Here is a 72,089-nt window from a genome sequence, read left to right as displayed (position 1 = left end):
TAAAAAAATTTTTTTTGAGTTAAATAATTTTCTTGGCATAATAAAATGAACAAAAAAACTAGGATCTTGCGAAATGAGGACGGAAAAGTTAGAAGCATAAAAACACTTGACCCCATTGACCATTTAAGGAGCAAAGGAGTAGGATGGCGCGAAATTGAAAGGTACAAATCAATTCTCGAACAAGAACAAGAACAAAAACAAGAACAAAGAAAAAAAGAAATTTTTCGCGCAAGATTTAAACACCTTTACAAAAATTAAATCTTTTTTTTTCATTACGCGTGTTTATCACGTCATGAAAAAACGTTTTCCCGTCATTGTCATCGTCATCGTCATCGTCATCACCGTCTTCGCCACCCCTCACCCTCGTCAAAAATTTTCATCACCGAAAAAAATTTTTCAACACCGCGATTATACAAAAAATCATTTTTATCACAAAACATTTTCAACCCCGGGATTATACAAAAAATTCAGAACGGAGATCAAAAATGGTTTTGTCCCAGAACTCTCCTTTTATAGTAGTTATATAATCTTCAATAATAATTTGTTTATTTTTGGCGCCTATTTTCACTTATTCAAATATATATATATATATATATATATATATATATATATATATATATATATATATATATATACATATTTAAAAAAAAAAGATAATAAACTACCATACAAATACATTTTAACATAATTTAAACATAATTTTATACAAAAGAAATATAGTCTATGGACATTCCAAAAACAGCAATGTATTCAGTCAGTTGTATATTCAATATTAAAAAGGTAATATGAAGCAACAAAACACAACATCGCTAAAGAAACATCGACATCACTACGATGCTCGATTACTTCTCACCCATCCAACATAATACTGCATTTTATTACATCATTTGTATTGCTGAATAAAATTTGTCATCATTACTTCTAAAAAGAAATTGTATATTTTTATCATAACCTATTAAAAATAAAAGAAAAAAAAAAGCAATTCTCTCTCTTTATATATATTAACAATAATAATAAAAATTTAGTTTCTTTTACTTTGTAATTTAATGTGTTCGCCATTCTGCAAACAGTTACAGGACGGTCTTTATTTGATATACCAAATACAACATGCTCAAAAAACAGTAATGTATTTTTCAGTTGCACAGGGTATTCAATATTAAAAAGGTAATACGAAGCAAAAACACACGACATCGCTAAAGACACATCGACATCACTACGATGCTCAATTATTTCACAGCCATACAACATAATACTACAGTCTTTTGTTGTTATTTTTTTCCTACTCGGCATTTTAATAGTTGGTGTGTGCTGTGTCGGCTGGCTGTCAAATGTAACCAAAATATCTGTTGATTCCTTAAACAATCTTGGCAATAAAAGAATCGCTGCATTTAAGATGGCATCTATAATATTAACTATATATATGTACATACATATATATATAGTTTAGGTAGTATCAATAAAATAAAATAATAATAGAAAAACAAGTTAACGCCCAGGAATATCATCTTTTAAATAATTTAAAATAGTATAAATATTAAGTATTATAACCTTTCTTGTTAGTGTTATCAATTTCGCATTCTATTTCAGCAGATATCGCATCCACATACTCATCTTTAAACTTGGACTTAGCGAGATTAAAAATTCTATTGCCCACGGCACCCATCCATTGGTGGAGTTCTTTATCAAGGTCTTTTCCAAATCTTAACTTCATTTCATTAATAAACTTTAAATAAAAATTAAAATGTGACTAAAGTTAGACACACAAATCAAAGCATCGAAAAGGTTTTACAATCAAAACAATTATATTTTCATTTAACACTTTTTTTTCCATTAATTTATCACTATATACAAAAAAAAATTATATTAAAAATTATATACAATTTAACTAAATGATAGATATCTAAAAACAGTAACTTTTTTTTTAAATCTATATAAAAATTAAAGCAAACTTAAAAACCAACCAATCTTGCAATGGAAAGCCATGGATAAATAGATTTTATATCAACTGTTGAATTCAATTCAAAATCCTTTACTCAGCATATTGATGTCTGGGCGGAGCTTATTACTTTTACTTTTCATGTCATGATGATGTTTGGCCACAGTTGTTTCATCTTCACCAACAGACAGTATGTTTGGCTAAAAATTAATAAAATCCATTATGACAATAAATATTTTGTTGATAAAGAAAATTTACTCATTATTGTTCATAACAAGCTAGCTGAATGTAAAAATAAAAATGGTATATATATAAAATTACAATATTACCATAGCTCTAACTTTCCTAGTACTGGATTGAATATCGGCATCTTCCTTTCTTTTGCGCCCTCTACCTTGTTGTCCAAATTTTCTTTTGTGCTCAGCAACTATGTCTAAATGTATCAAAGGGGCTCGTTCTTTCTTGAATTTATTCTTCAAACTTTCTAGCAGTGATGGCTGTCATTTATAGGATAACATACAGATATAAAGAAAGAAATGTATTTTTAAAACATGAAAATATAAATTTAGAAATCTATAAGTGTGTGTGTATATATGTATACACACACACTTGACACATGCCTGTTGAAAACAGTTTAGAATAGCCCCTGATGTATGTATGTATGTATGTATGTATGTATGTATGTATGTATGTATGTATGTATGTATGTATGTATGTATGTATGTATGTATGTATGTATGTATGTATGTATGTATGTATGTATGTATGTATGTATGTATGTATGTATGTATGTATGTATGTATGTATGTATGTATGTATGTATGTATGTATGTATGTATGTATGTATGTATGTATGTATGTATGTATGTATGTATGTATGTATGTATGTATGTATGTATGTATGTATGTATGTATGTATGTATGTATGTATGTATGTATGTATGTATGTATGTATGTATGTATGTATGTATGTATGTATGTATGTATGTATGTATGTATATTTATATATTCATTGCGTGTTCTCCCTAAATCAGTCCTTAAATGTACTACTCCTTGTGGGCTCTTCTTGTGGGACTTACTTGATGTATGTGCACTCTGCTTTGTCAATTAATAAATAAATAAAAAAATAGTAAGAATAATAAAAGAAAAAAACCTACATAGACCCCTAACTGATTTGGAGAAGAATTATTTCTTGATGGAAAATCACTCAAGTAGGGATATTTACTCCGAATGGACGCAAGCACATCTGAATATTGAGTACTTGAAGGGTACCTATAGAAAACTCTTGAAGATTAGTTATGACAAAAATTTTAGTTGTAAAAACTTGGTAAATATTAGGCAAAAAACTTGATGCTTACATGGTATATTTACTTATATCATAGATATTGAGGTAATGAGCAAATATTGCCAGGCTTGTATTAATGCCAGAATATGGAAACATTCAAACGTAGAGAAATATGCAAGTTTTATAGCAGACCATACTTGTACAAACAATCATCATGGATCTGCACCATCAATGGAATTGGTTGGCACAGAAAAAATTTTTAATCGATCAATAGAATTAAATAAAATGCGATACACTGAGTATTACGGGGATGGGGATTCAAAAAGTTTTTTGTCTATTGAAAATGTTTATGATGGCACAAAAGTGGTTAAACAAGAATGCATTGGCCATGTCCAGAAGCGCGTTGGAACACGATTACGTGAATTAATAAAAAGAGAGAAGGGACTAGGAGGGAAAGGAAAGTTAACTGATGCTGTTATTGATAAGCTGCAAAACTATTATGGTATTGCAATACGTTCAAATATAGGAAATCTAAAAGGAATGCAGATTGCTGTGATGGCTGCACTTTTTCATGTGGCATCATCAAAAGAACATAATTATCACACATTTTGTCCAAAGGAGCCAGGTACATGGTGTCAATATCATCTTGACAAGTTTGAATAAATATGATAAAATAAAAATTCTCAGTAAAACTAAGTACAAATTTTAATTTTATTTTGCTTAAATTTGGTTTGTTTAATAAAAGTAAAGAAAAAGTATTTGTTTGCTTGTGCAGAAATCTCAAGTTTCAAATAGTTAGCATTTGTTACATAATTTATGTACCTTTTAGTTCTTAACTACCCAATGCTGTGTGCTAGAAGGTTAATAACACAACAGCATGGTAGGCAGCTGATTTTATTTTTAAGGCATTAGTTCATCAGATAGGCACTAAAAAATTATAAATGCTGCATGAGCTATTAGCTGAGTGCTGTGATTACACACAACTCAGAGGTTCCTTCTAGAGTTATTATATATATATATATATATATATATATATATATATATATATATATATATATATATATATATATATATATATATATATATATATATATATATATATATATATCATATCACATCATATCATAAAAATATTTTTGATTGGTTTTTGAATAGGATAAGTTTTGTTAATTGCTTTTTCCAGTTATTTTGGCAGTTTGTTTTTTACTCAGGTGATAAAGATATGTTTTTGCATTGTTTTCTGAAATAAGTTTAATCAGTGCAAATAAATGTTTATCAGTTATAGCTGAGTCAAACATATGAGAAGTTTGTTCATTAAATATTTTTAAATAATCAACTGGTCTCAAAACAGCACCAGAAATGGCATTTTGAATACCTATTTCACTTGGAAGGTTGCCATTTATTGAGGCAAGCAACCTTTGGAAACATCTTTCAGTTGCTCTATTTATTTTCTTTAATATTTCTGTAAAAAGCCTTATAAAATCGATCAACAGTATTTATTATCCAACAGTAATTTATTATAAAGAAAATAATGTCCTCAAATGTGATTCATTATGTTTCATCTCAGATGATTTACTGCATGATGTAGATATGGTTTATCATGTGATGAAGCTAGCAATTGAACATATTAAAAGCAATATTTCTCATCAAATAGAAACTGTTCATTACTTTTCAGATGGGTGTGCTGGCCAGTACAAAAACTGCAAACACTTCATAAATATATGCCATCATGAACAAGATTTTGCTATGAAATATTAATGGTCTTTCATTGCAACAAGTCACGGTAAATCACCCTGTGATGGTATTGGAGGGACTGTAAAAAGACTAACTTCAATTGCTAGCCTTCATCGAACAACAACAAATCATATTCTTACAGCATCTGCAATGTTTAATTTTTGCCAAAATGAAATCATAGGAATTAATTTTTATTACATATCTAAGGAGTCAAACACAATAACTCGAAGTAAAATGGAGCAAAGATATGCAACTGCAAAAACGTTACCAGGCACTCGCACCTATCACAATTTTGTTCCAATAAGTAACACAAAAATTGGAACTAAAAGTGTTTCTGAACAATTGGAGTATTCATTTGTTTTTAATTTTCAAACTGATGAGATTATTAAAGAATTCCTGTCTAATATAAGCATTAACGCGTTTGTATGTTTGATATATGATAACAATCCATGGATCGGACTAGTTGAGGAAACTGATGTTGAATATAAAGACTTTCTAGTTAAATTCATGCATCCATGTTACCCTTCAAGGTCATATTATTGGCCTTCTAGAGATGATGTGTGCTGGGTTCCATCAACAAACTTATTTTTAATGATTAATATTCCAACAACTGTTACAGGAAGACAATACAAAATCAGTGAAATAGATCACCAGAGCATTGAAGATAGCTGGGCAAGCTTTAAACCAGAGAACTAATTTGTTATCTTTCAAAGATTTTTAATTTTTATTAAATGTGGAAGATTGTCAATTCTTATTGCCTTTTAGTTTTAGTTTTTCTCATTACAATTTAATTATTTTCATGGTTTTAGTGTAATTTCGAAATTTTTTGGGTTTATTATTATAAGATTTTGAATGCGAATAAATCTGATTTAAAAAAAAAACCCTTGCAGTTTTTTTGTATTATAAAGTCTGTTACATATAGAACATTAGGAAAAAATTTCAGAATTTTATCTTTTAGGCATCTCGAGATAAACATTTTTTTGTACAGGGCAACAAAAAACTTACGAAAAGTGTTACACCATTTTAAAATTGAATTTTCATAAAGAAGCTTAAATTTTTGTGTATTTTACCCATGATTTTTGAGTTACTCACCCTAAAAAATAGTTAGGTAGAAATTTTTACCACTATTAAACAAGTATTTCATAAGTTAAAGCTAAGTGTGTTGTGCAATGAGCCTAAAAAATAAATGGCGCTGAAAAAAAAAAGTTAAAAAAGAGACTGGGACCAAGTATCAATATCTCTGAAACCGTAAGGAGTCAGACACTAAAATTTGGAGTGAAGTTTTCTTTCAATAATTCAAGCTTGTATTCCAAATATCAGCAAAATCTGAGATGGTATGGTGCCGAATTTTTTTTTTTTGGTTGATTTGACATGGAATGACCCATTTATCAATAAAGTTTTTAAACTGTCTGTGATTTTTAGCATTTGATCGAATGTAATTTACAATTTCTGTCACTGATTTTAGAACGATTGAAAAATTAAAATGTTTTGCTACTAAATGTTCTTGATGAATCAAACAATGAACTGGAATGAACTCTGGATACTTAGGATCTTTTTTTAATAAACCAATAAATCCAACATATGTGCCAACCATTGCTGGTGCACCATCTGTAACAACACTAACAAGTTTGTTGATGGTACATTAGCTTTAAGTAGAACTGTTTCAAGAGCTTCCTTTACATCAACTCCACGAGTTGTATCATTTAGCTAAACCAAATCTAGTAATTCTTCTTTTACAATTACATCTGATGTTACATACCTAACAAATACTGCCATTTGAGATTTATCTTGAACATTTGTTGATTTATCCAGACCTAAACTGAATGCTTCACAGTTTTTTAAGTCATTCAACAATTGCTGCTCAATATCAGCACTAATCTCAGATAATCTTCTTTCAATTGAATGTCGAGAATTAGGAATCTGTGAAATTAATCTTTGGATTTTTCTATTTTTAGGATCTAAAACTATGAGCACATCTGAAACATTTTGCTTTACAAATTCTCCATCAGAGTATGAATGTTTTACTCTTGCAATATTCCATGTTATAACAAAACTTGCTTCAGTAGAAATAGTTGATTCTTTACTGAAAAATGAAGCATTCATTTGATTGTTAATCATTGTTTTGAGTAATTGAGTTTTATTTTTCCTGTAATCTGAATTTAATGGATTTTCCTTGGAAAAATTTATATGTTTAGTTTCATAGTGGCGTTTAATATTCCCTGACTTGTTGTGAGCAAGTTCTTTATTAAAAATTAAACTTATCGGTTTATTTCCTTTTTTCAATAAATGCAAATTTTTCTGTCCAATCTTCATTAAATATTCTTTTCTCGTCATCAATCTTTCTTTTCTTACTGTAGTGGCGAAGTAAATTATTGTTAGTATTTACTTTATCTATTTCAAAAAAATAAGTTTTGCGATTAAGTAAAGTTAATACGAAAAGAGTCGAAATGGCATTCCAAGAGCCGCATGCGGCTCGCGAGCCACGTTTTGGCCATCCCTTCTATAAAGCATAAAGTTTATAGCAATACACAAATCCGATCGTAAAAAACGCGTAGAAATATTGAGGATCTGGATCCAAATTGTGTGGGTAAAATAAAAATAAACTTTTACGTACAAAGGATTTTTAAGTAAACATTGAGCTTTTCTTTTGTTAAGATTATTTATCCTAAGATAAACTCATAATGGATTTCGATTTAATTAATAAAATGAAAGTTTATGAGTTAAAGCAGTATTTAAGACTTCGAAATTTGCGTGTTTCTGGAACGAAGAGGGAATTAGTTGCTCGTGTATTTTCTGCAATGGAAAACTTTATTGAGCCTGTACTTACTGCTACCGAGGCAGTCGAAGAACTTAAAGATGAATATCAAAAAAAACTTTTAATTAACAATGTTAAATGCAGTGATCCGTTTATCTTATTAGATGGTTGGTTACCTGAAGAGGACAGTATTAAACAATGGCCAATGGTTTTGTATCCAGATATTTTTAACTATTTGATGTTTAACCCATCTGAATTAGGCAGCAATGACTTAAATGATTATAAAAATTCAAAAGCTTTTAGTTTTTATAAAACAGGCTGGCTTCAAAAACTCTCTTATCACTGTATAAGTGAGGAAAGTCCATTTTGTGCAATAAAAGGCGAATGCAGACATTCACAACGTATTAATGACACAAGCCATAAACTGTGGTTGATCATAGAAAAAGAAAATGCTAAAATCCGATCTTGTCACTGTACATGTATGGCAGGAATGAGCCAAACATGTAACCATGTTGCTGCAGCAATGTTTAGAATTGAAGCTGCTGTAAGAATGGGCTTAACAAATCCGGCTTGCACAATGGTTTCAAATCAATGGCTTCCAAATCGAAAAGATGTTTTACCTGTTAAAATTAAAAATCTAGATTTTAGCAGAGAAAATTTTTCTCAACATTTAAAAAAAAAAAGACCATTTGTAGACAGTTTGTATAAGAAATTTAATCCAATTTCTAATTATTCTACTAAACTTAATCTTCAGGATGTTGCAAAAGCATTAAAAGAAATAGCGCCTAATTCCATCATTTTTAATGCTGTCTCAAAACCAGATATTGACTTTAGTTTAGAAGTTGTAAACGACATTAGTACTTGCCAATCAAATCTAATGAGTGTTAATGATATACTGGTTATGTCAAAAGATATATTATCATTTGAAAAAAATATAACACTTCATATGACGCTTAAAAATATTGAAGAAATTGAGCAGTTGACCAAAGGACAAAATAAAAACAAATACTGGTATGAATATAGAAAAGGTGTTATAACAGCTTCAAAAAGTTATAATGTTTGGACAAAAATGAACAAGTTAAATAAAATTGATGCTGATATGTGGGAGTTAAATCAACGTATATCTGGCATGTCGTTTGTTAATTCAAACATACCTGCAATAAAGTATGGCAGGGAAATGGAACAAAATGCTGTTAATTGTTTTTATGAAATTTTAAAAATCAATCATAAAGGTGTAGCAATGCATGATTGTGGGCTATTTTTAGATAGAGATGTTCCCTTCATTGGTGGTAGTCCTGATTGTATCGTTACTTGTTTGTGTTGTCCACCTGCATGTCTTGAAGTTAAATGCCCATTTTCTATAAATTACTTGTCCCCACTTGATCCAAGCATAAAACTTCCATATTTGATTAAAAATGATGTTGGTGTTTCTTTAAATAAAAATCATGCATATTATATGCAATGTCTTGTACAAATGGCTGTTACAAGGCACCATCACTCATATTTTATGGTGTGGACACCTCATGGAAATTTTATTGAACATATAAAATTTGACAATAACAAATGGGAAGAACTCAAGTGTGATTTTATAGACTATTACTATAAACATTATTTGAGCACAATTTTTATTCAACACTAAGCTTTGTTGAATAATTGGAAACTGGATTAAACTTGTTATGCAAACTGCCTACAATTGGTATTCAACTTATAATCAACCACACTTTGACTGGTGACACTTTGGCTTGTGTCATTAATATGTTGTGAATGTGTGAAAGCGAGAATGGTTGGGAAAAACATTGGCCATTGTTTAATACTGTCCTTTTCAGGTAACCAACCATCTGATAAAGTAACTGATTAGTGCATTTAACATTGTTAGTTAAAATATTTTTTGATATTTATCATTAAGTTCTTCGACTTCCTCGGTAGCATTTAGTACAGGCTTAATAAGATTTCCACTGTGACAATATATGGCAGTTTATATAGCTTGTTTTTTATTTGATAAGGAAAAATAAATATGGCTGCATTTCTAGAAATTTCTGCTTTTTCTATTCAAATTCTGATTCTGAATGCCTAAGCTCCCTTAATTTGTGTTTCAGCCCCCCCCCCCCCCCAACTATAAAAGTGACAACTATGTCAAAATTATATGGATGTTCCTTTTTTTTATATTATCAAAATCCCGGGAATATCAGTAGCGGCATTTCGAGAACGAACATACGGGGCAATTAACGCCCCCTTTTGTAGCAATCGCCCTCTCCTTCTACCATTTGTCCTCTGTATCGTCTAAATTTTGTTATAAAGATCAAGCAATATACTTATTTGCTACTATAAAGTGCCTCTTTTTTGAAAAATGATCCTCCTCCCCCTCCCTTCACTAAAATATTTCACGATACGGGGTTCTATGGTTCGTGAGTTATAACTGTTTAAAGTGGAAATTAAGAGATAATAAAAAAAATATTTCTCCTTTGGACTCGTAAGTATGATATATCGTTAGGAAAATAATTCAACGTGAAGTAACTTTTTCTTAGTTCGTTACGTGCCTAATTATTAGTGCTGATATAATTAAATGTGATGGATTAGAAAAGGTAAGGGAAGCGAAACTTGTGGCTCTTAAGTTTAGGCCAGGGAGGCCAACTTTTTAGGTCTTTTTTGTTCCCAGGCTTCAATCATCGTAGTTTTTTGAAAAGTAGCTTTATTTGACGTTTTAATGACATTTTCATACACCCTCACCTCCCCCACATGGTTTTAATATTAAAACTTGAAAGATTAGTAAGTTTTATTTCTAGAAATAAGTTAACATTAATTTATCTAGAATTCATTTTGTGCTGTTTTTCCATTCACGCTCGCAAACGTGATCACTATTTTTTTGTGCTGTTCAACTTTTATAGCCTTAGCAGGCCATGAACGTAGGCGGCAATCACCTTTTACTAATTGGCAAGTGAACACCTCAATTTTTTGAGTTTGCGTACATACACTTGTTGAACATCACCCATCTACCCCCCACGTACGCAAATTACTTAATTAATTAACAAATTAACTTAATTATTTAACAACTTTAAGGTTTTATATTTCTATCTCTTGAATTATCGACTAATACAGGTTTCAAGTTACAGAGTACAGCACAAACCCTCACAATATCATCAACATGAAGCAACATTGTTAGTGGAAAAACATTCTTTAAAATTCTATAAGTTTTCATTCTATTAATGACTCGTTCAACGTGTATTCTTAAGTTTGCTATTTTTTTAGTTTTTTTACATTCAGATGCAATCATTTGACTTTTGAGACGAACACCTGGAGGAATTATCAAAGTACAAAATTTTAACAAAAGTTCTTCCTGAATTTGAAATCCACGATCTGCCATGACTTCATCGTCACGCTCTAACAAGTCATAAAAGCCACTGTCTTTTGTAACAAAACTGTCTGAACATCTTCCACCATAATAATCAGATAAAAAAGTAATAAAACCACTAGGCGAAATTCCAACAAGAAACTTAAATGTATTGTGTTGTTTATAATCAGACCAAGTTGAGGCTTGTGCTAAAAGAGACTTGGGTCGTTCAATAAAAACTTCAGCACAATCAATAATCACACGACACTTGTAATATCCTGCATTCTTAAATACACTAGGCAAATTTTCCCTGATGGTTTCACGTGGAAGCCATACAATAAGAGCACTACCTAACACACTGCTGATAAGTTTAATCCATGTGGTAAATATGTTAGAAGAAGTTGTAGGAGAAATTCCAAATCGTTCTGCAATGTCTTCATTAAGAATACCAAGACGAAGTCGCACAATTGTTAAAAAAAATTCGTCACGATGAGAAAGTTTTCTATATTTAGTTGACTGAAATCTGCGCTTTAATTTGCTAGTATTCTGAACATGTTTTGGTCCTCGCCAGTAACTAAGCTTTTGAAGAAATGGTATAATAAGTAAGAAGATAGCATTAAATAAAGCTATTGTAGGTATCCCTGTATAAAAGTTCATTTTTTTGTCTGTTTTAACTTTGTTGCATGAAAAAATCATTAATTTCTTAGTTTGATTAACTTGTTTTTGGTTTAGTTGCTTCAAGGATATATTCAAGAAATTAACTTTTTTAATGAGTGAATCAATCAAAGACGTTTTAGAATTACATCCTTCACACACATTTAGCAATGACTGACTAGCATATGAATGTTCACAGCTTGGAGGTGGTAAATAAATTGTATTATCATTATTATTACTTAACTCATTGGTATTATCTTCACTTGTATTATTATTCATATCATTACATTCTGTGCTAATACTTTTCAAAATTAAAAAGTTCGATTTTGGGCAACGTTTATATAAACTCTTTCTTGGCTTAATGTTAGTAGAATTATATCCCATATTTAAAGTAGGATCTGGATTAGCAATCGTAGGTGTTCCATCTACAAAATGCATCGAACAAACACGATCACTGTCGCATGGATTCCATTCTTTCTTATTTTTACCTTCTCTTTTTAACAAAATTTTCCACTTTTCTCTTTTTCTAGAATTTCTTAAAGAACTTGGAAAACAGTAAAGATTAAAAGGACGATTACAACCACATTGTTCTTTTTTCAAACCTTCATGAACATTACATTCTTGTTTTTTCCACTTAAAAAGTTTATAATGGCTATTCGAACACCCTATTACTGCACAGTTACCTCTGTTACCCATCGTGATGAGTTCAAAAGGTAAATACAAACAAATACTAATTCAAATACAGATATTTTGGAAGCTTTTTCGACTTTTTACCCACACAATTAGAGTTCAGTCCCCGCCGCGCAAAATGGTAGAATTTAAGTTGGATAGGTGAATTGCCGAAAAAAATACAAACACCGATAAATTCTTCGAGTTTACGCATTTTTTTAAGAAAAAAAAATTTACTTAAAAAATTGCGTTTTTACGAAAGATTTTTTTTCTCGAAAAAACTTCGAATTGTTTTTTATTTAAACTTGGGGCCAACGCTATAAACAATTCGAAGTTTTTTTGAGAAAAAAAATCTTTCGTAAAAACGCAATTTTTTAAGTAAATTATTTTTACGTAAAAAAATGCGTAAACTCGATGAATTTATCGCTGTTTGTATTTTTTTTGGCTATTACTATAAAGCATAAAACGTATAGGTCACTAAAATTCACGAACTTTTTTTATTCGTAAAACGTCATTGAAAACAACAACTTTTTTTTAATTTTTATTAAGTAGGCCTACTTAATAAATTTTATTAGTCATTAAGTAGGCTGTGCTGTCTATTCTATTTTTGTAAATATTTTTATATTCTAGTATTTGGTATTTAAAAAAACTGTGCAAAATTAAAGTTGGAACATGGATTTAATTTTTTCGGATGAAGACTTAGATTTTGAAGTTGCAGAAAATGAGCTTCGCCACGGATTGCCTCGAGAGGTTGGTGTTTTCAAAATTACTAAATTTTGATGATTTTTTAAATGATTTTTTATCGAACAAAATCAGAAATGATAATAAATAGGCGCAGAAATTATATTTTTGTTTTGTTTTTCAATATCATTTTAGTTTAATGGCCGTTTTTTTTAACGAAGATGTTTCTGATAAAGTTTTTCGAGAGCAGCATCGAGTCCCAAGAGCTTTATTAGATTTTTAGAAACTAGGCTTAAAGATGATTTGCAATATTATACTAAGCGAAATAAAAGCATTTCAGTACGTTTCCAGAAAAAGGTATTTCTTCATTTTATCGGCACAATTGTTTTTTTTTCATGTTCTCAGAGACTGTCATGTTACACACAGTGTAAGAGAAGCTATTTTCAATGTTAGTGTATTAAGTTAATAAAACTATTGAATAGGGGTATGACTAAAAAAAAAATTTAAGAATTTTTTATTCCCCATGTAACCATGAGTGGAGAAATTATATTTATAAACATAAAATATATTTTTTTTATGTAAATTGTCAAAAAAGATCACCCCTCAAGCTGAAAATAATTTTTCCTATCTTTTTATTGAGTTATAAATTAGAAATATAATAGAGAACCCAATCTTACTCAATATACGACTGTGATCACAAACATCATAAATTCTACAGATTTCTTTACGAGATAACTGAAACTTTTAATAACTGCAATTTTCGATTTGAACCCTGTTGGACCGCGCGGAAGTGCTTCAGCATTTTATAATTGGTTTTTTGTATATAACCGGAATTGTCTTCTTTAACTTTGTCAAACTGTTATCTTGTGTTTTGAACATTATGTCCAAAAATAGAGTTGCTTCAAACAAGAATAAGAAAGTTTGGGAATCAAATTTAGTAAGGTTTGAAAAAGCTAAAACTTCCAGAAAATGTACTACTGTTGTTAAAAGTATTCGTGAAATGAATAAGATGCCAACAGAACAGCGTATCATTGATCGATTTAAAAGTTTGTCATCAAATGTGAAAAGTAGAAAGGAGAGAATTGCAATTGTGGCTGAAGAAACTAAATTGCTATGGAGAAAGCTAAATATTCCTATTCAACAAGGGAAATCGGCAGCAGAAAGAAAAATAGAAAATGTATTGAAAAAACTTGACAAAGATAGTCGAAAACCCGGAACTCAAAATTTTACACGATTGTTTGACATAACCGATGAGAAAGGTGAATGGTTGTGTCAGGAAGATAAAGAATTTTATTGTCTTCAAAAGTCAACAAATGGAAGAGCTGGATATTGTACCACAATTAAAGATGCTGAAGGTATTCATCCAAGAAAATTAGTGTTGATAAAGAAACAAATGTTCATCAGTCAAGGACAAGATTTTGTTGAATCAGCTAGTGAAGGAGAACCTTCAGAAAGTGAAGAGCAGTGTTCCAGCAGTGATATTGAAGCTGAAGGTCCTTCATCATCATCTAAAAAACAAAAAACAAATTCAGCAGTAAATTTAGTGATTTCTGCTAAGATTAGTACCAAAAAAGCACATAAAGTCTGTAAAACTCTTTCAGAAAGTGGTATTTCTATTCATACTCCAACGCAAAGTGGTATCTACAAAGGTGTTATAAAAGAAGGAGAAAAGTTGAAAGCAAATTATATGGAAAACCTAAAAAATGAAAAGTGGTCTTTGCACTTTGATGGAAAACAAATAAAGAAAATGGAACATCAAGTAGTTGTTTTGAAAAATGAAAATAGAGAGGTTAGGCTTGCTGTTCTGGAAATGATGAATGGAAAAAGTGAAACAATATATAATCCCAGTGGGCACACAGACGTCCATGGTACGTCCAAGGACGTCCAAAACGGTCCGTTCGGACGTCCACAATGGACGTCCTCGGACGTCCTTTGGACGTACCAAATGAAACGACTTTCGTCCGTCTATTTCGGACGTTTAAAGTACGTTCGAGGACGTCCAAAACGGTCCCTTCAAAAGTCCATATTAGACGTTATTTGGACGTCCTACGGACGTCCAAAGGTTATTTTGTCCGTTTAATAATGAATTATTAAGCTGAATAAAATTCAACGTTGAATTTTATTCAGCTAATTCTCATACCGACTCCATTTCTAACAACTATATTGAATACACACGTGTTTAGGGATTCAAGACACAAATCATTACAAAAAATAAAAAGAATAATATTTTTAAACATATATAATAAATACAATCTTGCAAAGACATTATTTTTTGGCTCGTTTCAATATGTCGCCAATGGCACCCTTGATGCTGCTTGAATCGTAACCAATTTTGTCACCAACAACGGCTTCTAAAGATATAATATTTATGTCAAAATTGTCTTTAAATTATAGGGCATGTTTTAGAAAATCAAAACAAATTTCAATTAAAATCAAAAGCAAAGTAAAATTTAAACCAAAAAATCAACAAATTATTTATAATAACAACTATTATTATTACAGAATTTAAAGTACATATGTACTTTAAATTCTATAATATGATTCTATGGAATTCTATAAATTCTATAATTGATAATATGGAAAACCGTCTAAGCCATATATACGTGGAACCATATGGTTCCACATATATGGCTTAGACGGTTTCTAGTTGTATAATTTGAAACAAATTTTACAACTACATACCCTTCCAAGTAAACGTATTGTACAAAACATAACCAGCCAATGTTTATGAGCTCCTCCTGTCCATACCACATTAAAGTGGGGATTTGATATTAGAATTTTCTATCTCCTAGATGAGTTGTTTTCACCACGGCTATGGAGCCTCACATTCCCCAATAAAAATTTATATTAAATAAAAACAACAATAAAAATTTATATTACTATGTTATCAGTTTTGGAAGGTCATACATAAAAAACTAAATTAAAACAAAAAACGACCGCAAATATATTTGCAAACAATGAATTGCAGAAAATAAGCAATGAACTACTGCTTCGTGTTCCTCTGCTTACTGTTAGCAAAAATATTCAGTCTTAAGTAAGATGCAATAGCTTTAAATTCGCATTCAATGCTCACCTTTTATGCCTTTATAATGAGCAGTGCCTGTAAATTTTCTCTTTCCTTTTCTACTGTCCTTGCTAAACAACGCCTGAATACCTTGGGGTCATGATTGCATTCAAAACATTTTTAATCGTTTTCCGTGGAGTCGCTGCTCCAACTGCTCTTATTTGAGTAACCTTAAAAATTAATTAAAAAAAAAAATAAAAACATGGTTAAATATTAAACAAAATTTAAATACCATTATGGTATTAAATATTGTGATATATATATATATATATATATATATATATATATATATATATATATATATATATATATATATATATATATATATATATATATATATATGTATATATATATATATATATACGGATCTCTTAAATGTTTTTCGCACAACACAATATATTTTTTCCATAAAGTGTTGGACAAAAGTAAACCATAAAACGCAAGACCAGATTATTAATATTTTTTCTTTCTTCTATTTAAAAGATTGCTGGGTTATTCGCTTGCTAAATAAATAAATACTATGAAATTATGCAAACAATTCTCAACTGTTTAATCTACTTGTTTTGTCTAAATGCCAAAATAAATATACTTGTAACATGTATATTTATTTCTTGCACTTAGAGGATATTTTACATAGAGAATCTTTAATGATTGCCATTATAATTTAGAAAAAAGTCATTTTAACTTATCTTTTTAATCTTTAGTGGAATAAGTGATAACTTATTTATTGATGATAACTGATAAGTTTATCAAACTAACCTTTTTGTAGGAGAAACATGTTGTCATTTCAATGATCGTCTGTGATCCATATCTGGATCAAATAATTTTTTTAAACTTTAATAAAAGCTATATCTATTAAACATATAAATAAAAAGCTGTGTATATATATATATAAATATATATGTATATATATATATATATATGTAAATATATATACATAATATGTATATTTATTATATATAAATAAGTTATGCTTTTAGAATCAATTAATCTTACCCCTTTCATAACAGGAAGCAAAAAATTCAAATACAACTTTTGCCAGCCTGAAATCCTTCGAATTTAGCAAACTGTATATATATACGCCAGTATGAAACTTTAAGTACCAACAAAGTTGTCATCCTTCGCTGTATCTTCTATATATATATATGTATATGTATATGTATATGTATATATATATATATATATATATATATATATATATATATATACATACATACACACATACATATATAATATATTTATTTCAAACAAAAATGTTGTTTAAAATAAATTTAGAATATATATGTACAATATTGTACATATATACTCCAAATTTTTTTAATATAAAAATAGGCACAAGTTCACCTTGTGCCTATTTATATTTAGATGTTGACAACATGTAAATATAAATAGGTACATGTACTATGTACATGTATCTATTTATATATTGAAATAAATTTAGAATATATATGAGACCACACTGGAAAAACGATCAAGCTACATTTTTATTGTTTTGAGTAAATTAGATTTTAAACTTCAAAAAACCATAGCTCACTTATTTGTTAAGCGAAATATCTGTGTAATTTGATCGGTTTTCTAGTTATATAGTCAATTATTATATAGTTAAACTGCAGCCGAACATAACAGGGGCAAAAACCCAAAAAAAGCAAAAATGTAGCTTGATCGTTATTCCAGTGTGGTCTTCATATATATATCAATATATATGACCTTAAAGGTCCATAGATAAAATTATATAGAAATAAAGAATTAACAAAAAGAATTAAATAAACTATATATAAAAACTTATTATCCGGTTAATCTTCTTCTGTTAATAGAATTCATAGTTAAATTTTTTAAAATAGTTGAGTTTTTAAGCATAATTTGACCTTCCGAAATATTTTTTGTGCCATGTTTAAAATGATTTACATTCACGCATGCGTAAAAGTAGAACACGGAGAAGAGAATATACGTCCTTTAGATGTGGACGTCCTATGGACGTCCCAGGACGTACTATTTTGGACGTATTATTAGTTGGACTATTTTGGACGTCCATTGGACGTCCCTAGACGTACCAATTTGGACTTGGACAAACAGACCTAAACGGTACGTCCTATGGACGTCCATAGACGTCCTGTGCCCACTGGGATGGGATAAAGCATGTGCTAGATGAGTATGAGCTGTGGCCAGCCATAAAAATGATTGTATCTGACACAACATCTACAAATACAGGATTAAGAAATGGTGTAGTTACACGGTTACAGAAACATTTTAAAACCATTGGACTAGAAAAGCCTGTTTTTATTGGATGCCAACACCATATTCTAGATACTCTTTTGAAACATGTCATGAATGATCTTTTTGAAGGATCGACAATGTCACCATATCTCCATTACCCTTTTGTGACAAGGTTGCAGCAAGATTACGAGAACTTGAAGCTATTGTTTAGTAATATTGGAAATCCTTTGACAAAAGTGAAGCGAACTCGCTGGAGAGATGACATGGATTTCCTGAATCACTTAATAGCATGTTATAGAAAGTTTAAAAGCACAGGTAACTTTCCAAAAGTTAATTTCAAATCACTTTCTGCTATAAGCAATGCAAGGTGGAATTCGAGAGCCATTTTTATTCTACTTGCTTACATTTTAGTACCAGAATACCAAGAATCAGAATCAGCTCAAGCAGCATGTGACTTCATCTGTGGTTCATGGGGTGATATATGGTTTGGGGGTCACTACTTCAATCCTGCAGACTTTGTTAATATATACATACATACATACATACATATAAATATATAAATATATATATATATATATATATATATATATATATATATATATATATATATATATATATATATAAACTTCAGATAGATTTTTGATCTCAATTTTTAATACTTTCTTCGTGATTTTTGGCGGCCATTGTTGGTACAACGTTAGCGCTTCAAAATCATTGAACATTCTTTGTTTGTGTTTTTATGTAGATATTTTATAGATAAAACTGAAAAGGATTTTAGTAAAATATGCATTTAATCGATTATTCAGTTCCTTGTTGTGTCGACAAATATGCCATATAATACACAAATACACAACAAAATAATACACAAATATATAAATACACAACAAAATAAAATGCTGTCTAAAGAACTTAAAATGATACTAGCAATAAAGATCAGAGAAAACAAAGAGGTTCCTTGGGAGGCTTAGTATGTTTTAATTAGCAAACAATTTAAATAAAAATATGTATAATTACATGTATATATATATATATATATATATATATATATATATATATATATATATATATATATATATATATATATATATACACAAGTGTTGTTATAGTATAAGTATGTAACATGTAGCATATATTAACATAATATAAGTATGTAATCAATCAATCATATATTTCTAACTAAAGATTTTACATTTAAGTTTACACACAAATAGTTATAAACTAATGTGAAGTAAACTACTAATAGTGCTTATGATATATAACAAGGGTTATAATAATGGCAATTTAATCATTATATTCAAAAACAGTAGCAACAGCAGAGATATATTACAATATATAAAATTAACAATGATAAAATGATGTAATGTATAGTATATATCAATTTTATATATATGTAATATATATACATATATATATATATATATATATATATATATATATATATATATATATATATATATATATATATAGTATTATAATATTCAATAGTTTTATTAACTTAATACACTAACATTGAAAACAGCTTCTCCTACACTGTGTATAATACGATAAATTGTGTTGGTAGAGATTCCATGACAGTCTCTGAGAACATGAAAAAAGACATTTGTGCCAATAAAATGAAGAAATATCATTATCTGGAAACGTACTGAAAAGCTTTTATTTCGCTTAATATGTTGCAAATCATCTTTAAGCCTAGTTTCTAAAAATCTAATAAAGCTCTTGGGACTCGATACTGCTCTCGAAAAACGTTGTCAGAAACATCTTCGTTAAAAAAGCAGCCATTTAAACTAAAATGAAATTGAAGAACAAAACAAAAATGTAATTTCTGCGCCTATTTATTATCATTTCTGATTTTATTCGATAAAAGGTCATTAAAAAAAACCTCAAAATTTAGTAATTTTAAGTGAACATCACTTAAAATAATTAAACACCAATCTCTCGAGGCAATCGGTGGCGAAGCTCATTTTCTACAACTTCGAAATCTAAGTCTTCATCCGAAAAAATTAAATCATGTTCCTATTTTAATTTTACACAGTTTTTTTAAACACTAAATACTAGAATGTAAAAATATTTATAAAAATAGAATAGGCAGCACAGCCTACTTAATAACTAATAAAATTTATTAAGTAGGCCTACTTAATAAAAATTAAAAAAAAATTGTTGTTTTAATTGACGTATTACGAATAAAAAAAAGTACGATAATTTTAGTGACGTATACGTTTTATGCTTTATAGCAATGCACAGTGATCAGGAATAACTTAAAATTAAGCCAAAAGTAATTTTGTCAAAAATATTTATTCAAAATTGCTGAAAATTTACTCTAAGATGTAAAAAAAGTAGACAAGGAAAGAAGACTCAAAATATTTTAAAAATGGTTAAGTATGGTCAAGGGGTAGCAAATTTTACTGGGCCCCCCTCCCCACCACCTTGCCCCTGAGTAATTTTAACTAATTAAGTTTTAAACTAATTATCATTTTGAAAACCAAATGAAAAATTATGAAAATAATTATTTAACATGATCTGTGCGTTTTAAATTTCACCTAAATTGAAAAATAAGCTTAAAAATAAATCAGCATCGTCTTATTTATTATGTTCATATACATCTTCGTAATCTATTTCTTCAGTAACTAATTCATAATTTTCTTCATCTTCGTTTTCATTGTCATACTCATTGTACTCATTATCAGTTTCATTATCACTTTGGATTTCATCAATGGTATTTTTACTTGATTTTTTAACAAGTTCTAGAGCGCTCTTTGATAATTGAATTGTTTTAACTTTACTTCTATCTTGAGAAATTATCATAGTTGATTTTATTGGATCACTTGTAATAAGAAGATTTCCCATTTTTTCACTCTTTCTTCTTTTTGTTCTGCTGCTTGATTGTTCCCTTTCAAGGGATTTTCTTCTAGGTGTTTTCTTTTCATTTTGATACGTTATGTTATTGAAAGTTGACGCAATAGAATGTTCTTCTAATTTTTCTAGAATAACTAGATCTGATTGAAGCCAACTTGCTTCTTTAATTTCAAAGCTATCACGTTGTCGATTATGATTATAAAGTTTCTTTTTTAAGTTTTGAATAAAATTTTCCATTTTTTTTAGTATACTTCTATATTGTTTGGAAGAACGCAAGTCTGTCTGATTAACTTCCAAAATGTAATCAAAAAGTAAATTTTGAAGCAATTTATTTTTATCGATTAAAACTCTGATTTAATAACTAAATAAAGCTGATGTTTAGTAAACTTTATATTCATTTTAAACTAAAAAGAAAGATAAATTATTTTAACTTTTGTATGCTTATATATATATATATATGAAGACCTCAGTGGAAAAACCAGCGTTGTCACATTTTTCTTATTTTGAGATAATCAATTTTTAAAGTTCAAAACGTTCTTTAAAATTTAATTTATACACTGCTTTTTAGTTTTATGTATATATATATATAGATTAACTATATTTATATCAGATTATTTCTTAAAAAATAAAAAACAAGTATTTTTCAATGTATTTTTCAGAAACAAAAGTTCATTATAAATAAATGGACATCACTTATTTTTTCCTTGGAATTTTAAGGTGGCGTATTTACTATTTTTAGCCCTTCTTTTTTGTTTAAAAACAAAACAATATCTTAAAAATAGGCTATTAATGATGTAAGGAATTTTGCGACAAATGCACAGAAATGCTTAGAATTTGCTTGTAATGTCAATTCTGTGATTATTTCGTCAAATTGGAGCCTTTCACCGAGATTTCTCGGAGCCTTTAGACATTTTGCTGTTGTAACCTATCAGGCTGAGCACGAAAATGACAAAGACAATCAACAGAGAGGCTGGCAAGTACCGGATTTGGCGACAAAACCCCGTTTTTGGCTCAATTTCCATACAAAACGTCGAAATTTGGGCCAAATGTGGCCAAATTCGAGTCTTTCACCGACTCCTCTTGGATCCCTTGGCCTTATTTTGTTGTATCCTGTCAAGCTGAGCACGAAAATGACAAAGACAATCAACAGAAAGGCTTGCAAGTACCGGATATGGCGACAAAACCCCGTTTTTTGCTCAATTTCCATACAAAACGTCGTAATTTTGGCCAAATTTGGCAAAAATCAAGGATTTCACCGACTCCTCTTGGATCCCTTGGCCTTATTTTGTTGTATTCTGTCAGGTTGAGCAAAAAAATGCCCAAGGGCATCAAGCAATTCAGTGGTAAGTACCGAATTTTGCGACAAATGCACAGAAATGCTTAGAATTTGCTTGTAATGTCAATTCTGTGATTATTTCGTCAAATTGGAGCCTTTCACCGAGATTTCTTGGAGCGTTTGGACATTTTCTGTTGTAACCTATCAGGCTGAGCACGAAAATGACAAAGACAATCAACAGAGAGGCTGGCAAGTACGGATTTGGCGACAAAACCCCGATTTTGGCTCAATTTCCATACAAAACGTCGAAATTTGGGCCAAATGTGGCCAAATTCGAGGCTTTCACCGACTCCTCTTGGATCCCTTGGCCTTATTTTGTTGTGTCCTGTTATGCTGGGCACGGAAATGACTACCCAATACAATACAATTGAGGCTCCTGAAAATGAAGGTAAATCTGAACTTAAAGTTGCTGAATGTTTATGGCTAAACCAGATGAAGAAAATTTTGTTAGAAATCCTTAGGAATCAACTCTCCAAAAACATTCAACCATGATAGGATTACCTGGAGCTCATCCGACTGACACTAATCACACTGGTTGAAAATGATGATGTAATTCAATCTATCTTGCTAGGTAGTTAGCAAAAGGAAAATACTATCTGAAAATCTATTTGTTCTGTAGACAGTTCAAACTTACAGCATATGAACTGCAGGGTCTTCGTCATATCTGTCTTTTCATTATTACCATTTATGTGAAAATCTGATTTTAAGCTTCAAACAGTTCTGATGCTCCATACATTTTGATAACATTTGATGACCTTTGTGTACTCCAGACTTTTGAGTCTTATGGTAATATTGACAAACAGATAGCAGACATTACAATTTAGAAAATGAGAGGACATTTATTGTATTTAAGCGAAGATTTAATTGGACTTGCATTATTTTCTGAATTTTTCCCAAGTTGTGAGAAAGAGGCTGTGGTTGCTGCTCTAAAGATACCACCAATGAAAACTGATCTCAGAAGAGTTGATTCAAAATTAGTTGCACACTTTCAGGAAAAGACTCTGTCGGATTTTATCACTCAAAGATCGATGAATCTGTTCGCTGTGCTTAAAGTTAATCCAATTTTTCTTACTTTTAATCCAGCTGCATGGGTTTCTCTCCTGCCTATCTCACTGCCAAGCAAAAAATACCAAGCATGAGAGTCACCAATGACTGTGCTGATATTGAATTGCTTGAAAATCACAGTAAAACTTATGTATCAAATTCGGCATTTTGACTTCGACTTGCTTAGAGTATCAATCCATGACCAAATATTTTTTTTGGGTTGAGATCTGGTGATCTAGGGCACCAAAGCAACAAACTGAATTTGTTTGTGCTAAACCATTTACTATATGCTGCATAAGTTGGAGCCCCATCTTGCTGGAAGAGCGGTTTTTCAAAAACTATTTTCTAAATATATGGCTATCCACCTTTTCTCTTCATCTCTAGCTGCACCTCTAAAATTTCAAATTCAAATTACCATTGAAATTTTAGTTAAAGAATTATATAATTGTGTTATGATTGTTGTTGTAATTGATTACATAATTTATTTTTTATCAAATCACTAATTATCTAATTGCTGCGTTTTTCTTAGATTCTCTTTTCAATAATGAAGATGAGGAACAGAAAAAGCCTCCTGTTCCTAAACACGATGAAAATAATATTTTAGTCTCTAAACCGAATAAAGATTTCGTCAATAGAAATGCAGTAGGAAACATTTTATCTATTCCGAAAAAACCGGCATCTAAATTTGTGGATACAAAAGGAGGCGCAACACATACGTTAGAACTATCTGGATTGATCCCTGTATATTTGAAAAAAAAAAGATTATGGAAAATTGCCAAATTACTTAACACAAAGGAAAGAAGAATTATCGGACTTGCAAAGTGAGTATGACTATTTTCTTCAAGAATCTATTAATCATGGTACAATAAAATGTGTTTCCGCAACTGAAAGGTCTGTTGGTTAACACAGGTTACATTCATTAAGAGATGTTAAACAATTCAAAGTCAATTGAAGTTGTTAATATTGCTTTACAACTCTACCAAATGTAAATCTATTATTTTGTTCTAATTTTTTTTAGGAAGAATATAATTGCTGGTTTAAAATTAAACTGGGAGGAAATTCATCATCAATACCAAGGGCTCTCAGTCGTTACGGATACTGCTCCAAAAAAGAATCGTAAAGAACGCATGGAAGCCGAAATGAATCAACTGGAAAAAGATATTGAATTGCTTGAAAATCACAGTAAAATTTATGTATCAAATTCGGCATTTTGACTTCGACTTGCTTAGAATTGCTTTAAATTGTGTAGCATATACTTATATTTTTATTGTAGAAAAGTATTTTTGAAATTGCAATATATATTTTTTTTACAGGGTCCAATACCTATGCGCCTAAACAAATCCTTATTTGTAATTTCTTAACAAACCACTTTTTCTTACTCTAGCGACTACATTTTTATTTTAATATTACTTTCTTTAGCGGCAAACTAATTTATCCAATCAAATTTAACTATGAAAAAATTAATTAACACAAGATCAGCTTGAAATAAACAATAATTTATTGATTAAATGAATATTAACAAACGTAAAATCTTTAAGCATGAGATTTTGAATTTTGTCCTGCTTCAGTTTTAATTATCCAGACGAGGCCTGAACCTCTTGCAGATGTCCTTGATATACTCGATGGAGAGGTCATCCAATGATTTCCTTACGGATTGACAAAGATCATACAGGTTAGGATGTTGCATGTAGCAACCCCCAACTAGAACTTGAGCCCATATGCTAAAGTCCAAAGGATTCAAATATGGATAGCATAGAAAAAATAACAAAGTTATAATAAAAATACTACCTATGCCATTTATCTTGGGCCATCCGTTAGTTTACTTTTTCATTCTTTCTTTTTTTTTTGCGAAATTCGAACTTTGAGCGGTTGAAATAGGAAAAGCGTAGTAGATTATCCTAATTTGAGCCTAAATAAGTCTTCCGACATCTAGGGGGCATTAGTCACTCGCCTATAATGCAAAAAAGACTGAAGATCGACCCTGGTGTATATTTATCCTGATATTCTTATTTTTTCACTTTTCATTACCCCAAGCATAGGTTACATCCTGAACTTTGACTCTAACAAATCAGGTAATAACTTACTTGAGCTTAGAAAATAAAAATTTACAGATTAACATAAGATAGTAAAATATTTTCTTTCTAAAACAAAATAAAGTTAAAGATTGTCTTTTAAACTGCATAAAAATTAGGTTTACTGGCCCTGCTATTAGTCTGATCCACCATGTGCTTAGCGTAACCTTGTATATTGCCTTTGTCAACTTCTAAAGGTCTTGCAAAGTATTTTCTAAAAATTTACAATGGAGAAGCTGAACAGAAGAATGAAATTTAGCAAAACACCTTATTGTGAGATTTAACACAAGTATTTAAAGTGATCAATTATTGGAAAAAAAAGATTAATTAGTATTTAACATTGTCATTTCTTACTTTGGCTATGAAACTATCTGCTTAATAATCTCATTCACATATATCACGTTTTGAAGAGTGCTCGATATTTATATTTCATTGTCCTATGAGAAACAAGGATTAAAAAATTGTCAGTATTAATCCAGCACCTTGAATTATACACAATTTAATATAGTTATCATACAATGAAAAAAAAAAATTAAATGGAATTCAAGGAAGCAATTTAAAAAATTTCCCTCTTATATTTGTATAGGTTTTATTTAGACCCACCACCAATTAAAACTTCAAGTTGATTAAAGGCAAATAATTGATGAAAAACATATGTATGTATGTATGTATGTATGTATGTATGTATGTATGTATGTATGTATGTATGTATGTATGTATGTATGTATGTATGTATGTATGTATGTATGTATGTATGTATGTATGTATGTATGTATGTATGTATGTATGTATGTATGTATGTATGTATGTATGTATGTATGTATGTATGTATGTATGTATGTATGTATGTATGTATGTATGTATGTATGTATGTATGTATGTATGTATGTACTTGCAAGTATTTATATTTTTAACGTCTTAAGCTATACTGGGTTAACGTATACCAAGTATATTACCCAGAAAACGAATCATAAAAATTAGAAAAGATTAAGTGAAACATTTAATTCAGTTTCAAGTATAAGCCAAAAACAAAAAGATAAACATAGCATCAAGACAAATGGTTTGATATATTTTCATGTAAAACTTTCAAAGTAGAAAACGATTATTGTATTGCTTGAAACAGCTAGTAAATATTTAAAAATCTAAAGTTTCATAGGCCAGTTTAAATCTCTTAAACACAGGTCAACAAATAATCAAACAACCAAAAAAGATTGGCTTTATGAGATTTTTTTTCTCATTACTGATATTTTTATTTACTGATCTTTTTATAGTTTTTTTTTTACCACGGCAGAAGAGACTAATTTCCTATAGTTATTACCTCTACCAGATTTCAACATTTGTTATTTGATTACAACCTGATGTTGTCAAGTAAAAATGTAAATTTGATCACACGGTTTTACATAAAAAAAAACAAAAAAAAAAACAAAAAAAAAACACTTAAAAAACGCTGATCGACTTAATATCTCAAAGTGTCGTTAACGATATTCGCTCCTTTTCGTCGTTTTAGGGGCGACGCCGGAAGTTCATAAAAATCGTCGGATTTTCTAATCGTTTCACAAATCACAAGCTTTAAAAATGGGTAATAATAATTATCAAAGTGTACCAGACTGAACATTACTGAAAAGGTTGTGCTTAGAGCTCAATATTATTTATTTTTAAAGATATTCTCCTTTTTCAGAAAAGACAAAATCCGTCATAACCCATATCGTCGTAAAAAATCAACATTTTAATTTTTAACAGCTTTTGCCTAGTAACTTTCATTTTATTGAATTATTCGCCAAAAAAAAATATGCTTAAAAGAAATGTTTAGTGGTGCAACCGAACACTGACTAGAGTCAGACATGCCTTAAATCACCCGGCAGCGTGATTAATTAATTACGCAGAAAATAAAAAAGAAGACGAAGTTACTCCGAACAATACTCTGGACAATCTGTATATGCTTAAATTAGCATTTTTAAAATTATTAACGTCTAAATCAGCGCTGGCCATACTTTTTGGCACGAGAGCCGCATTCAAATACTTACAGTTGTGGACAAAATAATAGTAGTGGTTAGTAAAACAATGATTTGTGATAATAATTTTATGTAAATTTAAATATGAATTAATAAATTTAGGCATAACAGTAATACAAACACTAAATAATGAAATGGGAGTAAAAAATGTTGGTAACAGTGTTCAAATTACTTTAGGGAAGTCCCGAATTTCATATACGAACATATCTAGATTTGTAGGTTAAAATAACATATCTGTTGTTTCCTATCAACTTATTTATATTAGCTTTTTGCTTATTTGGTTTTAATAAGACTAATTAAAGGTAAGATTAATTTTAGTGTTAATTTAATGAAGTATATAAAGTAATTGTATAAATTTATTTTATAAATAGAAATTATGGGTCGTGCAAAGCATTGTAGTGCAAAAAAGAGACAACTAATTATTAAATTAAAACAAGAAGGGAAAACATACAAATTTATTCAAGAGACATTAAGTTGTTCTCCTATGATGATTAGAAATGCTCTAAAATGGAAAAATGTAGGCGAAACAAGAGGCCGAAAACAAAAAACGACTGAACATGAAGACAGATTGATAAAACGTGCTGCTGTTGCCGATCCTTTTGTAACTTCCCGCCATATCAAAGAAGATTTAAATTTAAGCGTTTCTTCGAGAACAGTACGTAGGCGGTTAGTACAAAGTAAGTTAGTCGCCAGAAGCCCAAGAAAAGTTCCCCTTTTGAAAAAAAGGCATGTGGTAGCAAGATAACATTTTGCAAAAACGCATGCAGATTGGCCTGTTTCGAAATGGCGTAATATTTTGTGGTCTGATGAAAGCAAAGTTGTTTTATTTGTGTCAAGTGGACGCAGGATGTATGTAAGGAGGCCACCTAACTCTGCATACAAACCGCAATACACCATAAAAATTGTAAAACATGGCGGAGCAAAAAAAAATATTTGGGGTTGTTTTTCTTATTATGGCGTGGGGCCAATCTATAAGATTGATGGTATTATGGACCAAGACATATACCTAATTATTTCAAAATACCATGTTGCCCTATGCAGAAGAAGATATGCCCCTAAGATGGGTTTATATGCAGGACAACGACCCAAAGGATACCAGTCGCAGGGTAAAAAGTTGGTTCATCGAGAATAGGGTTGCAGTTATGGATTGGCTTGCACAGTCACCGGATCTCAATCCGATCGAAAACCTTTGGACAGATGTAAAAGAGGCAGTTTGTTGTCAAAAACCAAAAAATCAGCAGAAGTTATGGCAAGTTGTCCAGAATGCTTGGAACAACATTCCTTTAGAACGTTGTCAAAATTTGATTAACTCAATGCCAAATAGAGGCAAAGCTGTGATAAAAAACCAGGGGCATGCGATTAAATATTAATTTTTTACCATTGTTTAATTAAATTTTTATCATTTTTTTGTTAATAAAATAAATTATTTGCAATATAACATTAAATAAATTAATACTACTATTATTATGTCCAACCTATTTTTTATACTTATATAAATATTATAAATAAAAGCAAAAATTTTAAATTTTCTACTAATTAGTTTATCATCTCACACCTATTTAATTAATAATCCAGTATTACAATTTCATTTCCAGTAACTGTTGAAAGATAATAATATTAATTCCTTAATTTTAATCACACTACTATTATTTTGTCCACAACTGTACGTGAACCAAAGAGCCGCATTAAATACTTCGTTAAGAAAATTTTTCTGCATTCTTTTTTTTAAGATATTTTGCCTCACAAAAAAATTAGAAACTGGTGGCAAAATAAGTGCTGTAAAATACACCATAAAGTTAAACTTAAATTTTTATGAAAAGAAATAAATCTTTTTAAAGAAATTTTTCTAAAAAACCTTTTGTGTACAAATTTTATGCTTACTAGTAGTTTTTATGTCTAAATTTAAAAAAAAAGTTTTTCAAAGGCAAAAACTTTACTTTAAATGTAAGCTTGTTTAGAATTTCAAATTATCTTGAGTGTTTCGAAAAACTCATTTATATCAAGTTAAATAAAAATCTGATTCCCTTTTACTCTCACACAAGAAAAACTAGTTATAGAATTGTTTTAAGAAGCATATTCACATCATAAGTTTTTAAAAAAGTAACAAAATTACAAACAGTTATGAATTTTCCAATCAGGCACTAAGATTCTGAACTTTACTAGTAAGTCTCTTAAAATCTGGCTTCAAGCTTGTAGTTGCTGTTCTAAGTAATTCTGACAAATGCTCAGTGGTTAGATTTGCACGATACTTTAATTTGACAAACTTCATACTGGAAAATAAAGACTCACATGTGTATGTTGAACCAAAAATTGAAATAAATTTTATGCTAATCTTTTTCAGTAGGGGATACTTAACCTCAGGCACTATATTCCAAAATTCCAATAAAGTTAGTGTTTTATGCAACATCAGAAGATTTTCATCTTCTTGGAGATCTAATAGTTCTGTTTCAAATTAAGATACTTCTTCAACTATGTTTGATGGAATTGGAAAACCATCACCAATAATATCAATTAAAAAAGGATTTATTATAAATCCTAAAGATGATTTAAGTGCATGCAAATCTATGAACATTTTTTGAAAGTATTCTAGTAAATTCTGTTATTTTTCCCTGTATGATTCAATATTATGGTCATCATACTGAATTGAAGGATTAGAAATAATCATCTTCTTCATTTAAGGAAAATGGTTAAAGGTTTTTAAAGAAAGATCTCTCTAAAAAAAGGGTAATTTTTTTTGAAAACTAAAATTAGTCTGAGCAAAATCAGATATAATTTTTTCTTTTCCCTGAAGAGATAAATTCAGACTTTGTAAATGTTGCATTATATCAGTCAAAAACAAAAGATCTTGCAAAAGGTTCATATCATCAAGAATTTCAAAGGTTTTTTTCTTTTCAATCAAAAAAGATTTAATTGGTTCTAATAATTCTACGAACTTACAAAAAGCATCACCGCTTGAAAGCCACCGTACAGCATAGGAAATTAAAATGTTTTGCTACTAAATGTTCACAGTGAATCAAACAATGAACTGGAATGAACTCTGGATACTTAGGATCTTTTTTTAATAAACCAATAAATCCAACATGTTTGCCAACCATTGCTGGTGCACCATCTGTACACTAGCAAGCTTGTTGATAGGTGCATTGGTTTTAAGTAGAACTGTTTTAAGAGTTTCTTTATATCAACTCCACAAGATGTATCATTTAGTTCAACCAAATCTAGTAATTATTCTTTCAAAATTGCATCTGATGTCACGTACCTAACAAATACTGACATTTGAGATTTATCTTAAACATCTGTTGGTTCATCTAGAGATAAACCGAATGCTTCACAGTTTTTTAAGTCATTCAACAAGTGCTGCTCAATATCAGCACTAATCTCAGATAATCTTCTTTCAATTGAATGTCGAGAAATAGGAATCTGTGAAATTAATCTTTGGATTTTTCTATTTTTAGGATCTAAAACTATGAGCACATCTGAAATATTTTGCTTTACAATTTTTCTAATTCTCCATCAGTGTAAGGATGTTTTACTCTTGCAATTTTCCATGCTATAACAAAACTTGCTTCTGTAGAAATAATTGATTCTTTACTGAAAGATGAAGCATTTATTTGATTGTTAATTATCTTTTTGAGCAATTCAATTCTATTTTTCCTGTAATCTGAATTTAATGGACATTCCTTGGAAAAACTTATATGTTTAGTTTCATAGTGGTGTTTAATATTCCCTGACTTGTTGTGAGCAAGTTCTTTATTACAAATTAAACATATCGGTTTATTTCCTTTTTCAATAAATGCAAATTTTTCTGTCCTATCTTCATTAAATATTCTTTTCTCGTCATCAATTTTTCTTTTCTTACTGCTGATGCAAAGTGAATTATTGTTAGTATTTACTTTATCTATTTCAAAAAAATAAGTTTTGCGATTAAGTAAAGTCAATACGAAGAGTCGAAATGAAATTTCAAGAGCCGCATGCGACTCGCGAGCCACGTTTTGGCCATCCCTGGTCTAAATCAAACAAGTCTTTATACCAATTAAATCTTACAAAGTCATGATGTTTTTTAGCTTATGCAATGTTCAAAAAAGCTTTTTCAATGTCAGCAATAAAAGCGATTCTCTTCGCACGAAAACATAATAGTATACAAAATGTTGTAAGGGATGGTTCTGAAAATAAACATTCATTTAACGAAGGACCAGAGTTGGAAAAAATTTGCATCAAAAACTGTAAGCAATTTTGAAGTTAGTTTATCTTCCCGAATAACTGGACGGTGAGGAAGATTATCCACGTCAAAAATGTTACTTTCAAAATTAGAGACTTTCTCGATTACAACACCTTTAACAAATTGACCCTTAATGATATTATAGTAAGATGAAAAGAAACCTCCATCGTCTGTAAATTTTTCTCTCATGCTAAAAATCTTGATTTACATAAGTTATTGTTATTTCCATTCACTAGATAATTTGACTTAAACGGCAATTCGACTTCATACATTGCACCATTCAATTTGATATTTTTAAGAAAATTTTTATGCGCAACCACATCATCCTCACTAATTTTGGAATCCTCACATAATAAATTCAAATTCTTTTTAATCAAAATTTTTTCGCCGTTTAACTCTGACGAGACTTTAAAAACATGAAATGATAAAACAGTTGAATTATCAACTTGATTTCTATTAACCATCATGAATCCGCTTATTATATATCCAACTTTAGATTTAATCGCTACTGGACCGTTAACACCCATAATAATTTAATTTTTCATGAAGTTCCAATAAAAATTAGCACCTATTTAATTATTGACTGATAATTTTCCTTAGAATTAATAATCTTAGACCCTTAAGATGTTTGTAATTATTACAAGCTATATTAATGTATTTTTCACATCAAGGAAAACATATGTCTTTCACAAAACATTCAATATTTATAAAATACCTATAAATACTTTCAATAGAAACCCTTACTTTATCTAAGATCTCAGAAATACTACCGTGTCCAAATGTTTTAATGTTAACTTCCTTACTACCAATACGTTTCAGATTTAGTTTGAAACATGTTTTGGGAGTAATATAGCTTGGTTGCGAAGAATTGTCGATAAAAGTCTGCATGTAGCATAAATGGAATGTTTTTCATTTTTAACAGTAGCTAAAGCTGTTTGTAATAAAACGGTTTTAGTCGGTTGAAGAATAGACTTAGAAGAAGAAAGAACGGAGGTATTCGCAACTGAAGCCAACTCGGCATCCTTAATATCTCTGGTCTTGTTGTTAATATATTTATAATCTCTACTGTCAAGGTCACAAATTAATACACGATGAAAACGATTACATTTAAAACATTTTAATTTTGAGGAACACTTATTACTAAAATGCCCATTACGAAGACAACGAAAGCAATATCTTTTATCGCTTAAAACTTTTTTTTCAATCCGTAATGTTTGTTACTATTTTGCACTGATGCGATTTATGATTATTTTCTCGAATTAAACAGAAAGGTGAATAAAAATCATTTTCCTTATAGTTATAAATTTTCTATCTATGACTTGATTGCTCACTTGAATGAAATGTGCTGGCAATAAAAGATAAAGTATGAGAAAGGAACTTGTGCGTTCACATGCTCTTAATTCAGATTTAAATACATGGAACACATCAATAATTTCCCAGGTTCCATCATCACTAAGCTTAACACTTATAATTAAATTCAGTTCTTCAGGAAGCTTTTCAAGTATAATAGGAACAAGAAAAGATCCATACATTGAAGAATCAATATCAATATTTTCTAAACTACAAATCTGAACTTCAACAGTGTCTATAAGGTTTCTCATTGAATTGACATTTTTAATACTGTTTATTCGTTCAAGCTTTAAAAGTTTTCCCATATAAAAGGAAACCGTCAAATATTTATTTGAAAATCGCTATTTTAAAATGTCTAAGGCTATAATATAATTGTCATTTAAAAAGAACAGAACATTAATTGCAGAATAGGCTTGTCCGTGAACCAAGTTTCTTATATATGTCATTTTTTGAATGTTACTTAAATCATCATTTTTTGCATCATTAATTGCACAGTCAAATTTCTCCAAAAAGGATTGCCAATTTCCCCAATTTCCATCAAATGCTTCTATTTTCAAAGTCAGAAGTTTGATTGGCTTGTTATTTTCAAACGTTAGTTTAGAATTTAAAGTTTAACGTTTAATACTCAATTTAAATTTGATTGCTAAATCATCATTAATTTGCATTTCATCTGCATCTTCGATCAACAATGAAATTTCATCATCTAGAACTTTGATTCTCTCGAGTCTATCATTTGCAGTCTCTCTCAAATTAATAAGTTCTGATAAATTATCATTTTGATTTACATCTCCCATTAAGTCATTAGCCTGATCGAATATTTTTAAAAATAGAATTAACATTCATATTTTTCACTCTTCTTTTAGTTGTTAGGACATTTCACAAATTTGATTTTAAATTTAAACAGGATTTTTCTAACTCAAAGTATAAAAGTAAATCTCACAAACAGCAATTAATATTCGAATATTTTTTAAATTTTAAACGCTTTAAACGTTTCTAATGAACTTTTGATAAATTTTTTTTATTGCTCATAATAATTTGTTAAAAAAAACAAACTTTTCAGTTATTGACGAGAGCAATACAACAAAATAAAATCCAAAAGTGTTAGCATGTAATTTTAACGACTAAATTAAAAATTAAGAAGTATAGCAGAAAGCTAAACCTATTTTTAAATTTCTTTTTTTTTTTTTACCTATTTTTAAATTTTTTAAAACTAATTTTAACCCTAATATGTCTAATTTTCCTTTAGTATTTGTTCCTCTACCAAACGTACGATCTCTTAACTTATATCTTAACCTTAAATCATGTAACTTATTTTAATTCAACATAAAAGCTTTATATATATATCTCGAATAATAAAATCACTTAGCTGGTATCCTGATCTTTGAGATGAACGAATTTTTCACGAGGAATTTTTTCTCTTCGTTTCACTAGTTAATCTCTAAATATCTTCCTAATCCTTAGTCCGATAAAGAGTTTATTTTGTATTTCCGTGGGCTCCATAAAGAATTGCGTAAATTTACGTCAATTCTAGATTACAGGATTTCATCTAGAGTAGAGAAGATTCTTTACATATATTTCTTCAAGTCAACCGTTTACTATGTCTTTAAACAAACCGAGCATATCGAAGAAGAAAGCCTGCGCATGTCGTTAAGCTTTACATAATACAATTTCGCGTTCATGAGCAAAGAAGCTAAATTGGCTGTTGTGTTAGCGAACGAACTCAATAGTACACAAACAACAATTAAATCACATCGGTATACCCTTCCTTAATTGCGACTTAACAGACACTGCCAGAGTGACTCAGACTTGCCCTCTCCCTAAACACAGCAGATTACCAAAATTAGAACGCAACATCCAGTGCGTTTTAATTATGGCAATGACACCTGCTTAGTAAATTCTCACAGAACATAGATTCTTCTCTAACTTATAACAACTACTGAAACAAATTATTGCACAAACAATAGATATCATACTCCCCAATATTGTAATAACAGCGGAATTATCAAATCTTCAGAAACATAGTTTTGGAAAAAATAAAATTTCTATAAAACATATTTTCTTATAAATCGTTAAGCATGGAAAGGAATAATTAACAGAAAACTGAAATACCGCTGCAAAACATTACAATATTAAAAGAGGTCATTCGACCAAAATCATTTAAATTAGATTTTATCACTGACACAATTCGTCAAGCTATATTTAACGACCATAAGACAAGCGAAGAGAAAATATAATTCAATTTAATTTGATTACTCCGATAACCAAAACATTAAAAGACGAAAAATAAACAAAAAACATGTCAAAAGATTAGAAAATACTAGATCAGAAAAAATCCTTTAAAGATATATATGTCAATCATAAAAAAAACAACTAAAAACTCAAACTACCACAAAAAAAACACCTTAAATCCGATGGAAGACAAACAAAATAGCAGATTAGAAAAGAAGACAAAAATATAAACAAAAATAAAGAAAACAACAAACCCAAAAACTCAGTGTTTAGAAAGATTACAACAAAAAATGTCCAAAGGCTCAAAGAAATCTCGTTGAAAGGGTCCAATTTGACAAAATAATCACAGAATTAAGATTACAAGCAAATTCTAAGCATTTCTGTGCACTTGTCGCCAATTACGGTACTTATCACTGAATTCCTTGACGCCCTTTGCCATTTTTTTGCTCTGCCTGAGCAAAAAATGAGCGAGGGAGCCGAGAGGAGTCGGTGAAAGTCTCGAATTTGGCCATTGTATTTGCTTAATAATATTCGGAGGATGGTTTTATTCCTTATGAATATAGTTTATTTGATTCCCTGGCTTGCAATAGGGTTGGTAAGTAGAATCGTTTAAGTTCAAAGTAATATCTAGGTAGTTAACGATTTTAAGATTGCATTTAATGGTTATGTTTAATCCATATTCTTTAAGCATTTTTGTGATTGTTTTCTTGACTTTTTCCAATTCTGGGCCACTTAGATTTTCGAAAACCGCCTAACACATTTCACATTTCACATTTCAAACACATTTCACATTTCTTGATTTGGTAGACAAACATTTTCCATCTAAGCATATTTTGAACAAAATATTCAATAGAAACACTTTGAAAGTCAGTTACAGCTGCATGCCGAACTTAAAATCTATAATAAACTGGCATAACCAAAAAATCATCGAAGATATTGAAGATCAAAATAAGAAATCCTGCAATTGTATCAACAGGTTGAATTGTCCCCTAAATCAACTTTGCCTAACAGGAAACATACTTTACAAAGCTGTTATTTCTTCAGACCTTCCGAACTATTTAGATAAAATATATATTGGCATAAGTGAACCACCTTTTAAATTACGTTATGCAAACCACATTAATCGTTCAATACTGTAAGATACAAAAACGACACCGAACTATCCAAGGAAGTGTGGCGAATAAAAAAGAAAAACGGAAAACCTTTTATTAAATGGAGTATAATCAGGAAATGCCAGCCTTATCAACCAAGCACAAGAAGATGCGCTTTATGTTTAAATGAAAAAACTGAAATTGCCATCTATAGAGGCGCAAATTTATTAAATAAAAAGCAAGAGGTAGTAAGTAAGTGTAGGCATATGAATAAATACATGCTTGCGTCCTTTGACAGTAAAGACTAATTTGAAGCCATTAATAAGAACATTTCTTTTTTAACGAAATTTTAACGGTTTTTTCGTTTTTCTTTAAAGTTTTCTTTTTGTGACGTTTTTTTCATGATGTATTTTGGCTGATGATTGCCGGTACGTCGGTATGAAACTTTAAGTACCAACAAAGTTGTCATCCTTCGCTGCATCTTCTATGCAATTGCTCTTGCCAGCAGGCTATTGAGCACTCTCGAGTGAAGAAGTCTTTTACTAATCACAAATATATATATATACACCATGTAACAACATTTTTGTTTATGTTAATTTTTTAATGTTTCTTACATAATTTTTGTATGATGATTTCAGTGGTACCATTGGTTTTTCTCTATCATCAAGATTTCCTGAGAAAAAGCATAAAGTATATTTCGGAGTTTTCGTATATGTGTAATGCAATTAAAACATTATATATATATGCTGATTTTAACTATATTCGTGTGTTTATTTTCAGTTTAACTAATTACAACTGTTACATGAAGTGGTGAATATGTCTAGTAGATCCTGCAAGCTTTGTCCTGACTCATTCTGTTATGTTTGTGGTTACTATATTAGTCCAACACAAGCTAAACATAAGATTGTCAGTGGTACAAAATTCTTTACTGCATATCATGCTTATTTTGGCATGGCTATGGGAGATCAGGACAAATCGTGGGCACCACACTACAGTTGTGGTAGCTGCAGATCAACTCTGGAAGGATGGCTGCGTGGAATCCGAAAGTCAATGCCCTTTGCGATTCCGAGAATATGGAGAGAACCGACGAACCATCATGATGACTGCTTTTTCTGCATTGTTGACATTTCAAAGTATAAAAAACCGAAAGATAGGCTGACTCTAGTTTATCCAAGTACACCATCTTCTATTGGACCAGTTCCACACAGTGATGAATTGCCTGTTCCTACTCCACCTCAATCCGAAGAAGCAGCTGCATATCATTCTGAAGTAGACTCACCGGATGAACTCAATGATGACTGTGATTTCAGGGAACCGAATGATTCACCTCATTTCCCTATCCAACAAGAACTTGATGACTTAGTACGAGATTTAGGTCTCACTAAATCAAATGCAGAACTTCTGACATCACGTTTGAAAGAATGGAATTTATTAGATCCAAGCTGCAGAACCTCGAAATACCGAAAAAGACATGAAACATTCGCATACTTTTATGTAGTATCAGAATCACTGTGCTATTGTCATGACGTTCGTGGTCTTTTCAATGACATTGGCATTGTTCACAATCCTGAAGAGTGGAGATTATTCATTGACAGCTCAACAAGAAGTCTAAAGGCAGTTTTGCTCCATAACGGAAACCGATTTCCTTCGATTCCAGTTGCTCATTCCGTTCATCTAAAGGAAGACTATAAGAACGTGAAGTTGTTGCTTGAGAAAATCAACTACGACAGTTACAAGTGGGATGTATGTGGAGACTTTAAGATGCTAGCATTTCTTCTCGGTCTGCAAGGAGGATACACAAAGTACTCGTGTTTTCTTTGTTTATGGGATAGCAGGGCTGCAAACCAGCACTTCACAAGACGTGAGTGGCCAGTGAGAGAACATTTACAGCCTGGTTCGCACAATGTTATTAATCAATCTCTGATACCTGTTGAAAAGATCTTACTACCACCCCTTCACATTAAACTTGGTCTTATCAAACAATTTGTCAAAGCATTAAACCCAGATAGTGCAGCATTCCAGCATATTCGGCAGATGTTTCCAAAGGTGTCAGATGCAAAAATTTCAGCAGGTATATTCGTTGGTCCACAGATTAAAGTTATGTTGGCATGTAAGGAGCTTGAGGACAAAATGTCTGCTGTTGAAAAAGAAGCATGGACTGCATTTAGACATGTTGTTCATAGCTTTTTAGGCAACAATAAGAGTGATAACTACAAAGAGATAGTGGAAAACTTAATTGTACGGTACGCAGATATGAAATGCAGAATGTCAATAAAGCTGCATTACCTGCATTCACACTTGGAATTTTTCAGACCAAATTTGGGTGATGTGAGTGAAGAGCACGGGGAACGTTTCCATCAGGATATTCTTGCAATGGAGAAAAGATACCAGGGCAGATGGGATGCAGCTATGATGGGTGACTACATCTGGTGTTTGATACGCGATGACGAGAAACTTCATAAAAGAAAACCTCGTTCTACTGTTCACTTTTAGTGTTTTTTGAGATTGTGAGAGACTGTTACAATACAATATAATGTAACATGATTGCAAAACGATTTATATTAATTATATGTTTAATTGATTTTTTTTTTTTTTACGACCAAACGATTGATGCAATAAAAAATCCAATGTCATATTCAGACTCAGCATACTCAAATTAATTAAGAAACATCAAAAAACTTTGATAAACAGAATTTTTTTTTTTTTTTGTTACATTGTGTATATATATATATATATATATATATATATATATATATATATAAAATCCAACAAATAAAGACGCAAACAAATAATGTAATGAAAAAAATGGAAACCAAATACAATAACAAAGTTTATCGAACAGAAAAATATCACGGTAAGTTATTTTGAGTTACAAATGCTTACATATTTACATTTGAAAAAGGGTATATTATATAGAACCATTGCATTTTTAAATAAATAGTTAAAATTAACTAATAAAATTGAAACTCATTTATACTTGGTAAAAAAAAATTATTTAAACAAAACATAAAATCAATATTATAATGGGTTGATTAGTCTTGTTCTACTTCATATTGGCAGTAATGCATGAATCCACTATCCTACTTTTGCATTGAATTGTCTGCAATTCAATCAATTATGAAAAAATCAACATAATAATGATTAAAACGCAATTTTATGATTAACTAAATTTTTTTTTGAGTGTCACATTTAAACAATAATGCAGGGCTCTATATATAGCTACTACCCCTTTAGTTGTGCTCCTATCCAGTATAAAGTCCAGATCAGGGAGAAAGTAACCAACCATATATATATATATACTTTTTTAAGAAATGACTTATGATAGGTTACATAATTATGATAAATTTCTTTTTGTAGTTTTTATTTTTGCTTTACACTGTAGTAAATTTATCATCCTGTAGATAATTTTCTAAAAGACTTTGTTCTAGAAGTGAAGCACCTCTCCATCGTTGATATACCTTTCAATAAATTGAACTTAAAATTTTGTGATGGTACTTAACCCTTTCATGCGCTGGGTTGTTTTTTAACAACAAATTAAACTCAGCTTCCCCAATGCAAATAGTGCATTCTAGACCATCCAACTATTCGAGCTTTTCAACTATTCGAATATCAAATAGAAAAATCTGAAAATATTCGAGTAATCGAATACTCGAATAATTTATCAAAAAGTTAAAAGACATGTTAAAAAAATAAAAAATAATAATTATAATATTATAAAATAATTATAAAAGTGTTTTATATTTTATTATGAACGATTTTATTATTTTATATATGTATTATTTTTTTTCTAAAAACATATATTTTAAAAATAAAAGAGAATTGAATGTTTCGAAACTTAGACTTGTTCTTCTTTTCGTTTTAATTGCACCTGCTGTTGAGAATACTCTTTTAGAAGCTGTTGAGGTAGGGCGTATTGTTATTAAAGCGTTAAACAAAACGTCCAGCGTTGTCGACCGTTTTTTAAAAGAATCCAATTGACGAAATTCTTTCTTCAATTCAATATATTTATCAATTTCGCTGCGATTGCTAACATGACAGTTTTTTGGTTCTGTAATAGAACTTATTGCATTTTGGAGTTCTTTTTGCAATCCGACTGCAACTGGTGATGTTAATTCTATTAAATCATCTGCATCAGGTGAGGTAGAATCATTATTAATTTGCTCTTCTTCGAACATTTGTGGATATATTTGTTCCATAACTTTAACAGCGAATAATATTGCTGCATTTTTTGATGAATATTTAAAATGAGCGTTAGAACTTGGTATATTTCCACTCTGCAGATAAACGATCAATGTCATTAAAACTAGATCTCTTCTTTCATCCATCCTTTTTTTTGATCGCATGTATCAGTTTTTTTGCTATATTAGTTTGCATTGGTTGCAACTTTTTGTGGCGCAAAATTATCATTTTCTGGAATTGGATCAATATTCAATTCGACTAAGGATTTAACACATTCTGATAGAATTTAAAATCGTCGAATCATTACACTAAAAGAATTCCATCGTGTTTTTATGTCTAACTTTAACTTGAGTTTTTTCCCCATTTTTTGAGCTATATTTTGTTGCAAAATAGAATGCTTTGTAGCCGATTTTTTAAACATTCTTATAACACCTCCTAACCTGTTAATAATTTGATCAAAATCTAACGTCATATCATATTCATCTTCCTCAATAAACACCAAATTGTAATCAGAGCACTGATCTTCTGTGGAATCTTCTTCTACATCTTCATCAACAAAATCTTCGGTATCGTCAAACACTTCATTGCGATTAGAATTTTTTGGTATATAAAAACAATCCATCACGGCTAAATGAAGCGCGTGATTATGGCAAAGTTGATTTAAAACACCTAATATATTGCCATATTTTTTCATTACGGCTGCTGCATCGTTAGTAGATGCAATAACATCATTTTGCTAACTTAGCTTCAACCAAATGTTTAATTGTTTCTGCATTTGCCTGCTTAACTATTTCCGTTAAACCCAGAACATAGCATTCAATTGTATTTGAGTCTATTCTAATCACATGAGCTGTTACGTTTACATAACGTAAAATAGTACAATCTGTCCATTCATCCACAGTAATAGCAAATTTACGATTTGCTGTTTTTAATTTTTCAAATTTTTCCCGCAGTTCAACACATTTTTCTTTATAAAAGCTATTGATGCATTTTGAAATAGTTGTCGGACTTTTCGGCATTTTATAACCTTTTTGTTGCACGTAACCAGCTATAGCTTGGGATTTACTCATTGCTGTGATAGCCATTCCATCAAAAGCTGCGACTTTTGACAATATTTCATTTAAAGATTCTTTTTTTACAAATGGCCAAATATTACTTATTTCAGTATTTTGTTTTTTCTTAGGAATATTATTTTCTCCATCATTGTCATTTGATACCGATTTAGATATCAATATGTTGTGTCGTAGCTTCAAATGATTAATCATAGCAGTAGTTGAACTTCTCCATCCTATGTTCGTGTTGCACCTACCACATTTGGCTTCACCAATATTTTTTTCGTCTTTCTTAAAAAACTCCCATACCTTGGATTTTTTTGACATGGCTAAAAAAACCAGAAATGAATTATATAAGAAAATCTAAAAGATTTTAACTTACCACTTCAAATTATGCAACCACAAATTGTATATTATATTATATTTATTTAACTGTATATTATATTTATTTATTCACAAAATATTAAAAATTATTATTATTAAGATTATTATTAAGATTTTTTTTTATGGAACAAATATGTATTTATATTTTTAAGCAATCAAAATAAACGACTGTTTTCTAAAAGCAAACAAAAATAATGTCACACAAAATAAAAACCATTCAAAAATGCAATTTAAGTTTTCCACTTTAAGGTTATATAAAAATGCTAAGAATTTTTTCCGTTTGCAAAGTATGTTGTTCACTACATGGTGTGCCAGACTTAAGTTTTATATTTGTTACATTCTGATCCAAACTTTAATTAGATCTTGTATTTAAATTACGGCTAAATTGGAATAGGTGCTCTATAGGTTCATCTTTGATTAACAACTCATTAATTTGGTTTGTATTGGATAAATGAAAAGAATTTTACCTTTTTTAAAGAGGGTTTTAGGAAATGCGAGCTGTCAAACTTTTTACTAAATGATTTTTCTAACTCTTTAAATGGAAAGTTATCATCTGACCTTGCTAGTCAGTCACAGTCATTGACTGAACTAGATAGATGCATTAGATTTCAGGCATTTTAAACTCTAAGACCGAATTTATCAAAATAAAGTTAGCAACATACAGGCAATAGTAGCTTTCCCATAATCTCCAAATGCTAAGGAAACTTGTAGATGTTACCTTCTAGTGAACTTAAATGAAGTAGAAACTTAAAGAGGTGGGCAAGAAAGAAAAGAATGAAGTTGAAATAGATGCAATTGAAAGTTCTACCTTTAAAAACTCCACTTAAAATGAATTTGTTTTGACTAAAGCAGTTTGTTAAAATACAACTAGTCACTACTAAATATTTTTCTATTTAATTTAGATAAGCAATTGAAGGGTGCCAATCTTCGAACAAATATGGTAAATTGAAGGTTGCCAATCTTCGAACAAATATGGTAAATTCGTGGATGTTGTATTTCTAACAATTTATCAAGTAGGACATTAGTCCTACTAATAAATAGGTTTATTTTAATACTCTCGGGTGCTTAATACAGGAGACAGGTTGCTTATTTTTTTTTAGATTTTTTACCTTAGTAAAACCCCCACGTTTATTAACTTTCGCAAAAGGTTAATAAGCAACGAGAACCAAGGAGAGAAGAAATAGAAGAGCAGAATCAAGCTATGACCGAAAAAGACTACCCGAACTTGTTTTGTTAGAGATTGGCATTACTCTAGTCAAAACTGTTTATCAGAAGATTTTTTTGGTATAAAATACTTGTCTCCTTGATTAACGCAAAGTGGGCTAGTTTTTTTTTTTTTTTTTTTTAAATTAAAACTACAACAGTAATTATGTTTCCTACCCCCTTGTTAAATAAGGCCCTCTCGCTTATACATTTCCAAGAAAAATTAACACACCCTCAGCTATTTAAACCTCTCCAGTCATAAGCGCTTTAGAGTAGTTAATTTAGTTTTTTTTAAAGATAGATCCTAACTTGCTATTGGCTCCTCAAATGCGCTATAACAAGTATCTTATTTTAGAGTGAAGATGCAAACTCAAGAGTAATTTACAGCTATTTCAACAAACGATTTATAAATACTTAATATTGAGCATTCGGCGATCAAAGACTTCGGATGTGATTCTCGTTCCTATAGCGTGCAACCCATTTTTGGGTTGAAATGATAAAATATGTAAATGATTGGAGTAAAGAAGTATAGGCTATTGACCACTAAGATTGCATAATGCCGTCGCATTTGTTTTTCTACAAAATTCACTGAGACGCCTCTGTTATGTTTCAAAAGAGTTAGTTATTTTATTGATAGGCTAATAAAATGTAAGATTATTAGAAAACTTCTTTTATCTGAGAATTCACCTCATGTTTCAGACAACAGTAATTACATAGAGAGAGGTTTTTATAACGGTATAATTCCATATCACGAGAATTGCCACGAATAAGCGTACTCGCGGTTTAAACTAAAGGAAAGGAAGTATGCCATAAATTGAAAAAAGAGCTCCATTAATCATATAATTCACTCAGCACACAACAATAAAAAAAATTAAAGAAATGAGTTAAAAAGAGACCCGCCCAGCATTATGTACACAGCTTGTGGCCTGTTAAAACGGCTGAACCTCTAAGTTCAGTAACACAGTGCTGGAATAACTCTTATCACATTTAACTGGAAATTACTGTTTTCTAAAACGTATGAAGAAGGAACGAAGACTATTACCATTTATTCTATTTATTTTGTACCCTTTACAGGTTTATGTATTTAAACTAGAAAAGAAAAGTCCCGTTTTTCAAGCTGAAGATGTGTTAATTAATATGAGATTGAAAAACAACACATCTACGTCATGTTATACATTCATCTATTACGAAATGGCTTTAGAACCTAAATAAATCAAGTAAGTCAAGAACTAATTTACTTAACGAAAAGCATTTCCGGTGTCTTATTTCCGGTGTCTTATTTCCGGTGTCTTAATTTGCTAATTCAAAAGTTCGTTAGTATATTAGTTATTTATCTTTGTTGGCAAAAACCAAAAATTCTATGAAAACACAAAATATGTCAGAGACATAACCTTGCATATGCAAGTTTCAAACCTTAAAAAGATCACCTGTGCGTACAAATTTATGCAAATGGGAGTTAAACAGAGTATTGATCATGATTCGATATCAAAAACTTTAGGAAATAATAAAAATCAAATTTTGACATTTCCAACGAGTTGTTCATCATTTCCTGTTCCCATTTCAGCATTTTGATCATACAGATCATACAGCATTTTGATCATACAGATTATTCTCATTTTATCACTTCACATCATATTAAATGAACATTTACATTTTAAATTAAAAAATATGTTGTTTTAGCTATTGTTACTAAAAGGTTCATCAACATATAAAACAAAATGTCAAAAGTGCTTATTAATAAGCAGCTACCCAGCAAGCACACAACGTTGAAACAACGTTGAAATAACGTTGATCGACGTTGATCAACGTTATTTCAACGTTATTTCAACGTAGTTTCAACGTTGTGTGCTTGCTGGGTATAACGGAAGCATTGATTTCAACTTGATAAAAGACCTCTGCAAATCTATACAAACTAAAATTTGTAATTTTTGGAGTAAATTTAATTGCAAAACTTTAGGCTCCAGATTCAAAAAGCAACAACTGGAAACATCAAATAAATTTTCCTATCAGGTGTGCTACAGTAAAGGTATCTTTAAAAAATATACATACAGTAGCGTGCAAAAGTTTATAAACAGCTAACTTTTTCAAGTTTTTTCGCCATAATTTTTTGACTTTTAACTAAAAATGAATGAAATTTTTAATAATTATTCCTATAATGTGATTTTAATGTGATTATATAGTATGATTTATTGAAAAAAATGATAACCTGTAATGGAAGGAAGAAATAAAAATTTTATTGAAAACATAACCGTGCAAAAGTTTATTAACAATTCCATACCCCATTAAGTAGGTACGCGCGCATCTGCGATTTACGGCACCGATTTTAAAGATAAAATCTGTGACCATTTTTTTAGCGCGTGCTCGAGGTAGGTGTCGTAAGGATGGATTTTTCTCGTCTTTTTTTTAGAATTTTATATTGACTTAGATAATATTTGAGAAGTAGAGTGTTGTAAGTTTATTGCAATTGGTTTTTTTTTTACAGTTACAAACGCTTTCACGTACCTACATTAAGGAAATTAAAGTTTCATTAAGAAAAATGTATTTATGCTAAAATTATTTTATTGGATATAATATTTAACTTAACTTGAATTTAAAAAATAATGGGAAAATCAAAGTAATCGTCAAGAGAAAAGAAAAATCTAATAAAAAGTGCTGTAGAGAAGGTTCCTTATAAGCAAATTTCTGAGCTTTATGTGGCTAAATCAACAATTAGCGTGCTAGTTAAGAGATATAGAAACCAAAAGACACTTGAAAACAAGCATCGTTCAGGCAGGCCAAAGATAACTACAGAACATCAAAACAGAATTTTGGTAAAAAGATCCCCACAAAAGTGCTGTCGAATTAAATAGCATTTCGAGCAATAAATGTGTTGTTAAGTGCAGCGTAGATACTACAAAATGTTGCCTGCATCAGCATAATTTGTTTGGTCATCGTCCTGCCAAGAAACAATTAATTTTATTAAATAATCGCTCAGCTTAATTGAAATTCGCAAAAGATCATATGCATTGGACTTCCAAATAATGGTCAAAAGTCTTATTTAATAAAGAATCAAAGTTTTTTACGTTTGGTAGCAATGGTATCAAGTACATGAGACGTCCGAAAGATGAAAGACTTGCTCCTAAGTATCAAATGCCAACAGTTAAACCTGGTGGGGCAAATAACGGTTTGGGATCTTTCAGTCGTGATTTAAATGGTCCACTTCATCGCATCGATTATAAATAAATATAATCGATGCGATGAAGTGGATCAACAGAGGTTTTGTTCAGGGGGCCCGCACGGGAACCACAAGAGAATATTTTTGGAAGGGGCCCGCACGGGAACTGCATGGAATGTGACCCACAAAGAGCGTTTGTTAAGCTTAACTTGTGCATCTTGGAACCAATCTACGGCCTGTATGACCACACACATGTATTTGAAACTTAGTAAACCTGTTATACTTTATACTTTAATTAATAGTCAAATATATATTGAAGTCTAACTATATTTCTGATAATAAAGAATATGAAGATGATGCAGATCCTTTTTTTTTTCGGCTGTCTTGGTCCTGGTCTCAGACGTTAGCGAACCACCTGCGGAATTCGCCTTCGATCTCCTTTTGGATTGCAATAGTTGTTAATGCATTTCTTTTTCCTAAACGAACAAAAGAAGAATTTATATATATATATATATATATATACACAAACACGTTTCGATTTGACCGTTTAGATTAAGTGCTTAAAATTTCCATACCAGCAGTTGCTGGTATGAGATTTTTTAATAAAGTTTGTGTATTAATACACAAACTTTATTAAAAATATTTTACAGGACAAAGCTCACAGAAAAAACATTTAAATTACACACGTTTCAAGATTATTATGTGAATAGCATAAGACTACTTTAAATATTTCCAGTTTGAACAAACCTTTCCAGATTGTCCAGAAAGAGTACACAGTCTTTCAAGGTTATTGGAAGACTCTGTAAGACTCTGTATCTTTCTGGGCAATCTGGAAAGTTATTGGAGAGAATGAATTCCACCATTCTTTTAATGGCATCATTTAAGGAGCTTCCATAATGTCATATGTAGGTAAGAAAATGGTATTATGGGTTTCCATAATACCATTTTCTTACCTACATATGACATTATGGAAGAGTTCAAACAACGTTTTATAACCGGATGCGTTTCCTAGCGTTAACATATTTTGGAGATCAAGACTAAGTATTTTTATTGTAGCACTACCACTAGGAGGATTAACATTCAAAATTTACAAACTCCTCAATTAAATTGGGGTTTAATCTCAAAGCTTTCCATTTCCTAGGAGATGGAAAACTTTGATACCTTACCACAGCTAAGTTAACTAGGTACCTTACCACAGCTAAAGAACCTCACCTGGGCCAATATAGGATCAGTTAAACATCATGACCAGGACATGGGTTAGGGTATAATTATAAAACATTTAGTTTACACATTACTTATTTATTTTATAAAACATAAAATAAGCCATGAAGTTATGAAAAATAATGTTGTTAAACATGGAAAATAAAATACTCACCAGTGTTCTCTTTATTGATTGAACTTTTAGCTGCTCCTCCAAATCATTAACTTCTTTGATATTAGAAAGGGGAAAGTGAATGTCATTTTGCAACTCATTATCATTTTCCAACTGAGGTATATTTATTTGTCGCATAATAGATTGTAGCATGACAGAATGAGTCTTTTGAGTTTCTTTTACTTCTTCAAGAGTTGTTAATAACCTCTTTATAAGAACAGCTAAATCATATGTAAAATATTGGTTTTATACTCTACAATTTATTATACAATACAGTCACAAACTCAATTTCAAAATCTAAGTTATAACCTCACTATTTCAATAATTTGAATTACTTCAATTTTTTTTTTTAAATTAGTAATCATGAAACTAAGTAACTTTAAAAAACAAGCTTACTTGAGTTTATCGAATTTAACACCTGAGCTGATGTTTCCATTATACTTTTTGAATGACTGGGTAACATATCAGGTTACATTACATTAGGCTGGTAATCAGAGGTACTGGATTGTGGTAGGCACATTTTGAGACAAAGATGAGCATGAGCTTGATTGTATTGTCCTTAAGTGTTGAGATGATGTTGGTTTTGTAACCATAGAGATGCTTGTATTTCTGAAACAACAAGATAACAAAATAGGTATAAATGTACTAGATTTACCAACTATATTCACATTTAAAACTATTACTACGGCAATCCATCTGTTAAAGAACCAAGAACCACACCTGCCATTTATTAAAAAACCTTCATATCTGAAAATATGAGATGATAAAAGTAACAAAAACCATTCCATAATACTATTTTATTTATTTATAATTTTTTGGTGTCTCATAATCTTAGATAAACAATTTAGGACATTATAGATTTAATTTTTTTACGTAATCAATCTGTTTTCTTGATAAGAGTCTTCTATTTCATCATCAACAACATCATTTTCTTAGTCAAAAGAATGTTTTCTTTTTGTAAACAAAAGAGAAAATTATTATTTTCAAATATTATTATAAATTAAACTAAAAAATTTTATTAATTGATTTTATTATCGAAACAATAGACAGCAGGCTAAAAATAATTTGAATGAAAAATCCTAAAATGATCTGTAAATCAGAAAACAATTTTTCTGCAGTTAAAATTAAATTTAAAAAATTAATATGTATTTACATTTATTTTAACTCTGAACATGAGTGAAACAAATTATACTTGAATTCTCTAACCTAATTTTTTGGTTTCCAAATTTCTACAGTTATTTTAATCATCTGTGTCATAGTCAACATTAGATGTGTCTTCAGCCTGTTTTTTTTTTTTCATTTGCGCTTTTAAGAGTGTCTAGAACAAATTATATTTGGTGTACATTTCATTGATTAAATGCAATGTCTGTGAAATACTTTACACGCCAATAGCTAAGTATTATGCTCTAAACAATTTTTATTTATTTTTTTTTTTGCAAACATGAAGACCACTCTTAATGTAATAGAAATGGGAGAAAAGAGTGCTCTCCTTTTTACCATTGCAAAACCATTTTATTGATGACTAATTCAGAGTCCCTTAAGAAGCTCTAAAGTCTTATTAAGAGAAAGACAGGATTTCAGAGAAGGATCTCTAAAAACAACAGTACTAACTTGCAGTTCCAAGAACTCGCATTTTGTATAAAAGCCTTCTTCTGGGTTACTTCATATTTTTTTGCCATTTGACACTTTACTTGCTGCATTTACTGGTGGATAGTAAAAATTTAATGCAGCTTTATCTTTAATTAAACTTTTAAAATTCTGCTTATTTCTATCAACCATCCAATTTACAAAAAACTTTAATCAATCTCTTTAGTCTTAACATATTCAACAATTGCATACATTTTAGTGTAGTAAAATCAAAACTGCATCAGCTGAAATTTAGTAATCAATGTTAATAGACATGTAGTCATAACACTCACCATTCTTTAACTTTTTTATAACCAAATAAAAATATTACAAATTAATATCGCAACTAAACTTATCAAAGTAAAATTTTTAAATATTTATTTATTGATGGAGTAACAACTTGTACATTCACAAGTTCTAAACAAAAAAAATCACTCAAAGCACCACCAAAAGAAAGTGTAATATTAAAGTTGTATAAGTAATAAATTACTTTCTTTTGTAAACTATAGAAATATTAAATTGACTTGAAAAAAATATTTTCAAAGTTAAGATAAATGCAATTGTGGTAAAGCAACAAATCCTTGTTTAAATGGAAGTAGAAGATACTTTGTCAGCAAACTAGCAACAGGAAATGTTCATCTAATTCCAGTAAGTTTGGTCACAAAATATATTGAAAGTGAAATTGAACTAACTGGATCTGAAAAAAATAGTTCAGCATCTTCAAATTCTTCAAATACAACTTAAGCATTAATGGTTTCAGCAAAGGTAGAATTGTGCAAAATATTCTTTACAATTCCTAACTTACTTTCAATCTGAAAGCAATTGTCTTCAATGGATGTGGAGATAAAATACCCATGGTATTGTTTGAACTAGAAATAAGAACAGTAATCAACAGGTATAGGACCATCTAAATGAATTCTCTTCAACATTGGCTCATTTTTATTGGAAATGCTCTCATTGATGTTGCAGTGCCCTTCATTAATTCGGCGAACTATTTGACCAGTTGGACTTTGAGGCTTATGAACTAACTTTTTTAATCTCCCAAGGTAACTTTCATATTGAAACGCAAATACCTTATCAAGAACACCATAATGTTTAGCATCACTGGGCAAATGTATTAAAGAGTGAATATTATATACAAGTTGATTTTCACCATACAACTTATAAAATGTAACCACAAAGTATTTTAAGAGTTGTTCAGCATAGGCAATAATTTTTGACAATAAATTTGGGTTCAGCAATATCCTTATGGCAACAGATAAACCAAGGAAGTTTGAATATATTGTGTCTTTTAAAATAGTTTTTAAGACAACAGGCCCAGTGTACAATAAAAATTGTCTTAATTCAGTAGCTTTCCATTTTTTATATTTTGAAAGAGATCGTGGTTTTCTTGTAAACTCTCTGGAGATGTGTTTATGCATAATTGCTAAGTTGTTAGATATCATAGATAACTGTAACTGAGATAGCTTACAATCCCCACGTGGTCCATGAATCCATTGAAATAAAAGCCTGCGCATCACATCTAAACACACAAGGTGCATATATTCCAAAGAAAATTCTGTAATCATACCACAACCTACCTGCTCAATAGGCGAAGAACCTACATGATGGTCAGAATAATGGCGCTCAGTAAAGGTTAGGTTTGTAATTGGTGGTGCTTCTAAATTGGACAGTGTCACTTTGTTACACCATTTGCCACGCTGCATGCATCTCTCACATGAGTTATAAGCAGAGTGAGGCCTAATACATTTAATAAAAGCCCTTGCTGGTGCATCACATATTATGGCATCAATCTTCACTATGTAAGTTTTACAATTAAAGAGAAAACCATGTTGCTTTAAACTCTTGATTTCTGAAACAAAATCATTCAGATATTCATCAAGAGGTGTAGGTTTTTTTGTACTACTGTAAATTGCAATGGGAAAAGGTCCACTTAATAGACACTATTTCAGTGAACAAAGAATTGGCCAAAGAGAAATTGAATTGCTATTGAACAGCGGTATACCATCAATACTATTATGAATATGCAAAAGGTCAACTATAGAATCAGGCTGATTTAATTTAAAAATAATACGCAGCCAATACTGCACCCCAAAGTTAAAATATTCTCCAGCAGCAATATGCTTAATATCTACAGTTCGCTGAGTGCTTAAAAGAGTTCTTGAGTCATCAGAAAGATTGGAGTGATGGACTCAATATGTGCAATAAACTTTTTAAAGTTGAATGTGATATACGGTAAGTTATTGCCCAACCTCGCAACTTGTTTTTCAGTGTACAGCCATTGCAGTTATAGTTATCATTGGCATCATCACTTATTTTTTTTTCATCAATTTCATCAGTTTTCCAATCGTCCTTACTATAATCAAGATCAACACTAGATTTATTATCAATACTATCAGAAAACTTTTCTGAAAACTTGCTTTGAGAACTTAACCTATCAAAATTAGATATAGGTTCAATTTGCATTTCATGAACATTTGCATTCTGATTAATTTTTTTTCTTGATTTACTAAAATTTATATTGTTCATAGTTCTATCTAACATGGAAATACTAGCACAATTCTCATTTTTCATACATAGCTCTGTTACTATTATTGAAATCTTTGAATTAATTCTTCTTCGTTTTGTTCTATCTGAACACAACTTGAAATCATCATTAGATGTTGCCATTATAATGTTTAACTTTACTTAAAATTTAACTGTTGTTTAAAAAAATATAACATAAATAAAAAACAAAAGAACACCCCAAAAATATTTTAAAAACAAAAGCATTTAAAAGACACTATGCTGTCAAAATACATATGGGAACTGAAAGATTTAAAAAGTTAATGATTTTATATTGAACTGGTCCATTCTTAAAAGAGCACCTGCATATAATGACATTTCCAAAAGATTTGAAATAACGACACATGCAAAACCAAGAATGTTTATTAAATAAAAAATTGGAATTAATATCTAAATGTAGATAAGAAAAAAAGTTTCTTTTGAAAAACAACAAACCTATAAAATAATAATAGTTCCATTCAAAATGTAAAAATACAGAAGCTATCACTTCTAATGAATTTTTTTTGTAATGGCTTACAATAGTGTCAACATATTCCAAATGTTTGACAAATTACAGTAGTTGAGGTATCTATGACATGTCTTAACTAATGGATATATATATGTATGTATATATATATATATATATATATATATATATATATATATATATATATATATATATATATATATATATATATATATATACATATATATATACATATATATATCCATTAGTTAAGACATGTCATAGATGTATATAGGGTGTCCCAGAAATGCACGGAAAATTTTTTTTTTTTTAAATAGTGATGTCTCACCCTCTGAAAAGTGTCTCTTGGGTACAATAATTAAATTGGTGAAGTTACAGCTCATTTGAACAAATTTTAGAGGTCCCCCAAGGGCTTTTAAAATTTTACTATCGAGTTAATTCAAAATCCATATTAATAATCTTAAACAATATGCACAAAATGAGTGAAATAAAGCTAGAAATGCAAACTAGTTTAATTATCTCACTGCTGACATTAATTAGAGTTTAAAATATTATTAACAATTACCTACAGAATGATAATCTTAATTAGAGAATGCAAAAAATGTATATTTTTGACCAGTCAACTCGCTATTTTTAACAAAAGTTTAGAAACAAATTTTACTTTTACTTATTTTTATTTGCTGCAGTGCTATTGTCACATGACCAAGTGGCAATTTTTTTTTCTTTTATTTTTAGTAAACACAATTTGCTCATGTTTTATTGTATATAAATTGGTGAAAAAAACAAGAAATACAGCAACAATTTGTAAGTTTGTTAATTATTGTACTAATAATATAACAATTATGTAATCATTTTTTAGTTGTATTCTCCAAATATTTCTAAAATATATTAAAATATTTAAATACAATATTAAACTACTTATACTTAATAACACTTATATAAAAAAATAATACAAGTACCAATGACAGTCATTGGTACTTGTATTATTTTTTTAGGGTATGGCTAAATCTACAGTAACCAGAAGCAATAACAACATATGGCTTATCGGCTTTCCAAAAGAAACCATCTCAGGTGCTCGCCTCCCTTCAGGCCAAGATGTCATGAAAAATTTTGTATTCTATCACCGTGTACAGAAGCTAAACATTAATAAAGCTGCACAACAAGTGCACGAGCAACTGCTCCCATTTTGGGTAAAATCAAGACTGCCTGTACAACAAAAACATCACATATTACAGAAAATTAAAGATCTGTATGTTGACCAAGTTCGTTTGATGAAGCATCGTAAGAGAAATAACTCTACTGATCAAATGAACCAAAAAGAATACACAAATAAGTTGAGTCAACTTTTTGACATCAGCTATGCCAACTCTGAACAGTTAATAAAAACTGATGAAGACAGACAGTTTTTGAAATTACAACAACAATCAAGAACGGGATCGATTGGGTCTGTGGACAAAAAACTTATGGTTAAAGAAAAACGAGTTGCTAAATGTCAAAAACAATTTATCAGAAATGTTGATAATGCAGCAAAAGATGCTGTATCAAAAATTGTTTACCGTGGGCGGAGTGGGTTATCATCAACTGCAGAGTCAGCTGCAGACCAACAACTGGACAGTGCAACACATTCAACAACATCATCCGTTTGCCATGATTCTAATGAAGATGATAAATCTGATGAAGAATTTCTTGTACATTCAGCATGCTCAAGTAAAACAAATTCTACAACACAACGCAGACATCGCAGAGACATTATATTTCCCAAAGTTGCAGCTGTGCTGACTAGGACAAATACCAGCATTAGAAAGTCAACTATGATTCTTGCATCGGCATTCAACGAAGCTGGTGTTCCGATATCAGAGACAATATTTTCCAAGAGTACAATGCATAGACATCGTCAGCGCCGTCATCAACAAGCTGCAGCTCTTAAAAAAGAAAATTATGTTCCCTCAAAATCCATTGTTCATTGGGATGGGAAACTTTTGACCGATGTTACTGGTGTGGTCAACGTAGATCGGTTACCTGTCCTGCTCTCATCACTTGTCGATGGCACTACAAAACTTCTTGGAGTTCCAAAGTTAGCATCTGGATCAGGACGAGTAGCTGCTGATGCAGTTCATGAACATATAAAATCTTGGAAGTGTGAATCAATGGTTATTGGCATGTGCTTTGACACGACAGCTTCCAATACTGGAAAACTCAATGGAGCTTGCGCTCTTCTAGAAAAAGCCACGGGACATAATTTATTATGGATGGCTTGCTGTCATCATATGTTTGATGAGCTGCTTACCAATGTATTCAATGTTTGTCTTGGACCATCCACTGGACCAGAAATTTTATTTTTCAAAAGGTTTCGTGAAAAATGGACAGAAATGAATCACACATCAGAAGCCAGATCAACCCCTTTGATAATTGTTTCAGATGCAATTAAAGCATTCATCAAATGTCAACTTGAGATCAGACATTCACGAGATGACTATTTAGAGTTTCTACTTCTTGCTGCACAAATGGTTGGGCTGCAGGTTGATGTAGCCATTCGCAAACCTGGTGCTCTGCACAGGGCACGATGGATGGCAAAAACCATCTACGCATTAAAAATTGAACTATTATTCACCGTAAACAAAACCATTTTTAACTTAACGGCTCAAGAATTACAAGGTGTTCAACGTTTGAATCGATTTATCATTCGTGTTTATCTTCAGTCATGGTTTTCATGCAGGCTCACTGCTGATGCACCTGTGAATGATATTTTGTTGATACAGCGTTTGCATGACTACGACGATGCAGAGTCCAGAATTGGCAACTCTTGCTCTTTTTTCATCTCTCCTGTCTGACAAAGAAAAGACTGATCTTGTCCGCACAATACAAGCAGATCGAGGCCCACATCTGATGAAAACACTACCACAAAGTTTTGACAATTTGCGTGCGTCTAAAACATTTTTTGAAACATCCAATATTGATGCCAGTTTTCTTGATGTACCTGTTGAAAACTGGTCAGATACTCCTTCTTTCCAAGTTGCAGCAGTGTTTGTAAGGAATCTGGTTTGTATCAATGACTCTGCAGAACGGGGAGTAGCGTTGGTACATCATTTCAATGAAACCATCACTAAAGAAGAAGGGCAGAAACAATTTTTGCTTCAAGTAGTTGAACAGCATAGGAAAAACTTTGCAGAATATAATCGTGATCTGCTAGCTAAAATTTGAATTATTTGCATAACCTACATAAATGCTTATTAATTAATATTCAAGCGAACTGAAATTCAATAAAATCTTGTTTTTCAATCATTTTTGACCTAATTTTTGAAATTAAAAAATAAAAGGCATTGCAGATTCATATATTTTTTCACAATTATATATTTTGTTTCATTTGTATAAACAAATCATAAAACATTTATAATCATATCATATAACACTGTATCAAAAGTTGGTAGCGAACAATCAAACGCCAAAATCAGAAACATTCGACCCCTTAGGGGAACTCTAAACATTGTCCAAATGGGCTAAAATTTGGCAGGTAAACCACTGTGACCATACAGACATATTTAATGGGGTGAGACATCAATATTTTAAAACTTCATATTTTTGGGACACCCTAATATATACATATACATATACATATATATATATATATATATATATATATATATATATATATATATATATATATATATATATATATAAAAGAAATCATAATCAAAATCTGACAGATCTAAACGTAAATGGTAACATCGTGATCATCATTACACATTTGTGTTTCATACTTGAATTGATCCTCCATTATTCATTTGTGTTGCATCAGATAATTTGTTGCATATTTCATTAGATGACTATGGTTATCTGATGACACATACAACAGATTATAATCAAATATATTTGATGAAACACGAATGCTTGATTACAAATTGTAAACATGTTTTATCAGATTATCTGACAGATTCTAAAAATAATTTGATTCATATACAATGATCATTCTAGTGAGTACATAAATTATAATAAAATAGAAAGTATTATAAAAAATTTCCTATAAATAAATTTATATATAAGTACACAAACTAAATTCACAACATTTTAAACTGCTATCAGTCTCTAATCATTGTTTAAGAAAAGTGAAATGAAGTTGTTTTTTATTTGCGCCATAATACAATATTGTTTGGGATATCAACACGGGACCCGCATTGAAACCGACACAAAAACCTCACTGAACCCAGGCTGGGCAACCCACACTAGCCCATACATATACGGCTGGGCAACCCACACTAGCCAATACATAGTCTTCATTATTCAAAAGTAATTTAAAAGTTTTCTTCCAGGTACAGCTGTATATAATGGTCAAAGTCTGTTTTTGAATGGAATGATCAATGAAATTTTTCTAATCAAAACTACAATAGTAATTAAATACTTTTGTGAGTGTTAGTACTTGTAACTTAACAAGAACTGATATTATTTGACCATAACCTGAGGTTTGCTTAAAACAAATTTGACAAACAAAAATTGATCTCAAATTAGTCACTTTTTTAAGAACCCGTACACGGTCTGTTATATTGGCAGTTATACTTATTCCCTCACTTAAGTCAAACAACTAAGAAAAGATGAATGAAGAATCTCATCAAAATAGGGTCTTCCAGATATCTTACTAGATATCATTTGCTGAAGAAGAAAAAAAAGCTTATGTATTAAAGAAAGCTATATACAAAAAAAAAAATTTAAAGGTTGTAGAAACTGTTTAAACAATTTAACTAACTAAATGCAAATTTATCAAATACTCACTACTTAAACCTAAAAACAAATTAAAGTAACAATTTATAAGAAAGATAAAAAAACTGTTAAGATCTTTACAACTACTTTGCTTAATTTCAATAATTAATTACCGTATGGTTACCATTTTGAATCATTCTTTGGTTAGATCAGCTCCAGCTGCCTAAAAAAAGTTAGGTTTAGAAACATTTAGTTATTAAAACATAATAGTCACTTCAGCTGCAGAAATTCAAAGCTTAAAGTTATGTAAGAAGAATATTAATTTCTGTAGTGGAATACAGTTTTCATCATTTAACAATTGGTGGCGCTAAAGACAATATCTCATTACCCTATAATATTAAAATATATTTCAAGTTTATTTCATTCATTTAATTCAGCAAAAAATTGATTGTTTTTACTTATTGGTCAATAAATTGATTCTACAAACTGATATAGCACTTCCATTAGCCATCAAATAAGTATTAATTTGAAAGGCAAAGTTTTTCTTATATTTTCAAAATTTTACTATATCTATACTTGTTTTCCATTGTTTCTAGTTTTTAATGACAAGCATCAATAACAGTGTTAATTTATTTTGTCTAAAGTTCAAATATTCAGTAGTATTATCCTAGTAATAATGCAGGCATAAAACAGCAAAAGACATCCAGATTCTGTACAAAAGTTACTGCCTTCTGGGTAGAGATTACTTGCAAAGGAGTATAGACAACATTAATATCAAATTTGACACAATATTTCATAATGTATAGTGAAAAAGATAAAGTACATTCAAAATATTTTTTTAAATGTTATCTAAAATTGTTTACAACTTTCACATGACCAAGTCAACTTTACATAATTCTACAGAGTCAGAAAAAAAGAAAGTTACATTGATTAAGAACAAAAAAAAAAAAAAAAAAAAAAAAAGTTACAGTATTTTATGACACACTTAAAGAGTACTTTTAGGTGTGACATAAAATTTTTAGATCTATCTGATGACAAGTTTACAAGAACCACTAAATAAAAAAGGATGATTTAAAAGCAGCTATTTGAATACAATAAGCAAACAAGTTCATAAAAATGAAAAAAAAGGAACTCTGCACAAAACAAACAACCATTGGGTGAATCTGTTTCACTGTGCAACTTCCAAAATTCCTTTCTAATTAGGTTTTCACCTAATATATTGCAAAAAATTACAATGAAAACAAGTTTTAGTCAGATATCATTCTGAATAAATAATTACAAATTAGTAAAAGTTACCACTAAAAAAGTAAGCCGGAGGCAATTATGTCAGCTTTGGTAAGGTTTGAATAGTCCTTTTTGAAAAATGCAAACAAACATTAAGTTTAATTACAAAAACTCCTAGGCAAACATGTTAGTTTTGGCAAGGTTTTAATACCCCTAACTAAAAATGCTGACACATAAAAGTTAATTACAGAAATAAACCTAGACAAGAGATAGTAATATTACTAACAATACTACCCATTACCAATAACTTAAATAACTAATATTATGCTAGAAAACCTTTGTTCATGAGATAGTAAAATAATAACAAGCTTGTTAATGTAATGTATTAGGTAGCTAGCAACACAAAAAATGCATCCTAATGTCTGAAAGTTTAAATTAAACGTAATTCTTCAAAGCATTACAGTAATTCAGCTTTGAATTACTTGATGAATGTAAATTGTTTTTACCTTAATAACAAGACAGTTTTTGTACAAATCACCTTAATACACAGATACTAGCATTTTCTTAATTTGTAAAACTGTCACATATTTCTTAAGCTGAGGGTCAAAATGAGACATACTTTAACACTAGAAAAACAATGCTTTGAGATAAAAGAATTCTTAGGAAAAAAAAAAACGAAATCTTTAAAATTAACATATCTTTTAACAAAATATTTTCAGTGTGACAAGATATTACAAAAGTTTATGAATAATATACAATTTTCATACTTTTCAGAGTTTATCCAAAATGAAATATGAAGGTTCAGCAGATAGAAAACTACAACTCTAAACTTAAGAACACTTTTAATTGTATTATGTTAAGCATTTTTCTTTTGCATTTATACTAATCCTTCTTCAACAATAACTTGTTAGTTTGTTTCTTCGAATAATTTTGTAAATTTTAGTTGGCAAAGAGTAGTATAATCACTTGGCTTAATTGAAGTTTTTTTACTAACTGCAATACTGCTAGTTAAAGAAAAAAAATGTTTTACAGCATTTTTTCAAAGTATGATGTTACAAAAGTTTTTAAAGAACTACCCATTAATGTATTTCATAAAAGAACTATATCAATATATTAAGGTTTCTTTTTTTTTCCAGTCTTTCCCACACTGAGGCCATAAAGACAAGTAACAAAAAGCAATAGGTTATGATTAATTTAATTATCAAAATGTACATAGAATGTTGATATAGAAATAAAATAATAAAAAAAAGCAGATCATCTTTTTTAAAAAGAGTTAAGACAACAAACCTGTTTGCTAGATTATCTTCATAATTTTTAAGAAAAAATATTATGAAAACTTTCTTAAAAAAACATTTTAAACAATAAATAAGACCATAAGTTTGAGTTATCTATCATATATAATTTTATATTCTTAAATTTTGTAAAAAAAACCCTGTGTTGTGATCAGCATTTTCTGAAAAGTAACAAAAAGATTTTTGATTGAGAAAGTTTTTCTCTATAAAGTAAAGTGCAATTGAAAAAATGTGACAACTAACTTTTGCTCCAGTGACAACTTTTAACCTCATCCTGGACAACATATTGATAATTTTCAGCAAAATCTTCTAAAATTATTCATTTCTTTCGCTTAAGATTTTCTTTGCAGTTTTTTTAAGTATTTACTTTGTGTTTTTGTAATATATGATTTTGTGGTAAAGGTTTCAATGCTACTGCAAAAGAAGTCATTGAATTTATTGAGTGGCAGTATTTGCAACACAAGTGTTGCATAGTCAGTGGTCTGCTATTGCTTGAATACTTTGAACAACTTTTCTTAGCTAATTGCCTATAGACTCTTGTACTAAACATCTTCTTGAATACCTGGACATTGGTCATATTGGTGCAGCATACAGCATTTCTAACCGAACAAACAATTACAGGAATAGAATCCTTACAACTTTTATTCAAAATAATTGCATTCATGAGAAGTTTTGCATTTTGCTGATTTATGTATGTACTTAAAGTGTCCAACAAAAAAAACTAAATAGACATGCAAGTGAACTAAACTAAATTTCTACAACTGATATAGAAAAAAATAAACAAAAAATTTTTATTTGGTGCATTGATTCTTAGATAGAAAAAAAAAAAAGAAAAAAAAGATGAAAATATGAGAATTTTTATTGAAATAACAAAATAGACAAAAAACAAAAAATGTTTTACGGCTTCACCACAAACTAATACTTTGTGGTGAAGCCATAAAACATTTTTCACTCCATAAAACATTTTCCCCTTGTTCGATTGTCCAATTCTGATATTGCTTTGCCCATTGAAGTCTTTTTTTCCGGTTACTTTCAGAAATAATTGGTTTTTTAACGCTTCAGTAAGATTTAAATTTTCCAATAGAATGGATCCTTCAAAAAACCGTCCATTCGTCAACATCCAGTTTAAAATTTCTCTTTATTTCAGCTGCTGTTATCTTTCTATTCTTTCGAACCTCTCTTATAGTTAATTTGTCCTCTCTGGCAGTTGTTTTACAACTTCTTCCGCTCCCTTCTTTGCGTTTAAAACTTCCTGTCAAATAATACTTGAACAAAAATCTTCGAATTGTAGTGCACCATCGATTCAATTTTTTTCCAATTTCATGGTCAATGTATCCACTTTCAAGCCATGCCACAGTTTGGTCATTTTCAAACTCAGTGAGTTGTTTTCTTATTTTTTTTTGAGTTGTCTGGCGCATTGTTGGACTTGCATGCTTTGATAGGAAAAGCGACAATTGAAGCAAGAAAAATAATTTAGGATTACGTTTTCGCTCACAATAATTTTTTTTTTTTCACAACTTGCCAAAAGTTTGTCCGAAATTTTACATGTCAAGCTCTAATTGACAAAAAATAAAATGAAAAAAACATGTGGTTGTAGTTTACCCAAAGATATTTCTAGAATATTAAAGATACACTATTGAAATGAATTAATTCTTTAAGTTCCCCCCCAAAAAAAAGCAAGTTTAGATAAGTTTTAAAAGTAACTGAAATCTTAACAGCTATTATAAGTCTCCAAAAAACATTTCTCATTTTATTCCTATTAGAGATCTGCTGTAACAATAATAAATGTTAGATTAACTTTTACAGAAGTCATTTTCCTTTTCCTTTTGCATTTCAAAAGGATTGCAACACTTTTTTATTTTTCTCTCAAAATATTTGCAATAGAATTGCTAATGATAACCACATGAAATTCTTATTGAATATATTTTTCTTTCATATTTGCTAACCACATTATTTTCTTAACAAATTTTAATGTTATTTGTTTTACAATTTCATCTCTACAATTGTTAACTCAAGTATATGTTTCTTTAAAGAAAATAGAAATACAAAAAATTAATGTTGATTTGCTTATACTTTACACAAAGGTATCACCAGGACCAATTTCAGAGGGAGGGTGGGGGGACAATTTTAAAAAGCTTAAAACACATTAGTGGCTTTTTCGAAACTTATCTACGGAAGTAAGCATTTAATGACTTGCAATAGTAAAAATGCATTCAAGAGCAACAAAACTATTTAAAACTTAAAACTTAATAAAATACATTTGAAAACTAAAATGTAAGTTAATTCACTCCTTTTATAAAAAGTATTTCAGATATATTTCAACAATTGAACTTCAATAAAACATATAATATTGATAAAACAAAAAGGAAAACATTAACAATAATAAAAAGAATAACAATATAAATAAAAATAACCAAAATAATAAATCTTATGTGAAAAAAATATATATATATTGAAATGAAAATAATTATAAAAAAAAGGGTGACAAAAAAATTAGTAACCAAAAAAATGATAGCAAGAATGAATGTAACAATAATGAAAAGAACAAAAATAAAAATAAAAAAAATGATCAAAGCAAAAAATGAAAAGAATTTAAAAATAAACAAGAATGTAAAAAAAAAGAGGAAAAAAATATTAGGAAAAATGTAGCATAAATAAAACAAATAATAACAAAAACATAAATTAAAACAAAATATCAACAAAAAAAAAGAAAAATACAATTATAACAATATTAGCAAGAATAGAACAAAAACTTAACAAAAAATAAAACTATTAAAAATAATAAAAACAAAATTAACAATATAAATAATAATAAATATAACAATAATATAAATAACAACAATGATAATAATAAAAATAATAAAAACGATAAAAGTAATAATAATAACAATAATAGTAATAAAAATAGTAATAATATAAACAAAAACAATAATAATATTGAAAAACAATAATATCAAGAAAAATAACAATCAAAATAATAATAATAACAACAGAACTAAAAATATAATAATAATAATAATAATAATAACAATAATAATAATAATAATAATAATAATAATAATAATAATAATAATAATAATAATAATAATAATAATAATAATAATAATAATAATAATATTAATAATAATAATAATAATAATAATAATAATAATAATAATAATAACAACAACAACATAAATATATGTTGTTACTTTTATTAAAATATTTCTATTATATGTCTTTATTATTATTAAAACATTTCTAATGGCCTTATTTGCCGTTTATATCAGATCAATAAAAACTGTTGGAAATGTTTACGAGCCATCCTCCTATGGCTGAAAATGGGACTTTTTAGTCGAGTGGACTATATACTTTTAGATATAAATGATTTCTTAAATGTTACAAGCTACTTACATTTTGCCCATTTGTTGCAGACAATTGTAGCTAATCATAAAACTAACATGTAACGACTTGTTGATGAATAGAAAAATACTATGGTTAACTTCATTTTGCCTTTTCTAACATTTTTCAGAATTTTTCCACAGTTGAGGAGGTTATAGTTTTTTTCTAACATGATACAAGCTAATGAAAAATTGCTGTTTTTAAGACAGAAATATCCAGAAAACAGTTCTAGAGAAAATGAGTCACTTGTTGAAAGTTAGTAAAACGTTATGAGTTTTTAAAGTTTTTTTACCATTCAAAAATCTGTGGGGGGACCACCTGAGAGTGTCTGTAAGGCTATAATTTCTCAATCATTGCACTTGGAACTCTTAAATTGCACATTTAACCTATTTACATCCTGTAGCTAATAATATGTAAAAATCAGGAAAATCAGAGATGGTACCCCGCAAAGTTTTTTTGAAATTGGTTGAAATATAATGATCTGACCCTCCACATAAACTGAGATAAACTTGTTTAAAATTTGTAAAAATAAAAGCTACTTTATGCTTGACTTTTTAGAATTTCTCTTTTTAACAAAATCTATACAAACAATAACAGTTAAGTCTAAGTTAAGTCTAGTAAGGAAAAACCTCATTAAGCATGAAGTGATAAGTCAACACCCATAAATGACTCAGATTATCTCCTAAGTTGAATGACCTAATAAGAGATATGGATCTTTCAAAACACTAGACAAAAGCTTTAGGTTCAAAATTACAACAGTGGACTCTCCTAGCAAATTATGTTCATACAAGCGATTCTCAATAAAATGACCTTCATAAAAATCTAATTCCCTTCTTTGACCAGGAAGATGATATTGCTAATTGTATCAGCATATGTGGTTAACTGTCTGCAATAATTATAAATTATAATCCAGATAAGTAGAGGTAGTTTGTTAGTGCCTCAAGAATGTGCTAAATAATGGTTACCATCAGTTGCAGTAGCTTAACCAGTTGCACTGATAGTAACATGAAAACTTGAAAGATCTCTTAAATGCGTTATCAATTGTCAATTTGTGCTGATCCGAAAGTGTTTGCTATACTGTTTGGTCTTCAAGGTAGATTCACTAAATATTGGTTCTTCCTATATGAATGGGAAAGTTGTGCAAAAGAAATGTACTGTATCAAAAGATACTGTTCACAACACTGGCAGATTCATTTTCTACACTCTTATCTGACATTCTTTCCACCAAATTAAGAAACGGTGAGACCTTACAAATTTATTGGAAAAAAAAGTGTATTTTGTGAATGTGTTTTTTTTCTCTTGATGACTTAATGTAAAACAGTGCAGCAGCTCAAATGAGGGTATAAAACCTTAGGCATCATCCCATCCTATCTTTCTGAAACAAAACTACTTCTTTATCATCTCCATTACAAATATTTACTTCTAAGTATAACTAAAGTTATCAAAAAACTTTAAACAAACATTTTTATTAAATTAGATAAATTGGTTGTTGGTTAGTACAAAAGGGTCCACAAACGGAAAAAGTGTTACCTTAATTAACTGAATACAACTTTAATGTAATTGTAACAGTGACATACAATCCAATACACATTAATACACTATCAAATTTTCAAACTTTTTTTAATGAACTTGTTAGAAGTAAACAATCGAAATGCCAATCTACATACAAAGAATAGATATTAAAATCAAGTAAAGTCTGTGTTGAAACATTATTACTATCAAGAGACTATACATGCTTGCTTTATTTTCTGTAATAGTAAAACATTTATGACCTTAGGAAACCTATAAGTGTTACCCAAATGAAATAAAATATTTCGGGTAGTATCACAGTAAATACTCTAAGAAAAAAAAAAAAAAAGATCTTTTATCCAATATCTTCAAATCAGTTAGTCTTTCAAAAAGTATGCGGAGGTAAAATAATTTCCCAACTATTTGACATTATTTGAGTAATTTACAACTGACATAGGTCATATCAGTGTGAGGCAGAACCATTTTCCTCGACATTACTAAGTTCAAAACAATACATTTTTAGTTACTGACACAAAATAACAACACTTCATCATGCTTTAAATTGACGAAAAAGTAAAGCTAAATTCTTGTTATATTTTTTATAACAGGAACATTAACTAATAAGATTAATTTAAAGCCAACATAAATTATACATGGGTTATTAATTTTTTGGTATCCTCTTGATACATGTTTCTTTAAAAAAGGAAATTGTCTTTAAAACGTTAAATGCACACAACTAAACAAATTTATTAAAAATAAATGAACATTTGACCTTTACTATATATGGCACTAACTTGACCATTTTTATATATGGCCTCTTTGTTTCAATAGTTTTTATTAAACAGTAATTTGCTACCATTTACTAAAAATTCCTTTTGTTACTCGAAATTTAATTCTCTTAAATATTTTGACACTACATAAAGGACCTCCCTTCCCTGTTTTTACCTTATTGGTAGTCAGGAGAATAGAGTTATTTTTATTAAGAGTAATCAAGGTTTTGATGAAGACCTTTTACCAGAATAATAAAATGTAAAACAATCATTTACATGTATAATAATTTTTGCTTTTTAATATATATAAGAATTTAACTTATATAAGAATTTTTTATTTCCTCAAAAGTGTTGCAAATGCAAACTGAGCTAATTAATTAGTTAAACACCTATTTGCAAATGCAAACTGAGCTAATTAATTGTTGCAAATGCAAACTGAGCTAATTAATTAGTTAAACACCTACATAAACACTTACTAAACACGATATTTGACAAATGCACAAAACTACAATATTCACCATTCGTTTAAAAAGATCCCCTAAGTTCCATACAACAAATTATTAGGCATAAAATAGAGAGAATTTAATAAAAAATTGAACTAATTGCATATATTTATATCATTTTAACTGACAAAAATTTACAATAAAAGGTAATCAGGTTTCTTTTTATAAATCGTATAAATGCGTCAATTGTAAATCTTAAAGAAAAAAAAAAAGAAATTATGATACTATAATTACAACAACAACAAAAAAAAAAAAAACAAAAAAAAAACCACCACATAAAAGCTGAAAATCGATTTACCTATTATAGTAACCTATTTTGACATGGAAGTTAATATAAATATTTATCTAAAATGTAACTATAAAATCTATTTTGAAGTACAAAAGGATTAACAATACTATATTAAAAAAAATAATAATAAAAAAAAATCAAATTAAGATATAAATTGCATTTTTAGCATAATGTTGTCTTGGCTTTTAGTAAATAAAAAAAAGTTCCAATAATGAAACTACCTATTATTCATTTTTAACAATAGTCACCAACATGAAGGTGTCTATTGTTAAAAATGAATATCAACACAAAACATCACAACAATAACACATAACAATAGAGTATTTACACCCTTGATCCTAAAATCCAGCGAAAATAACAAAACAAATTAAAATATGAAAGGCAAAATTAGGAAACCAATTTAAAGTTAACTATATTTATCTTTTTACTAAACATATAAATACATAAAAGTATATTTGTTTTTATGCTCAATATTAGTTATTCAATTACTTCAAATTTAGGACATTAAAACACCATAGATTTAAAGATCAAGGTTGCATACTCTCATACACATTTCGCCAAACATTAACAGACATTATTATGCATTTCCAGAATATTTAAAAAAGGCTAGACAACACAACCTAGCTCTAAAGCAGTAACTCCGCCTGGCACTAAATGTTGCCAAGTCATACCTCTGCTATAAGTACACCGCTTGGCTGGCAAGGTTATCAATTTTGCTCAACATAATGCCAAGTCACATCACTTTGAAAACATGGAAACAACATAATTTAAACATATATACAGCTATAAACAAATGTGGTTTTATATAACACATATAAACACACTTTATAACAATATTAAATGACTGATACATTTATCCATGAGAGAAACACGATTTTTTGAGATATACCCCAACTCTATCAAATGTTTGACCTTGACTTTTAATTGTCATTGAATAAACCAATCTGACAGGAAACTGACAACGTTCAGAACAAAAGGTAATTTAAAATCTGATGGAGCCAACTGAATTCGAGGAACAAAAACCTGTTTACCACCACAAACACCTGTCAAAACCTCTGCATCAATATAATTATTTTGAAGAGCACAAACTTTCATTCGAGTACCATTGCATAACCCAGCTTTGAGATCTATATTTCTAAGTAGCATAATTACACAACCAATTTTCAATTTTAAACAATGAGGTGGCATACCTGAAGGAGTTAAGCTCTTCAAAATTTCAACAGGAAAGTTATTTCTTTCATTAAGGTCATCAGTATCAATTTGATCAGCACTTGAAAAAATTTTGACCTCACCCGGCAGACATTCAAGCACTTCTTCATTGATTGATAATGAATTAACATTAATTGGTTTTAAAATCACACGCTTAGAATAACCATTTTGATCAGCATCTCCAAAAATTTTTTTCAACAATTGATTCATTTTCTCTAATAAAGCATGGATTTGGTATCTAAATGCATCCTTTAAAAGAATCCTCCTCTTTGACAGGTATTGTTCCATTCCCAAGTTTTAGTAGCCATAGGAAAAATTCAACTTCCCCATCTTGTACTCTCATATTTTCAGTTAATGCAAACTTCTGCACCCATTGCCAATGCAAAGAACATTTTATACATGATTCTACTATTTCAGCTGGTTGTTCTCTTTTCACAACAGGCAGAATTAGCCTAAAGTCACCACCAAAAAGAATGATTTTTCCTCCGAATGGAAAGTTGTTGTTGCAAATATCTTTTAACAACCTATCAATTGCATTTAAGACATGTTTAGGTATCATGGATGTTTCATCAAGCAAAAACAAACTAACTTGTCTTAAAAAATGCCTGTGTATAGAGTTAGGAGTTACATGTAGGTCCATTTGTAAGAAGAGTTGCTGCTATGCCACTCCATGCAGCTGTAGCAGACTTAAAGCCCCTACTTATGGTTTCAGCAATCAAATAATTATAAGTAAAGGTTTTTCCATTACCAGCTGGTCCATCCATGAAAAACAATCTAGAATGTTGGTTTTCTACACTTGGTTGCTCATTCAGTGCAGCAAGGATAGCATTACATACATTTAATTGATTGACATTAAGCAACAGTCTCTTTTGATTGGCTTCGTCAATAGATTGTTGAACATTTCCATCAAAATTTTCTAGATTTAAGCTTATAAACTCATCAATAACAGGCAGTGTGTAATCAGCCAGCGTTTTACCACTTTGATTAATAACCTGTTCAACTTGATCAAGAGTAGCTTGTTCAGCTAGTAGAAGTGGGACTGAGCGGTGAATGAAATCTTCCATCATAAAAGCTTTGCATGTATTCCAGAGATGTAAAGGATTGTCAGGTTCACAAAAGGTCAAAGTAATTGAAAACAACTGTCTAATTTGCTTTAGCGTATGTGTTAAAATCGCCTCAGAAAGAGTATTCTGCCAATCAGTGTCATCTTTTCATCAGTGACCTTTCAAAACACATGCTTCACAAAACATTTCAAGGACAATACCATTAACAGTATGCACATCCTCCCAAGATGTTGCTCCTTTTGCTTGCAAAAGCAACTGCCTGAGAAAAAACAATTCTCCAGTTGGATTAACTCTATACATTCTTACTATCACCTTATTACCACCCCTTTGTCTAACTTTCCATTTCCAATGTTTATCATCAAATATAAAGTGATAAGGAATGTCTACATACAAATAGCAGTGTGCTCTTTCATTTTCAATATTCAACTTAAACCATGCCGTTAGGTGTGTATCACGCTGAGCTGCATAATCTAAAGCCATTTGTTCTGCTCCTTCACTAAAATATACTAATTGATTTTTAGGTAGATGTCTACCAATTCACAGCACTTTGGAAACACGGAAACAACATAATATAAACATAAGTACCAACTATAGACACAATAATGTGTTTAAATATGTATGTAAGGTTAAACATATAATTAAATAAATAAATACCTTATATACATATTTAAACACATTTTTAAAACGATTATATAACACATATTAAGACATACACAAACAATAAAAAAACACTTTACATTATTATATAAACACATTGATAAACCAACTATAAAGCACTTATTGCCACATACACATACATAAAAAAGAAGCATATCTGCAAACAATAAACGTGTGCAGACAAAAACTTTAAAAATGATGGGAGAAAATTTTAAAAGATTCCAAGTAAACAAAATATATATTTACAAACAATACTCTTAACCTTCTTTTTTTTTTTTCATAAAAACTGTAATACTCATAACAAAATTTAACCTTTACATGCAATAACATGTGACATGCCATGTTAGTGTTGGCACAAAATTTTTATTTATTTTTCTAAGTTTTCTAAAAAAGAACAAAAATAGTTAATAGCATCACAGAAATTTCAAAGTAGTAATAACCATTTTATGTTAATAGCATTAGTATAACTTTAAATAACATCCATACCCCTATATTTTAAGCAATAAAAATACAATAGATTTTATTATGATATTTTTAATTATGATGAAAAATAACAAAACTTGAATAAAAATATTTTTAAAAAAATGCAAGCTCAATTTAAAAATGTTAACAAAATAACTTGAAAATGTCCATTGGCAAGAAATATCTGTTGGAATTCTTAATCCACCACAATCCAAACAAAAAAAACAGCAAAACAACAACAACAACACCAACAACAATATTTAATGGTAATTAATAATTACAATAAAAAAAATAAAAAACAGCAACACTAATTCAAAGAATTGAAAAATTTTAACAAAAGCAATAAACAATAAAAGCAATAAACAATAAAAGTAATAAACAGGTTTAAAAATGATAAGTGATCAGAGGAATTTCATAACATAACCGCATTAACTTAAAAGCATAACAAAGATAATAAACAACAACAATAACTAAAAATATTACAAAGTAAAATAGAAACCTTAACTAACACCAAAAGCAGAATGTTATGGATCTCATGTCCATAGAATGAATATAAATGCATCCTTCCTGCCTTATATCTCTTGATGATAAAAAATATGCAAAATGAGCATATAACTATGCCTGATGTATAACCTTTATCTCCAATTACTTTTTCGCTCCATAACTGAAATTTGTTGCATGATTACTTCGTTTTTATTGTTCATTTATAAGGAACTTAAAAGTCAAGTATCTTATCAAACTTAGACCAGGTGTCAACAGTTATCATTAGATTCATTGTTAAAATAGAAACTTTACACTTAACTCCATTATGAAATGGTTCAAAGCTAAGATATTCATCAACTCATCATTCATTTCTGATGCCACTAATGCTAACAATAATTATCAGAATTTATATATATATATATATATATATATATATATATATATATATATATATATATATATATATATATATATATATATATATATATATATATATATATATATATATATATAAATTCTGATAATTATTGTGACAAGCATTCACACAACATTTTTTTGGCACGATATAAAAACTTTATCTGAAATTTAAAAATATATATTATTTGCTTTAAATGAATTCTAAAACTCCACGTTTAAATAATAAAAGTTTGTTTGCATTACATCATGTAAGAATAATTCACAATATATCATAAACAGCGTTTCATTTTCTCTTTTAAAAACAAGTCTTTTAAAAACAAGTCTAAAACCATATAACCGTACAACTTTACAACCATAAATAAATTAGGCCTGCAAAATAAATACCGGTTGCACGACGAATAGGCCTGCAGTAAGAAGGGTGAGGGGGAAAGAGAGGGGAAGAGAGGAGATTAAATTTTTCCATGATAAAACCCCCTCCCCTTTGGTCACGTGAATGATGAAAATTCCAAGTTTTGTGCGGATCCAGCGTCCATAGAATGAAAATCGTACATTCACGTGGGCCCGTTTCCTGGTGTATTATTGGTTAAGGCAAACAATGAGCTTAGAAGTTCGCCTCTGCCACATATGGTATGCCCAAATGAGCTACTTATGGGAAATGCAGTTATGTTAGCAGGCTATAAGTTGATTTTTGTAAGTAAAGTGTGCCATTCAGACACCAACGAATGCAAGAGCAAGTTCATTTTTTGAAAAAAGACATATCAGCTGTACTATAAGTTTTTTTTTTTTTTTTTTCCTGTTGTTTGCTATGTTTCAATATTGTTTTTCTATTCTGTTTATCAGGCAGGGGCAATGTTAATGTTGTTGTTAATGTTAGTTATGATTTCGATTACATTTTGCAAAAACATTAATTATTGTAGTAATTTATTATCTTGGTTATACTTTTAAGTTATTGTATGGAAATTGAGACAAAACCCCGTTTTTGGCTCAATTTCCATACAAAACGTCGAAATTTGGGCCAAATGTGGCCAAATTCGAGGCTTTCACCGACTCCTCTTGGATCCCTTGGCCATATTTTGTTGTATCCTGTCAGACTGAGCAAAAAAATGCCCAAGGGCATCAAGCAAATCAGTGGTAAGTACTGAATTTTGCGACAAAACCCCGTTTTTGGCTCAATTTCCATACAAAACGTCGAAATTTGGGCCAAATGTGGCCAAATTCGAGGCTTTCACCGACTCCTCTTGGATCCCTTGGCCATATTTTGTTGTATCCTGTCAGACTGAGCAAAAAAATGCCCAAGGGCATCAAGCAAATCAGTGGTAAGTACTGAATTTTGCGACAAAACCCCGTTTTTGGCTCAATTTCCATACAAAACGTCGAAATTTGGGCCAAATGTGGCCAAATTCGAGGCTTTCACCGACTCCTCTTGGATCCCTTGGCCATATTTTGTTGTATCCTGTCAGACTGAGCAAAAAAATGCCCAAGGGCATCAAGCAAATCAGTGGTAAGTACTGAATTTTGCGACAAAACCCCGTTTTTGGCTCAATTTCCATACAAAACGTCGAAATTTGGGCCAAATGTGGCCAAATTCGAGGCTTTCACCGACTCCTCTTGGA

At 29.8% G+C, this 72,089-nt stretch overlaps 2 protein-coding genes and 5 pseudogenes across 7 annotated transcripts; 2 read left to right on the top strand and 5 right to left on the bottom strand.

The window, feature by feature from the left end:
* Positions 1–673: 673 nt before the first annotated feature.
* On the bottom strand, positions 674–3,377 carry LOC149886898 (sterile alpha motif domain-containing protein 3-like; annotated as a pseudogene). Its single transcript, XR_016453652.1, has 7 exons — positions 3,295–3,377; positions 3,094–3,208; positions 2,266–2,433; positions 1,962–2,136; positions 1,549–1,723; positions 1,036–1,400; positions 674–921 (listed from the first exon to the last, which is right to left on the bottom strand). The product of XR_016453652.1 is annotated as a sterile alpha motif domain-containing protein 3-like (transcript).
* Positions 3,378–10,698: 7,321 nt separating this feature from the next.
* Positions 10,699–12,520, bottom strand: LOC145192021 (uncharacterized). Its single transcript, XM_090091112.1, has one exon. The coding sequence runs from the start codon at positions 12,386–12,388 to the stop codon at positions 10,763–10,765; it is 1,626 nt and encodes a 541-aa protein (XP_089947238.1). The 5' UTR covers positions 12,389–12,520; the 3' UTR covers positions 10,699–10,762.
* A 2,535-nt stretch (positions 12,521–15,055) lies between these two features.
* LOC149886897 (uncharacterized) lies at positions 15,056–17,277 on the bottom strand (annotated as a pseudogene). Its single transcript, XR_016453768.1, has 4 exons — positions 17,103–17,277; positions 16,866–16,917; positions 16,116–16,276; positions 15,056–15,393 (listed from the first exon to the last, which is right to left on the bottom strand). The product of XR_016453768.1 is annotated as an uncharacterized LOC149886897 (transcript).
* Positions 17,278–18,236: 959 nt separating this feature from the next.
* On the top strand, positions 18,237–18,880 carry LOC149886896 (uncharacterized). Its single transcript, XM_090091448.1, has 2 exons — positions 18,237–18,635; positions 18,732–18,880. Exons 1-2 carry the CDS (start codon positions 18,281–18,283, stop codon positions 18,878–18,880), a joined length of 504 nt encoding a protein of 167 aa, XP_089947574.1. The 5' UTR covers positions 18,237–18,280.
* A 4,456-nt stretch (positions 18,881–23,336) lies between these two features.
* Positions 23,337–25,176, top strand: LOC149886895 (enkurin pseudogene; annotated as a pseudogene). Its single transcript, XR_016453651.1, has 3 exons — positions 23,337–23,600; positions 24,040–24,444; positions 24,572–25,176. The product of XR_016453651.1 is annotated as an enkurin pseudogene (transcript).
* Positions 25,177–46,804: 21,628 nt separating this feature from the next.
* Positions 46,805–48,784, bottom strand: LOC149886894 (uncharacterized; annotated as a pseudogene). The gene is made up of 3 exons (XR_016453531.1): positions 48,264–48,784; positions 47,871–48,088; positions 46,805–46,971 (listed from the first exon to the last, which is right to left on the bottom strand). The product of XR_016453531.1 is annotated as an uncharacterized LOC149886894 (transcript).
* Positions 48,785–49,083: 299 nt separating this feature from the next.
* On the bottom strand, positions 49,084–52,163 carry LOC149886893 (uncharacterized; annotated as a pseudogene). Its single transcript, XR_016453529.1, has 2 exons — positions 49,479–52,163; positions 49,084–49,185 (listed from the first exon to the last, which is right to left on the bottom strand). The product of XR_016453529.1 is annotated as an uncharacterized LOC149886893 (transcript).
* Between the last annotated feature and the right edge of the window lie 19,926 nt (positions 52,164–72,089).

This window comes from Hydra viridissima, unplaced genomic scaffold, assembly GCF_058129835.1.
Source record: "Hydra viridissima isolate aposymbiotic clone 2 unplaced genomic scaffold, HvirCarnegie_v1 scaffold_6, whole genome shotgun sequence".
Classification (NCBI taxonomy): Eukaryota; Metazoa; Cnidaria; class Hydrozoa; order Anthoathecata; family Hydridae; genus Hydra; species Hydra viridissima.
Note: the sequence above shows the minus strand (reverse complement) of the source record. Positions and strands in the feature narration are given on the sequence as shown.

Coding starts and splice junctions, on each gene's coding strand:
- LOC149886896 (XM_090091448.1), top strand. CDS start 18,281: ATGATTGTATCTGACACAACATCTACAAATACAGGATTAAGAAATGGT. Junction 18,636..18,731: donor TAGAAAGTTTAAAAGCACAG/GTAACTTTCCAA, acceptor CTTACATTTTAG/TACCAGAATACCAAGAATCA.
- LOC145192021 (XM_090091112.1), bottom strand. CDS start 12,388: ATGGGTAACAGAGGTAACTGTGCAGTAATAGGGTGTTCGAATAGCCAT.